The sequence below is a fragment of the Hakea prostrata genome, chromosome 3 (genome assembly GCF_041222555.1).
Source record: "Hakea prostrata isolate BN-2017 chromosome 3, UWA_Hpros_2, whole genome shotgun sequence".
NCBI classification, from domain to species: domain Eukaryota; kingdom Viridiplantae; phylum Streptophyta; class Magnoliopsida; order Proteales; family Proteaceae; genus Hakea; species Hakea prostrata.
The window spans coordinates 54,784,864-54,856,952 of record NC_142602.1 but is presented as its reverse complement, the minus strand read 5'-3'; the positions used below and the strand labels follow the sequence as shown (position 1 = coordinate 54,856,952).

At 39.8% G+C, this 72,089-nt stretch overlaps 2 protein-coding genes and 1 pseudogene across 7 annotated transcripts; 1 reads left to right on the top strand and 2 right to left on the bottom strand.

Annotated features, from left to right (window-relative positions):
* The first annotated feature begins 15,879 nt into the window (after positions 1–15,879).
* On the top strand, positions 15,880–17,483 carry RIC7 (ROP-interactive CRIB motif-containing protein 7). The gene has a single exon (XM_089147297.1). The coding sequence runs from the start codon at positions 15,893–15,895 to the stop codon at positions 17,273–17,275; it is 1,383 nt and encodes a 460-aa protein (XP_089003423.1). The 5' UTR covers positions 15,880–15,892; the 3' UTR covers positions 17,276–17,483.
* A 51-nt stretch (positions 17,484–17,534) lies between these two features.
* On the bottom strand, positions 17,535–20,009 carry LOC149022521 (uncharacterized; annotated as a pseudogene). Its single transcript, XR_016172063.1, has 5 exons — positions 19,997–20,009; positions 19,692–19,816; positions 19,494–19,597; positions 19,243–19,363; positions 17,535–17,978 (listed from the first exon to the last, which is right to left on the bottom strand). The product of XR_016172063.1 is annotated as an uncharacterized LOC149022521 (transcript).
* A 27,332-nt stretch (positions 20,010–47,341) lies between these two features.
* LOC149022520 (glycolipid transfer protein 1-like) lies at positions 47,342–65,476 on the bottom strand. 5 transcript variants are annotated; one of them, XM_089150589.1, is made up of 8 exons: positions 65,167–65,476; positions 64,983–65,063; positions 63,965–64,093; positions 61,386–61,441; positions 49,324–49,454; positions 49,038–49,173; positions 48,073–48,204; positions 47,342–47,554 (listed from the first exon to the last, which is right to left on the bottom strand). In XM_089150589.1, exons 3-8 carry the CDS (start codon positions 64,080–64,082, stop codon positions 47,519–47,521), a joined length of 609 nt encoding a protein of 202 aa, XP_089006715.1. In that variant the 5' UTR covers positions 64,083–64,093; positions 64,983–65,063; positions 65,167–65,476; the 3' UTR covers positions 47,342–47,518. The 5 variants fall into 5 exon arrangements, with proteins under 5 accessions (XP_089006715.1, XP_089006713.1, XP_089006714.1 ...); XM_089150587.1 differs by having other exon boundaries at positions 64,988–65,063; XM_089150588.1 differs by having other exon boundaries at positions 64,988–65,063; positions 65,172–65,476.
* Between the last annotated feature and the right edge of the window lie 6,613 nt (positions 65,477–72,089).

The window sequence follows — 72,089 nt, the reverse complement described above, 5'->3', positions numbered from 1 at the left end:
AAGAAAGAATCAATGTTCAAAAGTAAAATCAAGTTCAGTGGAAGCAATCAAAATAAACTAAATAATCTTCTTTCTAGTATCTTTCTCTAAAGCTAAATAGTGATTTTCATGAATAGCTAGAAAGGGAGTTCTCCAGTTCTTCTCCATACGATCCTCAAAATGTCTGGTAATCTGCCTCCTTCGGCCATCAATGGGTGCTATAAGCGCACTCCAAGCATTCGTAGGAGGTTTCATGCAAGCTATCTGCATCTCTCATTGACGATGCCACATCTTCTTCATACAAGAGGGTTCGATCATACAAATTCTCTCCAATTTTCGAGGACGTGAAACCACCTATGCAGTTTAATATAACATACAAAGAAAGGAATGAGCTATGACAAACTCAGTAAGGATAACACATTTCTCATCCATATGTCAACACAATCAGTAATGCATATATGATATGAATGATATGCAAAAGTATGAATGCTATTAAGATCTAACTCTGCAAGTCTTTAGACAGTTGACATGCTTTAAGATATATCACCAGCCCTCCTCTAGGTAAGTCTAGTCACTCTAATCCCTCATGGACTAGTTACTTCTATTGGGATCCCGGGCAAAGGGGTCAAGTCCTCATCAGGCATCCATGGCTGGGGTTTAAGTCAACACTCGCTTACTACGACCATTGGCATGACTATTGGCGCATGTCGGGGTTTCTAATCCAATGTAAGGTCATACTGGTAACACACTATATGGAGTCTAGTACTTTCCCTATGGCACCAACCAACTCGGTTCTGTATCCCTCACAACCTAGGAATGAGAATCCTCACGGATTGGCTACCGCTATTGGACTCCACTCCCTAACCCTATGGTCATCCACATATTATTGGGGAAGAAAGCTCTCATAACTCCTCACGACACCCGAGCAGTTCCTTGGACATCCATGAACCCAACCCTAACATATGCAAACTACCATTGCATGAACAACAATGGACCACTGAATCTCTGTACGGACTAGTTACCGCTGTAGGATGAAATAGAGTCACGTCACCATTGTCACAGGTCATTCGGCTTCAATTACTAAAAGGGTAATAGTATATAGGGTACCTAGCCATGCAATTCTAGACTCCCTAAGTATGTCATCCAGCAGTCATGATAGTACTAGAGGCATCAGTGAGCATGTGTCCCATACCACAACTCTCTGATATCTCAAGCAAAGATACCCAATTGGATACCCTTTCCTTCACAACTACACTACATCAATTAAGATCATATCATGACCATTCATTCAATATCATGAAGTGATTCAGTATATAACTATAACAGAAACAACAAGTATATAACAATATTAAAGTGAATTAAACAACTACAACAAGGTACATGATTAATGAATAATATAGGAAACAACTGATTAATCATATACATGTCATTGCATATAAACAAGATAGTGTGTCCTTACCTGTAATTAAGTAAAAGCTTACTGGAATGAAATCAAACCACAATTATAAGACTTCCAGTATACTAAGAGAACACCTAAACATAGGGTTACAAGAATGTATAAGAGTCATGAGTCAAACCAAAGCAAAAACCAAACTCACATAGCTACTGTGAACCAGTTGGTCGCTTGGGCCAGCCACTTGGGTCAAGCAACCACCTTGAGCAACCGCCCCAGTTACAGACAGTTTCCAACTTTGAAATTCCGACTTTTGATGATTCGATTTCAATCATGTTTTGGGATGATCTTAATCCGAATTCCAAACTTAACAAGTCTATGACAAAGGTGCAAATCAGTAACCTAAAATTGACAGAGATCTATCACCCAAATCATCACCTTTGATTAGATCCATCATTTATTCGAATGCAGGGATTCGTTTACAAACAAGATCTTCTCAAATACATTGATTAGGGAACATAATTAATCACAATTAGGTTACCCCAACATAAAGGAGATGGATCTACACCATTCCAAAGCTGAAGGAAGAGAACGGAGTGAAGGGGATTCACCTACCTCAACTAGATTTGCAAACAAATGAGGGAGAAAGATCCAGATCGCAATCCACGCTTTCCTCACCTTCCAGCACATGTCTTCTACCTCCTAACCATCCATAGCAACAATCCTGAATATAATAATGAGTTAAAAACACGGGATTTGCTATTTATAGAGAACAAGGGGCAAATTAGGGAAAAATCTCGCAAGCATAACATGGCGGTCACTTGGGGCGGTTGATTGGCCCAATTAACCGCCTTAAGCAACTGCCCCCTAGTACTTTGCAGTACAAGGGTGCTTTGCTCAAGGGGTTGACTCCCACGATTGGAGGTAAGATGATCTCACACTCTTCCTTACTACTTCTCCTCATTATTAGTGTGTTATCTTTCTTCCATGATTCTATAGATGGTGATTTGTGATGGTTAACATTGTTCCATCAATGATCTTGATTAGACCATACTCAAAGACGGATTCTCATATCTGGATCAAGGATTGATTTAATTGAAGGAGATGATGTGATTACTAAACCATTTGTCTTCGTGGGTTTTGAGTTGAGATTGACTCTTTAGCATGTTATGAATGAAATTCGGACTTGGATCATCCTAAAATCGGATCGAGATGGGTGATCAAAAGTCGGAATTTCGGACTTGAGAGTCAACCTAAAAGAGGGGCAGTCGCTCAGGGCGGTTGATTGACTGAACCAAGTGCCATAAGTGACCGCTGGGTCATAAAAGCCTTGTTAGCTTGGATTTTGCTATGTTTTGACTGTTGTTCTAAATGTATCTTTTTAACCCTAATCTAGGTGATCACTGAGGTTCTCAGGACTTGTTTGTTGTGAGGTTTGATTGCACTTTTGATATCTTTTACGCTTCGACAGGTAAGGTTACATTTATAAATATATGCATTAACTTGTATTGTGATGAATTGTGTATAACTCCAAGCGAGGTGATCACTGAGGTTCTCAGGACTTGTTTGTCATGAGGTTTGATTGCACTTTCGATATCTTTTACACTTCGACAAGTAAGGTTACATTTATAAATATATGCATTAACTTGTATTGTGATGAATTGTGTATAACTCCAAGTGTGTAAGTGATTGTATAACTTGTTGTTACAATTGCTTATATGATTCATTGATTATATTATGTTGTGAATGATGATTTATTTTACACAATTTATTATGTGATGTTGATGACTTGTTATGTGATAATGAATGATAGGATGTTGTGACTATGATTGAGGGTATCCTTATTGGGTATCCATAGCTTGGGATATCAGGGATTGTGGTATGGGACATTATTCTTTGATGTCCCCAACACCATCATGGTTGCTAGATTACATACCTAGGAGGTTTAGATTGCATGGTTAGAAACCCTTACATGCTACTACCTGTTTGGTGGGGGTATTGAAGCCAAATGACCGGTGATAATGGTGATGTGACTCTGTTTCATCCTACAACGGTAACTAGTCCGTGCGAAGACTCAGTGGTTCACTGTTGATCATGCATGGTAGCGTTGCATATGTTAGGGTTGGGCTCATGAGCATCCAATAAGCGGCTGGGCGTCGTGAGGGGACATGAGAGCATCTGCTCCAACAATATGTGGATGACCATAGGGTAAGGGAATGGAGTCCAACAGAGGTAGCTAGTTCATGACGATTCCCATTCCTAGGTAGAGAAGGATATTGAATCGAGTTGGCTGGTGCCAAAGGAAGGTGGTTGTGGTGGCTAGAATCCGGGAGCGTGAAGGATGTGAGGAGAGTTGAGTATATCGGCTTGAGATGCTACTTCTTCTACTCGTAAGTTTTCACTATGCTACTTTCTAATATTTGGAGGACATTTTAGTTACACTTGTTATCATAAGAATTTCTTTTTGGTTTGGAAGGTTGTCAAATTTGTGGAGGTTGGCTGGGGAGGAAATAACACACCTAGAGAAACAAGATAGGGGAACCAACAATGTTTTTAAATTGCACACTTTCAAGATTTGAAAATCAATTAAAACAAACAATAATATAAGTCAAAATACTTCGCAAAGTACTTTGATTCATGCATGGCTTTGGAGAAAGAAAAAAAAAAAAAAAGAAACAAAACGTTGTACGAATGAATTATATTGACTAGCCATACATCCATCTTCAATCAGAACTAAATTGCTTTAGTTTATGGTATGAGCAAAACCGAGTCGTCAGTAGAATCTATTTGTGAATAAGACTGACCGTAGACCACATATACATGGAAGTATTTATACTTTTTTAACTCGATAGGACTAGAAACTAGAAACTGGAATCCAGAGTACACCACTCAAGGTTAAGATGATGATGAAGTATCCCTTAAAGGATTCCTTTAGTTAAACATGTTTATAGCATTTTTAGGAATTTTATGTGGAACAATCTAAAACGAGTAGAGACAGAGCTAGGCAAAGAGCTAGGCAAACTTATGCATAATCGAAAACAACATGGGGGTGAAAAGTTTCGTTGCATTGTGATGGAAACTTTTTTTTGGTAAGTTTCACCCATCCTTTAATTTATATTGTACCGTTCAATTAACAACATATAACATAAAAACACAGTAAAAATAATATATTTGGTGCATAAGAAGTAAACGAAGACTACATGGCTAAAAATATGTATGAAATTAAGTATATACACCATGCTTGGAACACATCCAAATCATAAACCATAATTCTTGTTAATCCACATGTGGAATCATTAATTGAAATAAGAATGGAAACTAATTCAAAAACTTCTTCATTTGCCATATAATAGTTTATTAAAGTGTTTTATCTGTCTGCTAAGTCTGGGGATATAGAAGGCAATTGTGTAAGGTACTGATAGTTATCAATATAACATATTACTTTTTCAATCACCCTTTTTCTTGTTTGAAAAAACCTTCTCCACTTGGAAATTAGCTTGGATATGTATGGATTTGATCATTCGATTATATGATTTATGAGTATGAGTTATTCTTAACAAAGAAGATTCACATGGAAGAAAACAAATAATGTGCAACACCTTTTTTCTTCTTGAAGGGGAAAGAAAAGTATTTTTCTTTTGAGATGGAGCTAATGTATTGTGTTACAATTTTAAGGAATTCTGAACATGAAGTTGGTTACATCAGATTTGATCTTAGACAATCTCGTCCCTCCATAGCTAACAACCTGAGATCCTTCATAAACGCGGGGAGTTTATTTGTTCGATTGAATCTACATGGTGGAACAGGTGGAGCGGCAATGTGCTGGCATGTAACACTATATTAGTGGTATCTTAATTCTCTAATATGGATCCTGAAATCTAATAACCATTGCTACCTAGCATCAATGGAGTATTTTGATAAGAATTTCTCGTAAACATTCCATTCTATGCTAATAATGTGCCTTCATCCCTTCTAGTTGTGGTTAATCGTATTTATTGTGTTTGTGTTTACCAACGTGCCCTAACAGTTTAATTCTCATACAAAAGTTTAAATAAAACTACAAGTGAAGACAAATAATTCATTTGGTATATTCTTAATTATGTTGTCTGACAAAAAAAAGAAGAAAAGATTATGTTGTTATCAACATAAAAGCGCTAGAGTCACTCTCGTGCAAATGCAGAAGGTACAATAACAATAACCTTACTATAAAATTCTGAAAATAAAATGATATGTGTTTTCTAAACCATTAACTTGGAGAAGAAATAATATACTTATGCCCAACCAACACTCTTTCCTCTTTTAACAAAACCATCATTGATGGATTTAAAATTATAATCTAGGCCCAAAGTATTTTGCAATCAATGCAATAGGAAAGAAGAAAATCGTAATCTATCGAAAGTTACTTAACGCAGTCAATATTCAACATTTGTTGTACTTGTTTATATCGTTAGCAGAAAATAATGATACTGTGTACAATCAACATTGGGGGGCATCTGATCTTGAACTTTTGATTGTTCCAAAAGGACTTTATAAAGCAATGAAGCAAAAAGATCATAGAAAGTTAATTCAAGTATATTCAACAAGATACTAAAGGAAGAGCTAGTAGACATAAAACTTATTTCATATCTAAAGGAACACCTAAACATTAGAATGATACAAATGAAATAACAACTTTATTGTTATTTAGGTTAAGCAATACCTTTAAGAAAGAATGATGAATATTATAGACATCAACTAATGACCTTCTGAAATTCATAAAATATTTTTTAGTATAATTGTTTTCTCATTTTTTTTTTCAAATTTATACTTCAATATTTTTTCCCTTTCGTATGTTACTGTTCTCTTCTTTTTTGTTTTCATGGTTGATATATAATTTGAAACATAGGATGTAACACATGCACCCCAAGATTCTGGTCTAATGTGAACCATTTGATTTTCTAGGTAATGAATCGGTTCAACTTGAGGAATCATAGATCCGAGGATTGAATTAGTAAGTGAACCCTGAGACACCTTGAATGGGGAAGTCATCCTAGTGAGGTATGATATACTTATTTAAGATATGACGTCACATTTCTCAATAAGAACACTAAGTAATGATTTTGAGCTTGATATTGATAGAGACACCCTAACCTCGATCACAAGGGCACTAACATACCAAAAGTGTCGAGGGAGTTTGGGGTAACTGAAAAATGATACAAATAGAAATGAATTTTAAATCCTTAAATGGGTTGAAACCCAATTTCGTCCTTGGGCCTCACATACTTTGGAATTATACTAAATTGATCAGCATAATTTTCACTCGAAAGTACCAATAACTAATCTTCGAATAGACTCTATGTAAGGAATTGAGGTGGACCCACAAGCCCATAAGTAAATGCCCGTGATTAAGAATCCATTAACAAGATATGATATGTATAATAAGGGGAAAATTTATCAGGTCAATTTCTAACAAAGAAATGAACCATCCATTTTCTTGTAGATGTGTGCCATATGTCCCAACATCACATCAAATGGTTGAAATTCATTTATCAGCCACATCAATCAATTCTTTGATGTGACTGATAAATGGATTTTAACCATATGATGTGATGTTGGGACACATGGCACACATCTACAAGGAAATGGATGGTCCATTTCCTTACGGAACAATATCAGGTCCATTTCTCATAAGGAAATGGACCATCCATTTCCTTGTAGATGTATGCCATGTGTCCCAACATCACATCATAAGGTTGAAATCCATTTATCAGTCACATCAAGTATTACATATACATATAACACAAATAGGACATTTTTTTTTGGGGTATAAATAGGACATATAATTTACAATGTAAATATAATATAGATTTTATAAGTCAAAATGTAGGTTTAGGGTGGAGGTGGGACACCTCACCACTGCCCCCACCACCCCCACTCACTCTCGTTCTCCACGTAGAGAAGGAGGTGGAGGGTACAAGATTTGAAATATCTTATGTTGTGTTAATAAAGATATATGTTATGAAAATTTAGGAGAGAGGACAGAATTTTCATGACAATGGTGAAGGGGGAGGGAGAAGGGGAGGGAGGGGGGGGGGGAGAGAGAGAGAGAGAGAGAGAGAGAGAGAGAGAGAGGAAGAAGAGTGAAAAGAAAGAGGAATTGTCCGTTAGCTTAAGGTACTGATCAAGTTGTGAATAACCCTCAAGAAGAAAAAGAATCGTGCCAGACTTATAAATAAGTAAATTCTTACCTCTAATGGTACATATAATTGGGTACCACTGAACCTAATATGATGCATGATTTTATGTTGTGATAATTTATTTAGTGTTAAACACGTGTGATACGTGAGAGTGAAATGACTGTCAATTCATGTTTATGATACGAGGATGACATGACATAGTTTTTTTTTGGTAAAAGATAAGTTTATTGAGGAGAACTCATGGAATCATGATTACAAAGGTCACTCAACCACGGACTAGATTTGGGCAAAATTGTCATACTCCCATACGACAATGCCCTTCGGCTAGGTTATCGGCTACTGAGTTAGCCTCCCTAGGGATAAATCTAAAACTCCATCCACAACTTGGTTGACAAAATCTCTATATCATATAAAATGGGTTGAAGGAGAACTAGGCCCATGAAAGATCCATACTGAAGATGACCCATAAGATCAAGGCAGTTAGACTCCAAAGCTACCTTAGTTAAACCAAAGTTTACCGCTTCAGTCATACCTCTACGGATAGTCAACGCCTCACCTTCAATGCTGCTTCTAAAAGTTGCCGCTTCAACAATGGCAAAAAGGGGGTCTCCTGATTGATCCCTACACACTACTCCCAATCCACCAATTGAATTTCCTTTTTTCCATAAGGCATCACAATTGACCTTTAGCCATTCGACACTGGGGGTCTCCATCTCATTAGCTGCTATTGACGTTGAGAAGGATTAGAAGATCGAGAATATATGTTGGCTTTCTTAAACTCCTCCGCCCTTATTGCTGTTGAATCTACTACTTCCATAGGGGATTTGCTGGAGCCGTCAAAGATGAAGTCATTTCTTGCAGTCCAAAGCGCCCATGCAAGACAAGTCGAGAAATGCTTCAAATCCTCCTCAGTTTCCTTCCCCAAAACACTCCAATGACCCCATGATTGAATCCAATCTTGCAGTTTGAACGCTTCATGTCGAGGGATTTTATAGGACAACATGCTGCTGTACCAAGCCGCTTTAGCATAGGGGCATCTAAGAAGTATATGTTCTAGTGTTTCCTTCTCCTCATTACATCTTAGGCATTTAATCTCCTAAGTCAAATTTCGAATGCCTAAACCTTCTCTAGACGCTATTCCACCTCCCTTCGCCCTCCATAAAATGATTTTACCTTTGGCATCACTTTAATGTTCCATATAGCCTTCCACACTTGTGTAGGTGTAGTTTTTCACCTATTGTTCGATGATGATGAAGCTTGGGATTCCTCTTTCTATTCTTTCTCATGTTTCAACATCAGATATGTGGATTTTACAGAGTATTCCCCATTCATAGCTGCCCTCCAAAGCAAACGGTCCTCCCTGCTATGAGTAGGTAAATACATGTTGAGAATCGTTGTTGCATTACCTTTTGAGAACAATTGTTGAATTAGCCCTCTATTCCACTACCCCAAGATTGGGTCTATGAGATGTGCAACTTTGAAGATAGCAGGGTTATCATCATCAACCAAATGGACCATTCCACCTTCAACTCTCGGCACCCACCTCTCTATAGCTATGGTTATCTTCTCCCCATCTCCAACTTTCCAAATTAAACCTTGTTTAATCACTTGTAAACTTCCCAAATACTCCTCCACCCCCAAGATGGTGAGGAACCCAGCCTTGCATTCAAAATATCTGTATGGGGATAGTAAATTGCCTTAAGCATTTTAGCCTATTCACAATCTAGGTTGGTATATAATCTCCAAGCTGCCTTAGACAATAAAGCTAAATTCTGCAACTCAGGTTCTCTGAGCCCTATTCCTCCTTCAACTTTATGATAAGTAAGCTTATTCCAAGAATACCAATGTATAGAATGTGATTACCCAGATCCTCCCCAGAAAAAATTTGCAAGCTATTTTCTCATCTTGTTGTTAATGGACATAGGCAACTTGAAATGCCGAGCACTATAATTAGCCACAAGTTTTATCAAGACTTCCCTCCCAGCATGTGTTAAATAATTTTGCGCCCAACCACTGAGTTTCAGCTGCTTGTCTCTCTACTAGAACCTGGAAGAGTTGATCTTTGTTGATGCCTAACTCTGATGGTAGCCTCAAGTACTTAGAGAGTCCTTCCCCATATTTGATTCCTAAAATCCTGCCAAACCATCTTTTAATCTTCCCTAAAGTATTTTTATTGAAAGTTAAGCAAGATTTCTGTTTGTTTATTTGTTGCCTTGATGCATAACAGAACCTCTCCAGTATCTCTTTTAAATTGAAAACTTGCTGTAGCCCAACTTCTGAAAATAGAATATTGTCATCGACAAATAGTAGATGCGAAAGGTTTGTAGTTCGATTTCAAATCTTCAGCCCTTAAAATTTGCTGAATATCCTCCTCTCTCCGTATGAGATAACTCATAGCTTGTGCACAAATAATGATTAAGGCCAGTGACAGTGGATCCCCTTGTCTTATGCCTCTTGTAGGAACTACTGAACACCTTTCGCTTTCATTAACTAGGATATTATATGTGACTGTAGTGACCAGCTCCATAATCAAATCAATTACCTTGCTACTGCATCCCATTTTGCCCAACAAACGTCTTAAAAAAGAGCATTCAACATTGTCATAAGCACGCTTTAAATCAAGCTTCACAACAACAAAAGCCTTCTTACCTTTCTTCTTCATCTTTAGATAATGATACGCCTCATGAGTTGTAAAAACATTATCAGAGATTGATTTGCTAGGAACAAAAGCTGACTACGCAGGATAAATAAAATTTGGGAGTAAGTTCTTCAATCTGGATGCCATGATCTTAGATATAACCTTTACAAAGACATTGATGAGGCTAATTGGGCAAAAATGCTCAATGGATTCTGGCTATGCAGTCTTAGGAATGAGACATATTTGAGTAATGTTACAACCTCCTTCTAGCTTACCTGTAGAAAAAAATGTTAGTATAAAAGCACATAGGTCTTCCCCAATTAATTCCCAAAACTTTTGAAAGAAAATTGGGGGATAACCATCAGTTCCTGGACTTTTGAGGGGACTCATTTCAAAAAGAGCTGTTTTTATTTCCTCCTTTGTAGGGGTGTTGCCTAGAAGTTGATTATCTTCAACTAAAAACACCCCAGGGACAGCTTTTAGCACATACTCCATGTTTGCTATATCCACTCCTTTAGTCTTAAAAATAGCATAATAATATTTAAAAACTTCCTTATAGACTTCATATTTTGATTGAGTCCAATTCCCATTCTCCATCTTCAATTTTGAAATTCTGTTGTGCTGTCTTCTTAGCAATGTGCTCGCATGAAAATACTTCATAGTTTGATCCCCTCCTTTAAGCCATTCACATCTTGATTTTTGCCTCCATAAGTCTTCTTCATAGTATAAATATTGTTCAATTAACATCATCAGCTCTGTCTCTCTTACCTGATCCATGTCATCTCCACTCTTAACCTGAAGATCAGCCAACTCTCTTTGAAATTTCAACAATTTCTCCTCAACAAGACCAAATACTTCCTTGTTCCAGTGTTGTAAATCATCAGCACATCCAGCCAATTTTGTAAACAAAAGTGATTGAGCTTGTTGCAACCTGGGTTTTGACCATGGCTCCACAATACATCTCTTACAATCTTCATGTTGTAGCCACATTGAATGGAATTTAAAGGTGCGCACACCTTTACTGTAATTTTGATATTTGTCGAGGATTAGAAAAGCATGATCTGAAGAGACTGAAGGAACCACCTTTACCTCTGCCTATGGGAAATTGATACGCCATGGAATATTTGAAAAAGCACGGTCAAGTTTCTCCCTAATATGGCTTCCACCTTGACGCCTGTTACTCTGGTAAAGTTGAGCCCTTTAGCAGCAAATTCAACTAGTCCACATCGATCAACCATGTTTCGAAAATCCTATGCATTTCTAGAGCTAATGCTCTTCCCGCCTTCCTTTTCAGCCCACTATAGTACAGGATTAAAATCTCCCCAACACATCCATCCATCCCGCCTATGAAGAAGATGTGTATTTATGGAATGGATATGAAATAGCTATACTTATGAAATCAAATTATAGCGATTATGCTAATAGAAGGGTAATGCAGTGATATGTATAAGGACTAGAAGTGATATCAATGACAAAAAGCTTGTGAGTAAGTTGTGGAGAAAATTGATAAGTACCTTATGTGATACACTAATAGAACTAAAGAGTAAAGAATGAGATTAGATGAGTGTAGCATCACTTCGAACTAAAACCACCTGTGAGATGAAAGGGGTAAACCAACCCTGAAGAGGATAAATGAACCTCAACTTTCTTTTGTATGATGGTGATACGTTCCGATACATTGAGAGAACAAACTTTTGCAACAAGATATGTCCCGGCTTGAGTTGAGGTATGGAAACCAGTAAGGGCAACGAGGTGAGTGAGTGTTGTGGAACAGTGGAAGGTCTTGACCCTTCTTAGCACAACGGTGGGATCCATTCCGGCATAAACGTAGATAAATGAATGTATGCATGATAGAAGGATAAGGAGAAAACAATAATTTACCTAGACTAAAAGAATATCATGTAAGAGTGTAGGTACTTCTTTATACAATCTATTGAGATACTACATTAAACAAAAGGTCCACAATGAGAACTAGAGAACAAGTAAAAGTTTTATGATAAAATTAAAGCGCTCTCTCTCACACACACACCTGCATTAGAAATACTCCTGTTTATATTGCTTTGCATGGATTCTTCTCAGGAAGTTGGATTTCCATTTTCATTGATGCCTTAAATATGGTTCTTGCTACTATATGAATGATTAGGGGTGTTTCTACTTACTGAGCTGGAAGCTCATAGAAGTTCGTTAGTTGTTTCGGACTCAAGTGCTAAAGATAAAGGTAAAGAGGTCATCGTGGCGGCTAAGACTGAGTGATCTCTGGTTCACTTCACTTGGGAATAAGTAGGTGTTGTCAAGTTCTACAACTTTAGTAGCTGTAAAGTAATCCAATGTGTGTAAGGTAGTGTTATATGCCAACGGGGCCACTAGAATGCAGCTTTTGGGGTTTTGATGTATTTGTTAGTAATTGTGGCGTGTCTGTTTCTGCCTTGTGGCGTGTCGTCCAAAGTGGCGTTTGTGTTGGTGAATACGATTTTCATATCACTACTTGTGCGTAATTGTGGTTGTTACCACTTTTAATCTAAGAATTTTTTAGGTTTGACCCATTCCTTAGCCTGGATGACCTTGTCTATTGCATGTACGACATTTAGTCAATTTTCACTCTATGGTTCGGATCGAACCTTGCGCTTTCATGCATCTATCTTTTGTATTTTTTTTTATGTGTCTGTATTTTCCTTTGGAGTTCATGAATGAAAAATTCTAACTTCTTACCCAAAAAAAAAAATGTATTTGTTAGTAAACTAAATGTACTCTTCTTTTACCACTGTTCTAGATATATAATAATAGTATATGACTTTAATAATGTTTTATGAAACCCCCTCATTATCGGCTTTTGATGCCCTCTTGTGTATATGAACAATTGAATGCCAAGAACCTGCACTTGTCTAGTTAGACTATAGTGTTATGAACCCCACTAGGTCTAGGAAATTGGGGTGTAACATAGGAGATGTAAATGTAGAAGAATAAATTCAAGGGGTACTGCCGTGTCTGGATCTAACTTGATCACCAACAAATTAGTAGTGATACACAAACAAGAGGCGATGAATGTAAGTTGACCTTGGTTGGTTGGGAGGCTGCTTCCAACGGTTAAGTCAGTATTCATACATGAAGAATGAAGAAGACTTTGGTAAGCTACAAAGCCTTGAAGTATGAGTTGGAATTACGTTGAGTGATCAAAGATAGGGTTTTTATATATACAATCGTTGGATCGTGGTGGTCTACTTATCCCTAGTACGTCGGATTGAGTTGTCTCTTGGTCGAATTCTAGCTTCGTGTCCTAGTCCTACCCATATACGGTAGGTTTTGTATTTCTCGACTTACCAGAGTATGTGAGTGTTCTTCGTATGTCCAGTCTTGACCAAACTTCCCATCCAAACACGGTTGTGGTGGCCTCATGAAACCAAACCCATAAGTTGGTTCAGTTCATTCTAGCCTACCTGGTCGGTAAAACCGAGCACAAATACAATAGCTGCAAAACCTAAGGGGTTTATATGTAATTTGCTCAAAATATTGTACAATATCACCTTACAAGCTTACAGCCCTGACGCCATGACCCTCTAAGAATAAACAACCCAAGAGTGCAGGGATAAGCCCATTAAAAATCTTGAGAACCTGAACTGGTTGGCAACAAAGGCCTTTGTTCAGATTGAAAGCTTTGAACAATCCCATCTGCTTCTAGTCCCCATCACATTAAATCATGATCTTCGCTATCCAATCCTACGTCCATACGATATGACCCTTCCTTTGTTCCTTCACCACCATACCCAACACTACCCTACCCTACCCCCCTACACCGCCTTTTTCTGGGAAAGGAAAATTGGAGGCTCCATGGTCCCTACCAAGTACCAAGTACCAAGTACCAACCACCCATTTACGATCCGAGACGATTTATACCGATACGGAGCGTATGAACCTTTCCATCCGCTACTGGCACCGCATGAAACGCATAAGTCATAACCATAAATCATGATATCTTCACTGTCTAATCCCACGTCTATACGATATGACCCATCCTTAGTTCTTTTCATCACCATACGCTGCCGGCTGCCCTACCTACCCTACCCTGCCCCTCATATCTGGGGAAGGAAAGCGGAAAAGTGGGAAAAGATAAAAACCCTAATCTATCCTAGGTCCTTAGTCCTGACTCTCGGGGTATTTTTAATTAATAGGCGGTTTATTAGAAATCAGCAAATTAATTTCTCACTCAAAAGAGAATACAAGTTCGTCATCATTACAAGTACAAAACAGAGTCTAAGGTATTCTATATTGTGTGACAGTGGACGAATAGATCTGCTACAGAAACAAACATAATCAAGTATTGATGGAGATCCAACGGCCAATAATCTCTCGTCAGGGTATCAGTAAACACGCATCACAACATCTCAAACTTCGCACTGTAGAGATTCCAACAGACAAGAACAAACAAAGACAGGTGCCACAGAAGACTTCCACAGGAGAGAACAAACACAGATAAAGCGCACAACTACCCCAGTAGCATTACAGGAAGTACTGCGAGACAGTGTGGGGCCCACATATGGGACCCACATTTCGTCTAGTGTGAGTGGTTGGTTGGTTTTACTCGGTATAGAGATGGTGATGGTGATTTGGGGCCCACTTGTCCCGCGCCTATTAGAACCTCTCTGATCCTAACCGCCTGACAGTACTTCTTGTTAGACTTACTTATCAACTGTCAGTACTGTACGGCGCTAGGCGGCTGCTTTGCAGCACCTACCGCGGGTCTGGCTCCGCCGGCACCAGTTGCTCTAAGCCTCTATACCTAATTGGCCCATTTCCTTCGCCTCCCCTCCTTTTTTGCCGGTTTATCCGGTTACCCGGTTTGTACAAACGAATAATTCTACCACCGTCACCGCCTCACTCCAAATATGGCAATGGGCTAAACCAGTCTTAAGTCGTTCCGAACCCCACATGACAGTATGACACACGCCACCGCTTTCATCCGTAAACATTGAATGCAAGTGAAATCCAGCCGTCCATTTTCTTCGTGATTCTCGAGATGCTCCACCTTTTAAGGGAAAAGAATGAAAAAGTAAATTTGAATCGAAATAGTAGCTTTATCGTGACACGTTTCAGATGCGCCCCGGAAGGCTCACGGCCGCCTTACGATGAAGAATTGGACCCACCACGAGACATTCTAGTTCTTCTTCCGTATGTTGCTGCATTAGGGCCCACCATCAACTCTCAAGAACTTCCAAGTTCCAAAACTGTTGATATTTGGTCCCATCACCGACTCTCAGTGTCAGCCCATTACGAGTTGAAGTAGTCGAGCTTTAGAAGCTCCCTAACCTTTCGCAGAGGAGAGTACAGTCTTTTGTCGTCTTTATCCGCGGTTACTTTCTCTGCCTTCTTGTTTTCTTAAGGTTAAACCCGTAAATGTCTTTTAAATGGCTATTGTTAGATAATTAATCAATGATTTCTCTCCAACCACCAAAAACAAAATCAGAAATATCAAAAATGACTCCAACAATTAATGCAGTACTTTCCCTGTTTGGCTCTTCGAATTCCCCATTATTCTCATCCACCAAAAGAAAATTAACAATAAATCGTCCCTTCTCAAATAGTCAAATTACAAAAATACCTACGAAAACGACACGTGTCATGATAGGTCTTGGGCTTCAAGCTTTAAAAGCACGAACTCCGACACGTTATTTTGCATTTGCTTCTTTCTCTCTCTTCACTTCTCTTGTTCCAATGGCTTCTCCTTCTTCTTCTGCTACGCACTGTTCTATCGGCCTTCGCTGTCTTCTTGTCTTCTGTTTCATCTTAGTCGTCTCTTCCATTTCTCACCAGAACGATGAGCAGGAATCCCTTTATCAAGTGTTGGAAGCGATCAACTCCGACATCGATTGGCGTTCTCTCTTCCCTGACGATGTCTGTGACTCAGCTCCTCATGGCATCGTCTGTGAGTATTTCACCGACGAGAACGATAACGTTACTGCTCACATAACAGAGCTCAACTTCGGTTACGTCTCAGATTACTCTCCAAACCCACCTTGCAACTTTAATTCCTCTCTTTCCCCTTTGCTCTTTTCCTTCAGTTACCTCCGCAAGCTCTTCTTCTACGAATGTTTCACAGAAACCATGGTTTCTTTCCCTGGGTTTCTCTCAAATTTGGGGTCTACCTTAGAAGAGCTTGTGTTTATCGACAACCCATCTCTGGTTGGGAGTTTGAATGGGAATATCGGCAACTTAACCCGTCTCAGGAGGTTTATTCTTAGCGGGACAAGCGTTTCTGGAGGAGTCCCAGATGAGATTGGGGGTTTACTCGAGCTCCAGCAGGTTACAATCAGTAGAAATCTCTTACACGGTGTAGTTCCTCAGAGCTTAGGGAACTTGAAGAAGCTGAAAGTTCTTGACCTCAGCTTTAATGGGTTTGAAGGGAATCTCCCAGAATCATTGGGGAAGATGACAGAGCTGGTGAAGCTAGATTTGAGCTCGAATCACTTTGAAGGGGAAATCCCAGATAGCTTAGTTGGTTTGCAGGAACTTGAGTTCTTGGACTTGAGCTACAACCGTTTTGGTAACTTTGGAATTCCATCTTTTTTAGCAGAGATGCCAAGCCTGAAAGAAATGTACTTGAGTGGGAACCCACTTGGAGGCAAGATACCTGAAATTTGGGAGAAGCTTGGGGGTATTTTGGGATTAGGGTTATCTGGGTTGGGGTTGATTGGTGAAATTCCGGCTTCGATGGGTATATTCCTGAGAAACATGTCTTTCTTGAGGCTTGATCATAACAAGCTTGAAGGAACAGTACCTGAGGAGTTTAGGTTCCTGGAATCTGTTCATGAGATGAACCTGGAAAACAACAACTTGAGTGGAAGGCTTCCATTCTCTGCTAAATTTTCAGCTAGAACCGGTGGGAAGTTAAAGTTATCTGGAAATCCTAATCTCTGCATTGATTGGGAACTTAGTTCATCTCAAAGTAAAACCAGTTTTGGGTACTTGAAATTCTGCAACAAACCCAAGAAACCAGCTGCTGTTCTGTACCAATTGTCTGAGAGTTCTTCTTTACCAACACATTATTCTCTGTTGCTTACAATCCTTTTAGGGTTGTTTTTAACTTTATGTTTATAGATAGATTATGAACTTTATTTCAGACAGCGATAGGGAGGAAGAAGATATACTGAAATTTATACTTTTCAACACCTTTCCAGTTTTGTGGGTAGGTTTTGGCAGTGACCTATGTTTATAGTTTGAATCAAGCTTTTGCTACTTAATTTTCAAGCTTTCCTGTGCAATGTTTTGTGTTTCAAGCTTGTCTGAGTCAATGTATTAACCTCAAATGAATCTGAAAAATTACAGAAAGGCAAGACTCCTTGAAAGTAATGCAAGAAAATTTACAGTAAATTTTTTCTGCTTCGCAAATTAAAATAATTTGGAAATCAATAATCTCTCTCAAGAATTCCATGATTACCGTCGTCACCCTCCTCAGTTCCACTGGATACAGTTCCAGATCCTAAATCAGAAAAGGGAGAGGCAGCTTTGGTTTTAGACTGTTTACTTAATCCACCACTTGTTTCCTTGGGCTTCTTTCGACGAGATTTTTTGATGTCACCTGTCAGTTCTTGCGAGGTTAAGTCCAAACTGTTAGAGTTCTGAGATCGCCCTGGTCGAGATGATCCCTTTTTCCCATCTTGGGAGGGAGAACTGATTGAAGTTCTGCTTGTGGATTGGTGATGCCTGGTTTGCTTAGAGACCGATTGGTCTCTGCTTGGAGAATCCAATAATGAAGGGGTATCTGCTAATCCATCACTTCCACCACCAGTTCCGTGTAAATCTACAAGCAAGAACAACACAAGTTTGAGCAAATCATCGATGATGTTACAGATTTAGTGTTGTTAATTGAATGACATTGGAAGGAATAGGTCATATTCGCATCTTATTATATTTAGACGGATTCAATTGAATTCGAATGATAATCAAATAGTTATTTTTTAAGTAGATTCTTCTAAATGAGCATGAATTTAGATTGAATACAAAATTTTGACTTCCTGATTACAACTTTTCCATTTTTTTGGTGAGGGGTAGATTTGAAATTTAAGAATTTAACAACTTTGGTAACTATTTTAAGAGAAATCTAGAAAAATAGTCACATATCATAGATAAAAAAATTTATAAAAATAAATCTAAATAAGTAACTTAATCGGATAATTTTATGGGACGGATAATAAACGGTAAAAAAGCGGTATACCATATCCATATCTTATTAGTAATTGGACAGATTTAGATATCTCTAAATGGATGTGAATGAGAATTTGGAAGCGAATTTCGATTATCTATTTACACCCTTAGGAATAGGGCAACGATTTTGAGTTTAGATGCTCTGCCCCCATCCTGCTAGTGCCCCCATGCACCAACACTCCTGTGAGGTTAGACACATGATTTGCCTATTTCAGACTGGGCAGTATGGAATCCACACTCATGTGAGCGTGGGGCATGGGGGCACAGGCAGGTTGGGGGTAGAGGATCTGTTTCCATGATTTTCATGGTGACATAATGAAATACTAGGTGTCGGGACTAAGGTGGACCGGGATAACCGGCCTTTCGTGGACCCATGCCTAAATCAAGCATGGTACAAAGCTTGATTAGGGAAGAATCCTAATCTTGGAAGGGGCCGATCCGTATGGAGAAAACTTCCTTATTTGTGTCCGGCTCTACCACTAACCCTTGTGGGATGCCCTACATTTGACAACCAACAAGCCACGACCCAACACTCATATGACTGTCTATGGTAAATGCACTAAACTTATATAAACCCAACAATGGGCTGAGCAAAAGTACGCATACATAATCACTTGTAGAATTCTATCTTTGGGATCCCAATGCTTAGAGCATTCTTTCGGACTGCTTGGCATTCATTGACTTGATCGTTGAAGATGTCTCCCCAACCACTATTTGTCGGACACATTGTTTTGCAGGTTTTGATCATAACGGTAGCGCAATCCCCCTTTTTTGTGCAACACATGGATTTTGAACTTTGAATTTAAAAAATTTGTATTTAAAGATACAAAAATACATTCATGGCAAGCAGAGTGACTAACCTTGGAAAGAAGAGTCATTGTTGTTGCTCTTCTTGACAACTCTATTGGAGCTTTTGTTATCATCTCCAGTTGAACTTACATGTCCCGCTGAAAAATCTGGTTGGGGCTTAAACCCATCTATCTGTAACAGTCAGGAAGAATTCATTGATAGCGAAATTCAAAAAACAGAGGAAGCCATTCAACTCAAATGCATTCTGCGTTTGAGTTTGGTTTTCTAAAATGCATTATATATCTAGAATTCTATTGCATACCCAAGTTGGTGAATGGACTTGTGGACCTTCCCATCCTATGTGAGCTACATGCTTTACATCTGTGGGATGACCAATCTGCATTTCCTGCTCTTTTTCATTATTTTCTGCAACAACATATTCATAAATTCCATCAAAAACAGTGAATTAAGATGTTTCACTCGAAATAAATAAGCAGTTAACTTGAGATAATTAAAATACCAAAAATATGTGAAATATATCTTAGGCCTTTTAGAAGGCCCTTCATCTTTGTAGACATATCAAGTGGTTGGAAAACCTCGTTTTGCTTTTTGTCTTAGTAGGTTTTGACTGTTCCGCACTTGATTCTGTTCTCCAAAAGCCCAAGCAAAAAAATCAACAGAGATACTTCGATATATCAAAAAAAAAAAAAAAAGTTAGAGAAAACTTCTCATTCATCAGAAATATTTCTCAATTCATTGACCAATGAATAAAACCTAATGAATTTTGAAACGAGAGAGAAAGGAAAAATCCTTAAATAATCATACCTTGAGAACTCATCCTGTTCTCCAATTAGTTCTGCATAATTTGATTTCGCAAGCATAGTGTCATTTCTATGAATTATTTTCTCAAAGAAGGGGCGATAGCAATAGAAGAAAGAATAGGGATAACAACAGTAAGAAGTGCCTTAGCCCTTGAAAACCCAGATTTTGTTTTGTAAAGGAAATTGTAAAAGACAAAAATTCCAAATTCAACGAAGAAGATGATGAAGGGAAAAGAGGAATTAAAACTCAAAACTAGTTTGAAGAGATTCTGAAACGCGTTGTTTGTTGCCATTATCAATAATGAGAGCCAGCACCTGGCCTAATTTGGCTCTTCGAAAATCTAAATTCGTGTCGACCCTAAAAAACAAGAAAGGAAAAAGAAATCTGAATTGGTGGACAAGACAAAGGGATGGATGGGCTATTCTTGGGGTGGACTTCCAATGGGTGTTCGTGGAAAGCGCAGGTGGTCTAAATTCTAAAAACGGTTAAGAAGTTCGAAGGTTAATTTTTAATTTCAATAGGGCTAAGGTGGGTAATTCACACCCCTACTAATTTTTTATTCTTTCTGTAAGGAGTAAATGAGACAGAAGAAAGAAGGAGAAGAAGGAAAGACCAAGAGACAGAGGAGGGAAAAACCAAAGAGAGACAAACGACGAGGAAAAACAAAAAAAAGGAGGGGAAACGGGAAAAAAAAAGAGGAGGAGAAAAGGGGGGGAGAAAGCCAAGCGAGGAGAAAAGCAAAAAGGAACACCCAAGAGAAGAGAAAGCAAGCAGAAGGGAAAAAGGAGGGAAGGAAGGCGCAAGGGAAAAGAACGGGGAAAAGGGGGCAAGGGAGAGAGGCGGAGGAGGGAGAAGGAAGAAGAGGGGAAAGGAGCGAACAAAAAACACCAAAGAGAGAGAAAAAACCAAAAGGGCGAGAAGAAAAGACCAACGAAGGGAAGAGGGAGGAGAAGGGAACAGGGGAAAGACGACAAGACGGGGGAGGAGAAGAACACAAAGGCCAGACCCCGGGAGAGGGGAAGAAAGAGAGACAAACGAAGAAGGAAACGGAAAAGGGAAAGAGGAACAAGCAAGGGAAGAGAGGGGAAGAGGGCAAAACAGGGAACAAAAGGAAGACACAAGGAGACGGGGGGGGAAGGAGGCAGCCGGAAAAAAAGAGAGACGGCAAAACAAGGAGGAGGACCAAAGGAAGGGGAAGAAGAACAAGAAAAGGGGAAAGCAGGAGGAAAGAGGAGCAAAGGGCAAAGAAGGGGAAAAAAAAGAAGAAGAAGGGAAGGGAGGAGACGACCAGGAGAAAAAGGAGGGAAAAGGAGGAGGAAGAAAAAGGGAAACAAGACAAAGAACACCAGACAGGACGAACACCACAGGCACCAAGTCCGACAAACGAGAAGAGCAAGAAAGAACAGGAGGAGCGCACAGGCGAAAACCCAAGAAGAGAAGAGCGAACCAGGAAGGGACAAGAAAAGAAGAGCCGGAAAGGAGAGAGAGAAGGGAAACAAAAAAGAGAAAAGGAAACGAGGCAAAGGACCAGGGAAAGGGAGAAAGAAAGAGAACACCGCGGAGACAAGGGGGGGAAGACACACGGAGGACAAGAACGGAAGGGAGAAGAGGAAAAAAAGGAAGACCAGAAAAGAAAAGAGCCAGAGCGAAAGAAGAGAGAAGAAAAAAGAAAAAAGGAAGAGAGGGGAAGGGGGGACAAAAAAGAGGGGACACAGGGAACAGCCAAAGAAGGGAAAAAGAAAGGAGGCGGAGGGAGAAGGGAGAGACCGGGCAAAGAAAGGAGAAGCGAACAAAGGCAAACAGAAAGGAAAAGGAACAGAGCGGGAGAGAGGGGGAACACGAAAAGGCCGAGGATGGGACCAGGCAACAGAAAGGGAAGAAGAGGGCAAGAAAAAGGGGGGGGGGGGCGGGAGGGAAAAGCAAGGAAGGCGGGAGGAGAGGGAGGGGGAAAAGGAAACGGGCGAGAGGGCAAGAGGGGGGGAAAAGAGGAAGGCACAAGGGGGGGGGCCAGGGGGCCGGGGGGGCGGGGCAGCGCGGAGAAGGCCGAAGGCGGGGGGGGCCGACGGGGGGGAGAAAGGGAGGGAGGGGAGTGGGGGGGGCCCTGTGGGCGGCTTGTGTGTTGTGTTGTAAGGAGTAAATGAGAAAAATATTTCATTTTCATGGGAAATTGCATGGGTATTTGAGACTCTTGTGTATTTGTATGTAAAGTTAATAAGGTCATTTAGGTGGTTTGTATATATAGTTTTTTGGACCTTAGGGTTTCATATCTTTGATCATTCTTGTTCTTTGTTTTCGTTTCGTGAGTTAGAGCTTATTTAGCTTTGGTGATGGTGCTCTGCTGCTGCTTGCTTCTTGAGGTATTCTAGCATGGAGGTTGGGAAGTCTATTGGCTTCTAGTGCGTGGAAGACACAGCTGCTGGTGTTCTTGGTTTGAGCATGAAGAGAGGAACTATTACTTGCTGTTGTTGTCTCTCTTGGTCTATGTCTTGTAAGCATATGTTGGGTAGCAATAGGGCTGTAATCTTCTTTGATATCTGATTAGTGCAACGCTTGCTGAGTCTCTATACTCATCTTTGGATGTAGGTCTTTAAGACCAAACCAAGTAAAACCCGTGTCTTACATTTTGATTGTATCTTCTTGTTTATTCAGTCGCTATAAGGTAAGATTTCTTAACAGACAAGTAGAGCCATGGAACAATCTTTTGCCGAAATTCATTGAATTCTGGCCGTTTCAATAAAAGGCAAACCGAAATGGTCAGCAAAATTCAAAATTGCATTATATTGTCGAATTTTCAGTGATTTCTCGCGATATATCACTGAAAACAGCGATATTTTCGACGATATAATAAATGAAATCGCCGAATTTCGTGCGAATTGTCACTTGGATTTTTGGATTTTCTCTCTATTCTCAAAACCTCCCCCAGACCTTCTCTCTCCTACGTCTTGGCATTATTGCCAAATTGTCATTCGATCTTCGACATAAAACTGTAAGTCTCGCTTTATTCTTGAAGGGTACAACATTATTTGCAACGATCAAGTGAGATTTCATATAGATTTGAGTGTTTTACGAAGTTTTTCATCAGAGGTAACTATTGTTCTCTTAACTAATTTTTTTTATTTTTTAAAATGAATGCCATAATATTGTTGGATGGGTATGAAATTAATATATATTGTACATAGTAGCCAATCTACAAACTCATTGAGTAGGAATTTTTTTTCGCCAAGTAATTTATTTATTTATTTTCGGGCGTCAAAAATTTTATTTTTCTACATTGTAAATGCTTACTTTTTGTATGATATATGTGTTGTATCGTGATTGAAAAAATATATGTGGATCTCTGTGGGCCGTCGGAATATTTTTTTGATCTCATAAATAATTTTTATTTTTTTAAATTATTAATATAAAATATAAATAATTATGAAAAAAGAGAGAAAAAAAATTAGGATTATGTAAGGAAATGATTTTGAAATGATAGAAAATTATGGAATTGCTATATAAGTATTTTCAAATGCTACTCGCCTGGTTTTATTGTCTGTTTTGATATGACAACCTTTTCTTTTGTCGAAAAATTTTATAAATATTCATTTTGTAGAAAATATTATTTTGGTATTGCTTAATTGCTTATAAAATCATTTTCAATGATACAATTATCATGTCTGGCAGTGGGAGAGTAGCAGGTCCACAGGGAGGAAGCAAAGCCGGGGACAGGGACAACCATTTGGAGCTGCAACAAGCAAGAGGGTTGATCCTGCATGGCAATATTGTGTTGCTACTGATGGCAACAAAAGTAGGACAAAATGCAACTTCTATGGTAAGGAGTTGAACTTAAGTGTCATTAGTAGATTTAAGGCTCACATCACTAGCAATTCAAAGGATGTGGCCACGTGCACTGTGGTGCATGCTGATATAGTGAGGGCAATTAGAGAGCTAGAGAAAGAAAAGGGGATGAAGAAACAGGAGAAGAGGAGGGTGAATATTGCATTGGACAAGGTAGTGCTGGCACCATCATTTTATAAAGTTGATTCAAATTCTGATCAAGATGTTGATCTCATTAATATTAGAGAGCAGGAGGAGAGGGATATCAAACGGGCGATGGCTAAGAGCAGGGAGATGCAGTACCAGGAGCAGGAGAGGGCCAGACCTAGATTTACAGGAGCTGGTCCCTCTAGGGCTGCAGGGGATGGAGCATTTGGATCTAGGGACAGGGATGGTATACATGGTATGTTCAGCCGATTACAGAGTTAGAGGACCACTTCTATAGAAGATCTACGGGGACCATGTGACTATCCATAAAGGAGGGATCCTATCCTAGAGCACAATCATGATATTTTTAGAAGGAAGGGGGCCAAGTAGCCCAAGATTACATGTGCATGGAAAGGGATGGCTAAAGGTGAAGAAGGCAGTGGCAAAGTGGATGTACTACAGTTCGGTTCTAGCAAACACAACACATGGTCCTTATTACAAGAATATGATTGACATTATTGCAGAGGCAGGTCCTGGATATACTAGTCCCACCCCTAAAGAGGTGATGACCACCTTACTGATTGAGGAGAAGGAGGAGCTACAGGAGTACATCGGTGGTTTGAGATTGATGTGGGGGTCATATGAATGCACGCACTATTATGTGTGATGGATGGACCGGTCCAACAAGAAAGTCTATCATCAACTTTATGGTGTATTGTAATAGGAGAACATTTTTTTGAAATCCGTGGATGTTACTAGGCAAACAAAAGACTATAGGTTCATATTTGGACTCCTAGGATGTTATTGATGGAGTTGGGAAGAATAATGTGGTGCAGATTGTCACTGAAAATGGCTCCAACTTCAAGAAGGTAGGTGAGGTATTGATGAATACACCTGGATATAATCTATGAAATCCAGCCCTAAACCTAGCCTAGACACCCTATTTGTTTTGGGATAAAAAAGTGACTTGTGGATATTAGACCTATAAGTGGGACCCAAAGTTCAGTGTGGATAGCCATAGAAGACCCTAGAAAGTCAATTCAGACCTTTCTCTAAGTTGGCTTTAGGCCTAAGCGATTGAATTTAGCTTTGGAGATCCAAAATCAACTATTTGAATGTGGAAGACCCTTTGGTCGATCCTCCTTGGTCGATCCCATCGACCAAGGTAGCTCCGGATGCTGAATTTGTTATTTTGGAAGTTTTGATCTTAGGATCCTCTATATAATGCAACCTTGTGTTAAACCCTATTGTTTGGCCTCTCAATTGCTAGTGAACATGGGAAGAACCCCTAGAGCCTCCTCCTCAAGCCAAGGAAAATCCCCAAGCATTTCTCCCTGTTTCTAATTTGATTCATCTTCATCAAGGTTAGTATTCTATCTCTATCTTCTCCAATTTCTCTCTTCTATTGTTCTAGCTTAATGTTTTGATTGTGGAGAAGGTATTACACTGCTGTAATTACCTATTCTCTGGTCTCCTTGTGTCTTAGAGTGAACCCCCAATCATTCCATGTATTCCTTGAAGCCATATGGTGAATCTCCTCAATTCTTCATGTTTTTTATTGAGTTTTGATAGCATGATCATCCTATTGTAGTTTTCCTTTCTAATCAATGTTTGACATGTTTATTCTTAGTTTCTACTACTGATCTAATGTATTCTATCTCTTTGAATGAATCTTGATTCATTCTAGCCATTCTAGCTTTCTATGTTGATCATTGATTCAAGCATTCTAGCAAGTTTCTATTTTACTTCCTCTCAATCAAAATTAGTATTCTCTTAATGTATTATTACTCTTGCTTTGATTATGAAGATGGTATTGCATCCTTGCAAACACCTCTTATACGATCTTCAAGGTTGTGAATCCATTCATTATAATGATACTATGATCCCCCTATTTGATTTTCTAAAAGAGATCATGGATATCTTCATGAATGCACGTTTGATCTTATTTCCCTAGCATGATTTAATCCATCCTTACGATAATTCTTATCTTAGAATTGTTACTGATATTCCATTAGAGTGAAGCTTTGTTCTCTCTAATTCCTCCCTTGAATCCATGGTGTGTTTGCTATGAAAACCATGTTGTTTCCAAATTAGAAATTTATGATTTTTGACCATTGGATGATGTCTAAACCATGCTAGATAGTCTTAGTATGTTTGTGTGAGGTTCCTCTTCAAATTTCGGATCAATCGGACTTCAAACGATGAAGTTATGACCAAAGCAATGTATTTTGTCCGTACTAAATCAGCTTGGTTGATCCCATCAACCAAGGCCATCAACCAGCTACTGATAGCAACTATTCTCAGTTTTGCTCCATTTCAACTCCAATCTTTTGAGAATTTTTTCTTATGACCTATACATGTTTTGTTAAGCTTGTTCAGGCAGTTTTGGGTCTTGATCTCTGATCTCTTATTTGAAGAGTATAAGTTTGAATTTCGAGGTGAGTATTCCAACTCACAATATGCCTTTATGTACTATGACATGAATACATGATCTAGCTGTTGCTACATTGTTTTCTTTGCATCATGATATTTCTGTAGTAATAGTAGCTTGTCCATATTGTGAATTACATTTTAGAATTGATTATTGAATATGAGAATGTGATGTGGACTATGATATGGATATGAGTGTGAATGTGATTTGTATGGAATTATGATGCAATGTGAATGCCTAGGTTGTAGTTGTGGAATGGGGAATGCCCTATTGGCTTTTTTGTCTTTGGACATCAGTGGAGGTGGTATGGGACACTCTCCTATGGTGCCCTTGACTCTTTCCCTAACTACTGGTTGACATACCTAGGAATGGTCTAGCAATGTTTGGTTAGGAATCCCCTGTTATATTAGATCCGATTCGGAAGGGTATTGAGACCGAGTGACCCATGGCAGCAATGGGGATTTGTGGGCGCTCAAGATTGGTAGCCAACCCGTGAGAGGACATGAATCACATTGTGGGGGCCATTTATTGGTAGGGTTGCAAATAGTAGACTTGGGCTCATGGGCGCTCAAGACCGGTAGCCAACCCGTGAGAGGACATGAGAGCTTCCCGTCTATTATTTGTGGATGACCAATAGGGTTAATGAGTCCATAGTCCAGGACTACGCTGACTCTAGTGAGAAGGATACTAGAAAGGATCGCCTTGGGCAAGGAATGGAGGTATCTGGATCTAAGTTGATATAACTAAGTAAAAGACTTGCATTTGGCTAGGCTTTACCTTGACATGCGTCAATACTTAGACCAATGGTGATGTGAGAGAGCGGTGACCTAAACTCCAGCCATGGAATGTCCCGAGGGATGCAGGACCCAACTACCACCGGCAGAGCCCAAGATACCTAGATGGTTGAGGGAGAGTGACTTGACCTACCCAAAGAAGTACGGTGCTATGACTAAAAGCATATCCGCCAATAAAGACCAGCATACATACATAGAGTTAGAAGCATATTTGCATATATTGTTTCATATCATTGCACAAATGTTTGCCTTTGATTACATGTGAAGATGCTTGTTGTGTTTGGATTACTTGCTAAGTTCTTTTGAGCTTACCCTTAGGGGGACTTGTTTTTAGATGACATTGCAGGACCGGAAGAGAACTCGTGCCACAGCACGGAGGACCCTTCCATACATGGTACAGCTTTGGAAGTCCTTGGACAAGGTGTTGACCAGCGAGGCAACCACTCAAATTTGGACCACATTGATGGCTCCTATTGATGGCAGCCGGCATCTTCTAGATCGCCGATGGGATCGTGCGCTGGATGCTAATCTGAAGCTTCAAGAGCATAACCCAAAGGTGAAGAAGAAGAAGAGCCGACTGAAGATGTGGATTAGATCCTCTTGTTTCTTCTAGACTTTTGTTTTATATGTATTAGCTTAGAGCTTTGCTTTAGATTTCGATCTACCTTCCGCATATGTTTGTGGGGTATATTTCCGCCATACTCTACAGTTGTCTTTTGATTTGGTATCTTGTTATTCCACACTCTGGTATTCTTTTGTGATCCTTCTGAGATCATTTATTGACTTTTATTAATGAATTACTTGAATGCAATGATTTGTTCTTGCTTTTGATTATGTTATTGTGCTAAATGGATATGATCGTTCTTAAACTTGATCTTCCGGGCTATGGATCACACACTTGGGTATTCCATATAGGGTACCAGCTGGGTGGATGTGACATAATCTCTATTGGACACCCTACGCAGCTCACTGTATCGACCTCATGTTAAAGGACATCGGTAAGATTAGTATTATCCAGAGCATAGTGAAGACAGCCAGGTAGGCAACTAATTTCATCTATAATCATAGCGTTACTCTAGATATGATGAGGCGAGCATGCGAAGGTGAGTTAGTACGATCCAATCCAACGAGATTCACTACAAATTTTGCCTCTCTCAACAGTATTCATAAGCATAAGGTGGGCCTGAGATCTTTGTTTGCATAAGAGGAGTGGTTCTCATGAGTTGGATCCAAGTAAGTATTTTTTTCTCTCTTTACTATTTGATTTAATAAGTTCTTATACATTTATATTATGAATATCAAGTTCTAGTATGTAGTATTTATTACTAACTAAATGTGTTTGTGATATGGAGGAAATATGATCGAACCTGGTTCATACTTGGTTTGATCCTCGACCCCGGTCGAGACGGAGGGAATCGACCCGCTTCCGAACGAGCCGAGTCCAGGAGATAGCTTGCTGAGGAAGAAAACTAAATCAGCCACAGGCACGCCCTAATCCGACTAATGGATTAGGTTAATTATCCTAATGATGGCATACTCGACTTGACGGCTGTCACTTATCGCTATTGAGGGGATAATCATCGGATAACCGTGAGGTTATCTCAGGAGTCCTCTACTAGTTCAAACTAGTAGAAGTCTATTGCTCAATGGATCTAACTGTTAGAATCCAACGACTACCCAAAGAAGGCTCAAATGCATCCAACGAAGAAGATTCGAAGGTACACTCTATATAAACCTTACTTACCTGAAAGGTGAGAGAGAGGACACCAAATCCATACACACTCCTTTGGACGTAAACACTCATATGCTTATGATCTAGATCATATTCCAGTTATTCATTCCTTAGCTCTGTGTATCTAGCAGAGCCGTTTGTGATTAAGTTCATCAACTGACTTAGCCTTCGGAGGTGGACTCCCGACCCGACCCCAGCGGTCGGGCCACATCTGACGCTTTTGTTTTGCAGGTCATTCCAAGGAGATCTAAGGGCTGAGCATATTTTGGACGCATCATTTGGCGCCGTCTATGGGAAAGATTTTAGAAAGCTATGGTGACTAGATCAGTAGCAGCTGCACGCTGCACAATGCGATATTGGTGTCCAAATTCCTGGAGAAAATAATCCATATATTCCCCAGGGAAGTTTACCACCTCTTGAAGTAGATGGTGGTCAAGGAGGACATGATCCTCCGGAGACATTCCAAGATCAATTAAATCAAGTAAAGATCCAACTTTTGGAGGTGAGTCAAGCACTCCGCGTGCTAACCAGACGAGTGGTATTACCACAAGAACCTGATCATCGCGATGCAGGGAGGCGTGTATTACCACGGGATCAAAGATTGATTGAAGATCGAAATATCGGTCAGAACTTTCACGAAGGTGACCGAGGGCCTAGGAGAGTCGATGATATGCCTAGGCGGGACGATCGGTTTGACAGACCACAGGAAAGTACAACCGATTCGAATACGAGGTTGGATACTGGAGTGAAGACTCACTCACCAACTATTAGACATGAGCCGTTCGTGATGATCGAGAAGTTCGCGATGAGCGGAATGTTCGAGACGAGTGGGCCGTTCGTGATGATCGAGTAGCTCGTGAAGATCGTGTTTTCAAGGTCTTGATCGCGTTGCAGAAGATCATTCAACTCATATTGGTTAGGAATTGACCAATATTAATCAGAAACTAGGACAATTGGCTAGAGGAAGGATAACTGATGATATTTACTCAGTTATTCGGAAGATCCCTTTTGCCGAGCCAATTGCGGGATATTAATTTCCTCACAATTTCCGCTTGCCAACTTTTTCTACATTCGATGGCCCCGGAGATCCTACGGCCCACATCGGCTATTATTAGCAGACTATGGCAGTTGCAGGTAATTCGACGAAATTCTCTGCAGGGTTTTTGGTTCATCTTTAACCGGAGCAACGCAAAAGTGGTTTTCGAACCTCCCCTCCGGAAGGATCGTGAATTTTGATGAGTTGGCGCGCAAATTCATAGGGCGATTCCAGAGTGGAATTCAGGTCAAGAAGACAGAGGAAACCTTGTTTACCATCAGACAAGGAAAGAGCAAATCGATCAGAGAATATCTGAAGAGATTCAATAGAGCTACAATGGAAATAGAGAATCTGGATGAGCAAGTAGCTAAAACTACTCTATTCATTGGACTCACTAACCGAAGACTCCTGGAGTTATTACTACAGGATATGCCTACAACTTATGTTGAGTTGGTACAGAGATGCCAAAAGCAGGCTGAAGTCATGGAGATCTTAGATGCGTGCCAGGGGGACAATAAAGCCTCCACCAAGGAACAAAAGACTCCTGAGACCAAGCAGAAGCCAAGGCAGAATTATCGAGATCAAGTTGGAAAGCCTCAGGCATGGCGGTAGAGATCTCCCGGTAAAAGTGAGTATACTCCATTAAATACTCCTCGGGCTGATATTTTGAATATCATTAAGAAGCGAAATATTTTGAAGTGGCCACCAAAAATTCCTTTAAAGCCTCGGGAGTAGCAAGATTGAGAAAAATATTGTCGTTTTCACAAGGATTACGGTCATTATACTAATGACTGTCGTCATTTAAAGGCAGATATTGAGAGATTGATATCTCAGGGACATTTGTCCAATTTTGTTAATAAGAGAAGAGAAGAGCCACATGAAACTGGCCCCAAAAGGGATCATTCGGTTAGTTTAGAATGACCGAGGGAGGCTCCGAAGTCCAAAAAGGGTAAGGAGGTGATTGATGCTACTCGGTCACCAATCCTTACAATATTCGGAGGCCCCGAACACGAATCACTCCGGAGGTTGAAAGCAAAATCTAAATTTGTTGGGACTAGAGAGACGCAGAAGCGTAAGAGGCCAAATGGTGAAGATTCTATTACCTTTGGCGAAGAAGATGAAAGAGGCGTTTGTCTACCTCATGATGATGCCATAGTCATCAAGGTAGAGATCGCACGCCGGGAAGTACATAGAGTTTTAGTTGATACAGGGTCTGCAGCTGACCTAATATCTTATGAAGTGTATCAAAAGCTTAAGGTGGATGACGACCTGATGGAGCCGTCATCCACACATTTATATGGCTTTGCAGGATCGTCTGCAATAGCAAAGGGATCTGTCCAGTTGGACTTATCTATTGGGAGTTTTCCCAAGGAGACTACCGTCCGAATCAATTTTTTGGTGGTTTAGGAACTTCCAGCTTACAATATCCTCGGGCGGCCATCTTTGTCCAAGTTAGGTGCTATTGTTTCAACGAAGCACCTGAAGATAAAATTCCGATTGAGATAGGAATTGGTCAAGTTTCATCTGACCAGAGGATCTCTCGGCAATGTTATGTTGCCGATTTGAAGGACAAGTAGGGCCCAAGGAAAGTGACTGCCCTACCAATAGAAGTTCGGGATGATCGGGAAGAAGCAAAAATGCAAAGGCCCGAACCGGTAGAAAAGCTGGAGAAAATCCAGTTGTTCACGGATAATACAGAAAGGATTACCTATATCGGATCTGAACAGCTGGAGGAGTTCAAGGAAGAGTTGAAGTTTTTTCTTCAACAAAATAGTGACGTATTTCGTATGGTCTACCGAAGACATGCCAGGAATCGATCGGACTGTCGAAGAGCATAAACTCTGGATAGATCCAAAGGTGAAACCAGTTATCCAGAAAAGGAGAAATTTCTCCATTGAAAAGTATGAAGCCGTTCGGGGCGAAGTCGAAAAACTAAAGAGTTCTGGTTTCATAGAACCAATTGAATGCCCAATCTAGTTGGCCAATGTAGTAATGGTCAAAAAGTCTAATGGGAAGTGGAGGATGTGTACAGACTACACTGACCTCAACAAGGCTTGCCCTAAGGATTGCTATCCATTGCCACGGATTGACCTTTTGATAGATGCGACTGCAGGATATGAAACTTTGAGTTTCATGGATGCCTACTCAGGGTATAATCAAATCCTCATGAATAAGGAGGATGAAAAGCATACGGCTTTCATGACTGATCGTGAAAGCTTCTATTATAAAGTCATGCCGTTTGGCCTGAAGAATGCAGGAGCTACATATCAGAGGGCCGTCAACAAGATATTCAGGGACCTAATCGGGAAGAATGTCGAGGCTTATGTTGACGACATGTTAATAAAGAGAAAATCATATAGCAGATTTAACAGAAGTATTCTCAGTACTACGAAAGTATCAAATGAAGCTGAATCCAGAAAAGTGTGCTTTTGGAGTGTCTTCAGGAAAATTCTTAGGCTTCATGGTATCATAGAGGGGTATTGAGGCTAATCCAGCCAAAATACAGGCTCTAATAGACATGGAGACTCCAAAAACTATTCGGGATGTACAGTGCTTAACGGGGAGAATTGCCGCTCTGAATCGTTTTATCTCAAAATTTGGAGAAAAGTGTCTACCATTTTTCAAAGCACTCAAAGATCTGAGGGGCAACAAGGAAGCGAATTGAACTGAAGAGTGCCAGAAGGCTTTCGAGGAACTAAAGGAAACGCTGGGAAAGCAACCGCTTTTGTCCCGACCAGAGAAGGGAGAAATCTTACAGCTATATTTAGCAACATCCCTTTCAGCGGTCAGTGCGGTACTTGATCGGGAGAAGGATAAGAAGCAATGGCCGATTTATTATGTTAGCCACGTGTTACTTGATGCGGAGACACGATATTCGCAGATTGAGAAGTAGGCTTTAGCTCTCATGACAACGGCCAGGAAGCTACGTCCCTACTTTCAGGCTCACTGAATAGAGGTATTTACAACTTTCCCTCTTAGTAAAGTTCTTCAAAAACCTGATTTATCTGGAAGAATGGTAGCATGGTCGGTTGAACTCAGTGAGTTCCAAGTAAGCTTTAAGCCCAGAACGACAATCAAAGCTCAGGCATTAGCCGATTTTGTAGTAGAAACTACTGCACCAATGGAGAATGTTGTTGAAGATTCCATTATACCAACCATTTGGGAAGTATATATGGACGGTTCGAGCAATAAGGACGGAGCAAGAGCTGGAATTCTTTTGAAAAGTCCAGCGGGATTTGTCATTCGATATGCACTGAGATTTGGGTTCGAAGCAAGCAATAATGAGGCAGAAAATGAAGCCCTAATAGCTGGACTTAGGTTGTCAAAAGCATTGGCAATAGCATATGTAATTATTTATAGTGACTCAACTTATTGTCAACCAAGTTCAGGGGGAATATGGTATAAAAGAATCTCGCTTGCAGAAGTACCAAGAGATTGTGCAGGCATTTCAAAAAAAATTCAAAAATTTGAAGGTATGCCAGATTCCAAGGATAGAAAACATAGTGGCAGATGAGCTATCTCGATTAGCCAATGCCAAGGAAAAAAATTTAGACTCGTCGGTCTACATTGAAGAGATAGCATTTTCAAGTTATCGTGAGAAAGAAATTTCTTATATTGAAGCAGAGTGTTGCTGGATGGATCCAATAGTCGAATATCTGAGAGATGATAAACTACCCGAGGATCCAAGAGAGGCTAGATTGGTCAAGGTACGATCAACAAGATTCATTATGCAAAATGAAAGGTTGTACAGAAGATCTTATTCTGGACCCCTTCTGAGATGTTTGGGTCCCGAAGGAGTGGAGTCGGCTCTGGCCGAAGTACATGAAGGAATTTGTGGAGCTCACATGGGCGGACGAGCCCTAGCACACAAGATTCTAAGGCTTGGGTTATATTGGCCTAAGGTTCAACCGGATGCTATGGACTACGTTCGTCGGTGTAGTAATTGTCAGATCCATGCTACAGTATCAAAATGCCCAGTGGAAGCCATGACTTCAATTTTAGACCCCATTCCTTTTGCGATGTGGGGAATCGATATTATGGGCAAATTCACCAAGGCGTCAGGCGGACGGGAATATCTGATAGTAGCAATTGATTACTTTACAAAATGGGTTGAGGCCAGTGCCCTGGCAACAATCACTGAGAAAAAAGTGGAGAAGTTTGTGCTTGAATCGATCATATATAGCTTTGGGATTCCAAAGATAAGCATCACTGATCATGACACTCAATTTGATTGTCCACAATTTAAGCAATTTTGTGGGACATACATGATCGAGCATCGTATGTCATCAGTGGCATACCCCCAGAGCAATGGACAAGTAGAGGTTACTAACCGAACGTTGCTAGAGGGAATAAAGAGAAGACTTGAGGCTGACAAAGCCTTATGGGTCGAAAAACTACATAATGTGCTGTGGGCCTACCGAACTATGGTTCGAACACCCACAGGAGAAACTCCATTCAGGTTAGCATATGAGTTTGAAGCATTGGCACCTGTGGAGGTAATGGCGGGAACATTGCGGGACAGAGAGTTCGAAGAAAAAGCAAACGAGCAAGGACTGCTTGATAGTCTTGATTTGTTGGACGAAGTTCGGGCAAAGGCAATAGCACAAACTCAACATTATCAAAGAATGATAGCGTCACACTACAATACCCGAGTAAAGAATTGTCGGTACTTGGAAGGAGATTTGGTGTTGAGAAATACCTTAGCTTCAGATCCACGCCATCAAAGAAAACTGGACCCTTCCTGGGAAGGACCTTATATGATTGTAAAACCAGTCGGTTCAGGAGCTTACAAGCTGAAGAACATCACCACCTAGAAAGAGTTGGATCGTTCGTGGAATGCCAGGCATCTCAAGAAATTTTATCCTTGGATGATTTCAATTTTGTTCGTGATGTAACCAATTTCAACTCAATCAATGCAATTATTGGTTTTCAACAATTATCTTTTGATTGGGGGGCATCATACACCACACTCAAGAGCAGATCCAGCTACAAGGCATCGGATGAAAATCCATGTAGGTCCTTCAACACTTATTGAATTTTTTCTGAATTTCTTAAGTCAAGGCATCGGTTTAAAACCCGAGTGAGTTCCTTCTTAGACTTATTGAATTTCTCCGGATCAATCCTTAAGTAAAGCCATCGGTTTAAAACCCGAGTAGTTCCTTCTCAGACTTATTGTATTTCTCCGAAAATCCTTAAGTAAAGGCATCGGTTTAAAACCCGAGTGAGTTCCTTCTCAAGGCATCGGTTTAAAACCCGAGTGAGTTCCCTTCTCAGACTTATTGTATTTCTCCGGAAATCCTTAAGGCATCGGTTTAAAACCCGGGTGAGTTCCTTCTCAGACTTATTGTATTTCTTCGGAAATCCTTAAGTAAAGGCATCGGCTTAAAACCCGAGTGAGTTCCTTCTCAGACTTATTGTATTTCTCAGGAAATCTTTAAGTAAAGGCATCGGCTTAAAACCCGAGTGAGTTCCTTCTCAGACTTATTGTATTTCTACGAAAATCTTTAAGTAAAGGCATTGTTCTAAACAACTAAGACCTAGTGCAACAGCAACTCAAGTGACTGGCAAAGTTCAAGATGAAGTTAATTTCTTATTTCTTCAAAAGACTGGAAGGGCCCAACCTTTACATCAAACATACACATGAGATTACAAGATTTGGGATACAATCTTCATTCGGTCCAAAAAGAAAGTCATCATCGGTGATCATTAAGAAATCAAACAAGATCAGAACAGCTTTGCCAGAACAAACACAAGAGTCAAGCAGCAAACGGATTCAAGAAAAAGAAGAGGAGAAATGGGGATTACAAAAGCATTTCAGTATGTACAAAATCCTCTGCAATTTCATACTCTTTGTCCAGCTTGACCAGAAGAAGTATGGTCCTTGGTCAAACTTGCATTCAGGGCGAGCTCTTCATAATTGAATCCTTCCAGGAGAGAATAAACATGAGAATCCTCGAGATAATGCATAATATCTGGATCTGAAGGAGGAGGGTCGATCTTATCCTTGGCCCAGTCAGGGAAAGGAAGACCCAGCTTGGCAAACACTTCAGGATGACAATTAGCGCTGTAGGGAGTCGTATCAAAATGAGGATCTTTCCTTAGTATTGATTCCCATACTTCGTTCTCACCATCCCGGTACGCTTGCAAGTTATAAGCATTCAGCATGTCAACAAAGGGCTTACTGTGTAAATACTTGAAGATGCAGGCTCTGCGAATGACAACTTGCCTTTGAGGTAATGCTTCAGATCCTTTGGCCCCTGACTTTCCTGCTTCTCACTCAAGTCGCCGGATCTTCTCCCTGGCATCATCCAAGTCTGAACGGAGATGCTCAATCACAAAGTTCTTCTCTCTTGCAACCTCCCAAGCTAATTTCCTAAGGCGAGCAATCTTAGCGTCTTTGGCTTCAGAGATTTCCCAAAGCCTAGAAACTTCATTACTCAATTTATTGAGTCTAGAGGCTGCTTCCACTTGGTTGTGGAAGTTCCCAATGAGACTCCTGCAAACGACTTTCGAGTTAGTCAGAAGCAAAAGTATAGTCTTCAAGCATCAAAAGGAAAATGAAGAAGAACTTACATCACCAGTGACTTCATAAAGTCATCGTCTGGAAGTTTGGAAAGAACTCTGCTATGGCTAGACATTTGAGCAGTAGTACACCACTCCAACGCTTTGTCAAACTCGTTTGACACTAATTCAGACCTCCTCGAAGGAAGAGAAGGATGAGCTACATCAAGAGAAGGGTGAGTTGCATCCTCCACCAACCAACGAAGCTTCCTAGTGGCAAAATCCTCCGGCTCTAAAGAAGGAGTGAAAGAGGATGCCAAACAAGCTCTAGAGTTGGAAATAGAAGCAGCACCTGCTGGAGCCACGCCTTCATCAGATGCCAAAATAGTTGCCTCTAATGTCCAAAGAGTCTCCTTTGGAGAAGCTCGAACGATCTCTTCCGCAAGGGCATCAACATCATCATCAGCAACGGAGAGATCAAGATCTTCCTGGGAAGACCGAGTGATCTCTTCAAGTAGAGGAAGCGGAGGAGAGGCATCAGTAGAAGCTATGGGAGTCTGACTGGAAGATTCACCAACAACAGTCTCCTTGTGCTTGGAAGATCCACTAGATGAAATCACCTCATTGGCCACAACCTCCGTCGATGCTGGAACAGTTTTCTTGCAAGACTTCACCTTAATGAAGTTCGGATCGATTTTGGGAGGCACTGCAAGCACAGAAAAAGTCGTATCAGTACAAAAACCCAACAACATAAGGAAACAGGGAAAACCCTAGTTCTCTGTCAGATATGAACTATCTCAGAATACCCATTAAGTAAACCCCAAGTATTACTACTGTGGAGTCCACTCAGGGGGAAGGAGAGGAGATTGGTGATAAAGCAAAAAGCTCACTTGTTCAGATGCTGATAGAAAATATTGTTGGAGTACGAGGAATACCGATGCAGAGCAAGAAGACGGAATGTCATTTTGCAAATCTAACTTGTAAACAGCAAGATAGATGGAGAGTACCTTTGAAGGACTTAAATAGCCTCAAGTAGTGAGGCGACGGTTGGGAGCCAAGGGCAACCAAAGGCCCAGATGGAAGAAACGCTTCGAATTCCTCAACAAGAAAGATCAATGGTCATAAGGAAGCCGCGTGGAAATACGCACCTGATATGAGAATACCTCCAACCGTCGCGCCATTATTTAAATAATGGTTGTATTATCAATTCATTGAAAGAAGTGAATGGTATACAAATGAAGGGAAACGTGTGGACTTTGCAATAAATGAAGGAGCAGTGGGGAATAGGAGCTAAGGCATCTTTCCCGAACATCTCTTCATGATATCTTAAAGATTATCCCCCGTTAAGGTATACGAAGTTAAGTGATATGTTTTATCATTTATATTTGATTTACAAGACAAGCTTTCGGATGGGAGATGAGGAAATATTGAGGCAAGCATTGAAAAAGTCTCTTTTCATTAATAAGGAGGATCGGTCTTTACAAAAAAAGAAAGAATAACTCCCTACACTTCTTCCTCATTATCGCCCGAAGAGTCCTTCACGGGGGAGCCTTCCTCAGGATCATCTTCGTCAGTCTTCTTTTCAGTAGCAGGCTATGAAGGTTCTTCTGGAAGGGGCAGTTCATCAGCAAGATATTCTTTGATATTCGGGTCAGCAGGAAAGGGATCCTCTTCTCCCAAAGCCCAGTTAGGGAGGTCCATCTTAAGCTTCCCGAAGACCACTTTGTGACACACCTCACTAAAAGGAGTTGTATCGAAGGAAGGGATAGATCCGAGGATCTTCTCCCAAACATCATTTTGCCCCAAGCGGTAAGCTTGGATGTTGAAGGCGCCCAGCAGGTTAGAGAAAGGAACGATGTTCAGGTACTTCCGAATACAATCCCTTCGAAGCTCCGGCTTGATATGCTTGGGTTTGCTAGGAACTGACATCTTCAGTATACTGTCGTTCTCTATGGACTTAAGCTCAAGTTTGTCACCGAACAACGTGGCAGCTGCTTTCTGCTTCTTAGCCTCGCGCTCTGCAGCAATAGCGCGGGCTTGGGAAGAGTCTAGGGCCTTCTTCAAGGAGCTCATCTCCTCATCATGCTTTGCCTGCAGCTCTTTGGCTGCTGCCGACAGTCGGTCTATCTCAGAATTGGCCTTCGCCAAATTCTCTTCACAAGTCTGCAACAAGGAGCCATTACGACCAACCCGGCTCAATGCTTCCATGTGTTGATAAAAGCTCAACACAACATTCCTGGGACGAGGAGATTATCAGAAGAAATCATAAAAGATTATGAAAAACAATCAATGAAAAATCAGGAAGACCGGTACCTTGTGGACTGACTAACAAGTGCATCATTGTTCAGGGCTTCAAAGTCTTGACGATCAACGGGCAGAAGACTGAGGGAACTCCACTCTGCAGCTTTCTCAGGGTCTTGTGTCACCCTATCAATCCGCTTCAGTGTCCACTGAGGCATGAAGACCTCCTCACAATCTTCAGTATTTTTGCATTTTTTATGGGAGGAAGCATCAACTGTATCGTGCTTCCTTTTGGTTCGAGTGGAGGAGGAGATAGTTGGCCTCTCCACCATTGGCTTTTTCCCTTTTCCCGAAGCGTCAACCACGGGCTTTAAGTTCCTAATACCCTTGTAAGAAGGGTCGGGAGAGGGAACAGAGAAGGCTCGGGGCGACTGTTGCTCAGCTGTCACAACGGCCCTAGCAGCCTTTGCCCAAAGATGCTCAAGGTTCATTTTTGGTGGCACTACAAAGAAGAACAAGAGTCAGAATTGCAAAAAGACATATCACTCTTAGAAAATTGAAGGATGATGGTTAAGGAGCTCACAATGAGCCAATCCCCAATACTGAAGGATGGAGTTGTACTCCACCTCAAGTCCATGTATCTCCTGATACCATGGAATTGATTTGATCTTTCTGACGGCCGTCTCGTCTTCTTTGGATAGGGGAAGGACCCGGTTACTTTCAGAGTATGAGGTATGCTGTTTCCAGATGGTCGGGAAGTTGAGATCCGACTGAGGCGCTCGACAGAAAAAGTATCGTTCGCGCCATCCTTTATGGTTGGAAGGGCAAGTTTCTCTGGCAAGAATGCTGCCCCTCCAGTCAAGCTCAGTCTTATTACGCTTGGAGAGCACAACCCAACCGGGAGGATGGGAAATAAAAAGAAGATGAAAGTGCACAAAAAGAGCAAGAGAAGGCGTAAGGCCAAGTTCAAAGCATAAACCCAAGAAGCCGACGATAAGATGCCAGCTATTGGAAAGGAGCATTCCAGGGCAAATGTCCCAATGATTCAGGATGGCTGCAAACAAAAGGTTGAAAAAAGGAAAGCGAACCCCGCTCTCCAATGCATCTATGTATAGGGAAAATTTGCCTGGAAGGGTCGAATCAACCCTCTCATCAGGGTTGGGAACCCTAAGATGATAAGAAGAAGGAAAATCAAAACCCTAGATAGCCGAAAGAAGGGTTTTCTCCTTATATGAGGAGGGAACAGAACCAAGTCCACCATTAGACCTGGAAGTTTGTTTTGACTGCCTAGAAGACTCGGCGGTCACCCTAGGAGTCTTGGATGGTCCAGACTCAGGAAAGGCAGAAGAAGTCTCAGCTTTTCTTTCTAATCTTTTATGGGTAACTTCTACAAATTCACTGCCAGAGAATAGTTAGGGTTTTATTATCACTATCCGACTGCTCAGAAGGAAGGGAGGCAAAGGCCTCGTTACCACTACTATTACTGACGCTGGGCACTAGGGAAGAAGAAACCCTATTGTCCTCCATTGCTAAAGCTTCAGTACGGCACCAAAAAAAAAAAAACCCTGGAGACAGGGAGTTTAACTTTGCAAAGGGATCAGTAAACTTACTGATTCAGTGAGGCAAAAGCTTGAGAACAAGAAGGCGCGAAGCAAACGGCGAAGTTACAAAATTCCAAACAAGAATAATGAAACCTACGAAGACAACGAACTGCTTTTAAGCACCCGCATGAGTGTTCGAGGACGTGAACGATCGAGATTGATTCAACACCAACGATCGAGATTCAAAGTCGGTTTGAAAGTTTGAACTCACGAATCCAAAACAGGCGTTCGGAAACCGTCGCTTGGGTTACATGAGCCACGATCATTTGACTACAATAAGATGCGTGGCATTACCCTCACAACACTCGAGGAAAAGTGACCACCGCATTAAATGTGATAGGACATTTAATGGGATACGCGGAGACTATTGCTTGACGAAGAACCCAGTTAAAAACCAAGCCCTTGGGATCGACCGAACACTTGGTCCGGGGGGGCTCGTGATATGGAGGAAATATGATCGAACCTGGTTCATACTTGGTTTGATCCTCAACCCCGATCGAGACGGAGGGAATCAACTCCCTTCCAAACGAGCCGGGTCCAGGAGATAGCTTGCTGAGGAAGAAAACTAAATCAGCCACAAGCACGCCCTAATCCGACTAATGGATTAGGTTAATTACCCTAATGATGGCAGACTCAACTTGATGGCTGTCACTTATCGCTATTGAGGGGATAATCATCGGATAACCGTGAGGTTATCTCAGGAGTCCTCTACTAGTTCAAACTAGTAGAAGTCTATTGCTCAACGGATCTAACTGTTAGAATCCAACGACTACCCGAAGAAGGCTCAAATGCATCCAATGAAGAAGATTCGAAAGTACACTCTATATAAACCTTACTTACCTACAAGGTGAGAGAGAGGACACCAGATCCATACACACTCCTTTGGACGTAAACACTCATATGTTTATGATCTAGATCATATTCCAGTTATTCATTCCTTAGCTCTATGTATCTAGCAGAGCCGTTTGTGATTAAGTTCATCAACTGACTTAGCCTTCGGAGGTGGACTCCGACCCCAGTGGTCGGGCCACATCTGACGCTTTCGTTTTGCAAGTCATTCCAAGGAGATCCAAGGGCTGAGCAGATTTTGGATGCATTAGTTTGTAATAATCCAAGTACAAGTAGTGGCGCACCACACAAACAATGATCTCATTTGATGAGTTTTGGAGGAATGTGACAATTGTGCTAGAGACCTTGGATCCCATAATTAAGGTCTTGTGTATGGTTGATTCCTCCCTAAGAGGGCCCACTATGCCCCATATTTATGCAACCCTTGAGTGAATGGAAGATAGCCATACAAAGAGCTAACCCCAGATGTTGCACTGCTTACCTAAATATTGTGCATGCTAGATGGATCGTTCATTTAATGCATCCGATGCATAGGGCGGATAAGTAATTAGTGTGGGTTATTAATTTGTAAATTGTAGTAGATATTAATAATTCATTCAATGACAGGTTTGAGTCTCTAATTGTGAGTTTGTGAATGGTGCACCTATCTCAATCCCAAATATTAGTATAGCAAAAATTTGGAGTTGAGGTCAGACATGCTCAATACTGTTATGCAGGTTATCTCATAGTTGGAGCCAAACCCAGTGGTCCAGTCAAATTGCCACATAGAGATTAGAACTTAGAAGTTATAACTTAATACTTGCTTTTTATTTGTGAAAGAATTTAGCTAACCATCAATACAAATGATTGTAGATAAAGATGTTTAAACCACCGGGGTGGTGGTCTAGTGGTCCCAAGCTCACTCCCAAGTGGTTTGGTAAACCTCATGTCCCAGGTTCGAATCCACTCTTTTGTTTACCAAAAAAAATAAATAAAAACTTGCTCTGCCTCTAGTGCGAGAGGAATTGAGTACATTTGGCATGATTCACTCCAAGAGGAGGAATAGGTTACTCTGCCTCTGGGTGCGAGAGGAATTGGAGTACATTTGGCATGATTCACTCCAAGAGGAGGAATATGTTAGGAAGTCGGCACTTGAATGACCTCGTGTATTGCTACTACTACAACATGAGGCTGAAGTTAGAGCATGCCAGGGTACATCCAGCTCGACGATATCTTCGAGGTCACTGCGAGCAACATCCCCTCACTGATTGGTTGTTGGACAGGGGTGAGCCGGTGTTAGTGTAACACCCCCCATATTTCTAACCCAAGACCGATCCAGGTCCGAGAACCCGAAGGCTAGTCGGGTGAACTTGTGGAGTATCTAGATTGAAGCCCATGATCCATACCCGGACCCATGGACGGATCCTATCCAAGAGCCCGCCAGCGGAATTTGGAATTTTGGAAGTCGGTGTTGTTCGAGATGTCCGGAATGAAGGTAAGATCTCCCCCACCCTTTAGGGCTAGGTTGGCCTTGGGTAGCAACCCCCAGTAAAAGCACCCTTGTATGGCAAATTAAGTAGCTCAACCTAGCGAGGGCGCTCTGGGATTTTGCCTATTTTGCCCCGACTTCTATAAAGGCAACCTCCGCTAATTAATGAATACTTATCGTGGTTGCTTTTGGGAGGTTAGACGGCGGGGGAAGACCCGAAAGAGTCTCCGGAGACCGATGACTGGAAGATCGGTCTTTCCTTCTCGACTCTCTAGCATGAGGTATTGAATTAATCCTTCGTTCTTTACTCTCTTTGTCCGTTAATTTAGTATTAACCCTTTTCCCTCGCTTTGTGATTACCCCTTGGATATTTTAACTCTCTTTTAATCTACTTGAGATGGAATAACCGTAAACGAAACCTTGTTTCCGTGAGATGGTTAATCCGCCAAGGGGAGGGTTATGGGTAATCTATTGATGGTAATGGTTAGTTTTCCCTCACCCTTTTGGCTTAGGGAGTGTTTGATCGAGACTTAGGTCAAGATTACCGAAACCGGATTGAAAGAGTAACGAAGCCCGATTTGTCCCGTTTTGGGGCGGACAGTGGCGGTCGTCAACCTAGCGACCGGCCCAAGCGACGTCGATAGACGAGACCAAATGGGTGGGATTCAAATTGATTCATGTGACTTATATATTCTAATAACCCCGTGTTTAGGTGTTTATGTTGAAAGAAAAGTCTTCTAATAGTTACGGATTCCATTTTACGGACATTCCAATTATATGCAAGTAAGGACAATCTATCTTATCTATGTACATATACTTGAACATGTTAATCTGATAGTTGTTTGCCTTGATTTCATAATTACCGGTGAATTGTGAATGTTATATGATGATGGTAATTGGTATATGGCGATAGTTGAGGTGTTCCTTTTGGGATATCTGTGGTGATATCGAAGGTGTGGAATGGGATACATGCTGCTGATGCCGTCAGCACTATCATGACTAATTGATGACATTATTAGGATGAGTCTAGATTGCATGGCTAGGTACCCCACATGCTACTACCCTTTCGGTAGGGGGATTGAAACGAGTGACCCGTGATGGTGATGTGACTTGGTGGTCCACCGTTAGTCATATAAATGGTAGGGTTGCATATGTTAGGGTTGGGCTCATGGATGTCCAAGGACCGGACCGTGTGTCGTGAGGAATCATGAGAGCATCCGCCCCAATAATATGTGGATGACCATAGGGTTAAGGAGTGGAGTCCAACAGAGGTAGCCATCCGTGAGGATTCTTACTCCTAGGTTGCGAAGGATCCGAACCGATTTGGTTGGTGCCATAGGGGATGTATCTGGACTTCATGTAGACATGTAACCATTATGACCTTGCATTGGATTAGAAACCCGACATGGGGGCACCATTACCAATGGTCATGGTGAGAGAGTGTTGACTTAACCCCTAACCATGGTTTGTGAGCCGGTGTGGACTTTCCCTTTTCCCCGGATCCCTATAGAGGTAACCGGCCTTGCCGGATCGAGTGATGAGACTTACTCGGAGGAGGGCTGGTGTTTATCTTAAAGCATGTCAACGTTAGAGACTTGCATAGTTAGAAATCATAGTATCATTCATATTTTGCATTCATTCATATTACTTTTGTATCATGGCATTATTGGATGATGGATGAGATTTATGATTGTTTCTATCGAGTTCTTTAGAACTCATTCCTTTATTCTTTGTATGTTTATAGCCCCCTGGAAGAAGGAATTATATCCGAAGATGGGCTAGTTTCCTATGAAGGAACCATCCCGTATGAAGAGGATGTGGCACCGCCATGGGAGATGGAAATACCAGTGCGGGAGTTCGCGGTGCATGGAGTGCGCTTATCGCACCGGTGATGGTCGGAGGCGAAAGGTGGTCAACACAGAAGAATAACCCTCACCTTATTAAACAGTCTAAGTTCATTACTTAGAAAACAAACAAAGAAACATAAAACACTTTAATATTCCCCCTCATTTGTTTATCTTTATACTTTATTTCTTCCTTGATATTGAGTATTTGGACTCTATAATTCATTTAATTCAGTTATTGAATATTCTTTTCTTAATTATCTTTATTTATCTTAAATATTGTTGATAGACTAAAACCTTGGATCTTGTGAAGAATCGCACCCACGGGTTGTCGGGCGGGTAACCGAGACCGACGGGTGGGGTGTGACAGTTAGACCAGCCTGGAGGTAGGCCAAACCCTGTCATTTCTCAAACCGCGAGAGTTGATTTAGATCAGTACATGGTATCTCGAGAGGGGCAGGCACATGTATAGGTGGTTGCCACCACTGCGGATGAGGATTGGGTGGTGGAGTTTGGTACACATGAGGATGATCCAAATGACACCCTTGTTCCCAGTCCCAGTTAGACTCAAAGGGATGGTGATGATGATGATAATGACGATGATCTTGATGGTGGTGGAGGAATACATGAGTGATTACATATTCCATTACCAGAGACACAACATCCCCCGGAAAGATACACTAAAGAGACTCAGTACATGCATGCCACCCAAGATGATGATCATGGTGGTGAACTTTATCGTGGTCATCCTACGAGCTACACTCTACCAGGGAGGGGAAGGGTCATGGGAGGGAGCAGCAGCACATGTATGGGTATGAGCAATATCACTATGGTTATAATGATACTCGATCGCATGGCTCATACGGACGAACAACTTTTCAGGAGCAATGGGGTCCATGAGCTTGGAGGAGTCCGTAGGCTCCACATATGCTTATGACTATGGGGCTTATGGTTATGGTGTCCCTTCCGCTTATGGACATGATGGTACATACCCATCTTTTAGGAGTTCGCACTACTATGGGTATAATGATGGATCATCCATGAGCTTGGGTTCGCAAGACGACAACACACCTAATTATGGGGGGGGGGGGGATGGTTGGGGTCATCATCATCAGAGTGTCTAGATTATGGCTTCATTTGGCTTGGAGACAACTACCATGTTGGAGACAGAGATACCGATATCGTTTGGATCATATAACCCTATCATCATATGAACCAACACCAGCACCACAACACCCACCAGGGTTTCTTGACTCTAATCCATGTCTCCGTTCACATTACCTCCCTGATGGGAGTAGTTTTGCATCCGCAGATGATGCCAGTTACAAAGCTCTGGTTTCACTGTATGTCAACAACCATCAACATGAGATGGCATGGAGTGACCTCAAAAGAATAATGGAGGAGAAGCTCATGATTGTAGCCTTTGGGCCTTGTACCATGGCATCAAATGACACACATCTGATTGATCCACCGAAGCATAGTACTTGGTATTGAGTATTGACATGATACATGTGGTGTCAGCACAGGTTTACTTAGTTGTATTTGTATATTAATATTTTATAATGATGTTTATCACTTTATTGTCCTTATGCATATTTATGTTGGTTTAATTGTTTAAAATAATATTATAGAATTTTAGTTTTATCCATACACAGTTGAGTATGTGCCGCTCGAGAACCCCAATTTGGGTGAGGTTTTAGGCAAAACTAGTCATTCTAGTATGTTTATTGGCATCAAATTAGGTAGACATCAAGTTTGAGCCCAAAATAACAAAAAATACCCCCCAAAATGGGGGTGGGGGTCAAAATCTGTCAAAATTTGGGCAAAATCTCGCTGAAATTTTGTGAGATTTCACTAGTTTGCCAAGTAACAAACCAGCGAACTCTAGCGAACTTTTGTTTCTTGGGTAGAGCTTATACTCTCTTCATATCTCTCCACCACAAAATTGTAGTAAAAGTCTTAAGGAGGTGATTAGCACAATGTTCCTCTGACACTTTTTTAAATGAAAAAAATGTTAAAAATGACAACCATTAGTAGGTCCCACATGAATCCCTCACAAAATGTATAGTAAAAAAAAATGTTAGGAGAGCATACAGAGGTGATCCAGACTTTCTCATTGGGACTTATTGAGAGTCCCACTAAAAATTCTATGTTTGATTTATTTTGTCAGAACTCAAAGGTAAATACCCTTTTAATATATGAAAACGAGACATTCACATGCATGAATTACAATACAAAAGGAAAGTGTGAACCTCTGTACAACAAAAGTGGATCTGACATGATAAATTCCATTTGAATGCCTCGGCCTAGGCATTCACAATTTCACATGCATCTAGACTTCCATGGAACTAGGCTATCGAGATCATCAAAATCCTAACAAACTCCTAAAGGGAAGTATGGACCTCTGTGCTACAAAAGTGGATCTGACATGATAAATTCCATTTAAATGCCTTGGCCTAGGCATTCTCAATTTCACATGCATGTAGACTTACATGGAACTAGGCTATCGAGATCATCAAAATCCTAACAATCTCCTAAAATTATTAGTCTTGTCCACGTGTGAGGTTAAAACGACTAAATTACCCCTTTCAAAAGTATGAATTTGAAATAGGTAAAATAAAAAAACAAAACAAAATAAAATTGCTCAATTGAAAATGGCTAACATCTCTTAGTAAAGAAGTTGTAATATATGTGAAACTGAAAGAATGAGGTTAGAACAGTCACAAGGATACCACATTTTCTGAAATTGATCAACGGTCCCTTTATTACTAGTTCCAAACTAGAATCCCCACCAAAACTAGTTTCCCTATGAAGATCTTATGATCTTTTTCCATCCTTCCAGCTAAAAAATCAAATTGAAAAAGGAAATAGGAAGTAGATTCTGCAAATATTGATGAAAATACTGATAGAGCCCAACAGGGTGTTTGAGTAGAATTCGATCCGACAGTATTAGAATTACTTATCATGGTACTACTGTTACAAGTGTGTTCTTCAGATGGCAGTAAATACACATGAAGAGAAAAGGCAACATCTAGATCTAGTTAGATGAAGACTTCTCTAGGTGTTTAGGAAGCTTTCAGTTCGTCCAGACCAACACTTGCCTGCAGCCAAAGAGAAGAATGAATCATTTTGGGAAGTACAAAATTTTAGCAACTACTTGGTATCTTAATGAATATTTACTTAACATAAGTTCTATCCGTCTAACTCAATAATTACTATTCTAACTACTGCACACCTCGTCAGATTCAGTGTTTTCCCCTTCAATCCAGCAAATTGAGCTATTGTCTCATTTTTTTTGATGCAGCAAAATTTGAGATTGATTTCTAATTGTATGAATTTTTTTGTCTACTTTTGAAGAAATTAATTGCCAGGAAGAAAACTGAATTGGAAAGAAAATATTTCTCAGAATTATCCGATAATTGTCTGCTGACACGTGGGTCCCCCAATCCTGTACTCTTTTATCTCATCTGCTAATCTTTTTTTGAGACATTCAACTCAAGGGAAATACCAGAGAAAACCAGGGCAGTCTTTGATTAAAGAAGCACAATCTAATATGCAGGACGCAGCCAATATATTAACAAGAAGAAATAAGGCAAGCCCATAAAATGGATTATCTTACCAAGAACTTGTGATTCTCTTCAAGAAGTGGAGCAAAAGTCGAACAGAATTTCTCAATGTCAGCATTGACATCACCTCCATTCCCAATCACATCCATGAACTTCTTTCTCTCTGGAGCCAGTTTCATAGCAACCTGTGATTCAAGAACCAAAGGATGAAACATAGTTTCATAAATATAAGTATCATCACCCTTTTTTTCTTAGAATCCATGAGAAGTATATTCCATAGACCAGTCATTACACGATAGTCCCCCTTCAAAAAAAAAAAAAAAATCAAACTGTTCCTTCTTTTGTGCCCCTCCATTTGTTCAATACATTTAAACAAAAAATAAGAGGAAAAAATAACGACATTTTTCTGCCAACCAGAGGGTTCCACACATCTTTTGTGATGGGAAGAATCCCTTCGGGCCCCCACATGCCATTTCAGCTCCCAGGAAGGTGATTGCCCCCAAGGTGTACCAAGGGGATTCCTTGGCTTGCCATATTACTCAACTCTAGCCTAAACTGCAGTCTGAAAACTTCAGCACAAATATTTTGGGCAGGCTCGCCCTTTAGGGCCGAGCTGAACCCTTAATGCCCAACGCAGTACAGAAAACACATGAAGGCTGAGGCATCCGGGGAACAATATTTTTGGGCAGGTGGCCAAGCTTGAACCCTTAGTGCCCAGCGCAGTACAGAATGAAGGCTGAAGGCGTCCAGGAAATCCTTCCACATGATGACTGATGTACAGTGACCAACATGCAAGTCATAGTACTACTCAAAAATTTTAGAGCCAGGAACAAGAAGCTAGCATGTTTTTGAAGGCTCATAAAGATCTCAGTACCCTTTTCTTTTCCCCTTTTTTTTGGGTCTGGGGGGGGTTGGAGATAATAGATCTTTGGTACTCTCTAAAGCAGGAAGAAATTACAAATACATTCTGTACTCATAATAGATAAAATGGAATTAGTCTCATATGCTTGAGAGGTACCGTGAAACTTGCACTGGCAATCCAGCCATGCCATTTTTTCAGGGTCTTGTTGTAAGACTCAGTGCAGGCTTGAGACATGGTCCAATCTGGATGCTCCAATAAGCCGCGGAACAGTTCAACCAAGAAATCCATTGCCCTAAATAGTCATCAACCAAAAGCATTAAATTTATACACACGATGGCTGCTCAATACAAGGCTCATGCCTGTGCAATTGCATGCAAGACTCTGTGTGCATAGAAAGATAATTTGACAAGCCCACGAAGTGTTACAAGATAATGCTCCGTACCTTGTCAACCATAGAAGGCCATTGGTACAACTGGATGAACCTTTTGTCGTTTTAGCTTCTACCTCAACTTGTACCATACTGTACAGATGATTGAAATCTATAGGATTCGATAAGTAATTAGCCTCCAACCTCTGGAAGACAAATAAACAGGGAAATATCTTTTTTAGTAAGCATAGGGACTTATATAATCAAGGATTTAGAATAGTTCAATAATGAAACAAAAAAATCCCAACCACCATTTTAAGGACCAGAACCAGGAAAGGTCAGTCCAACTTTTGGATTGGTTGATCCACCAAAAGGATCTGATCCATCCCGAATTGGATTGGGGGTAGCTCAGTACCAATCTTGGCCAAGGCCAGATTTTTTGTCACTTAATTCACTTGCATCACAAAAAAAAGATACAAAGAAGCTGGTGACATTAAATATCTTTGAATTAAAAGATGAAAATCTGCACACAACAGATAAGAAAGGTTAAACAAGCATGACCCCTCAAGGGGGTGGGGATGAAAGTCACCTAATCCAACTTGGTAATTGAAGCCCAAAAACAAGTTGGTTAAACATATATGAAGCAAAAGATCAAGTTGTTTAGAGGAAGCAGATTAGAAATGTGGTGTCTAATCTGTTAGGCACCTGAAGAGTGAGACATTGATATTATTGTCATGTACGAAGCAAAAGATCAAGTTGCCACAGGTTGGGAGGTTAGGTCTGAAATAGATCAGGGTCCGGTTTAGGGGTAGCAAAGGGGTGCCACAAGGAAGAGCAAAGATGATGGGTCAAATTCAAAAACAGAAGAAGAAGATGATAAGTTGAAAGTCAAAAAAGATAAGGGGAAGAAAATATGGGATAGAGTGGAGCGTAGGAGAAAGAAGTCACAAAGATATGAGAGGGGGTGAGGATGCTCAATTTAATATTTGGGCCAGCAAGGCTTCAGTATCATTTCTTCAACTTAACCTCAAGGTTAAATGTTGGATTAAAGATAGGTACTTAAAAAGAAATTAATTTTTGTGTAAATAAATGCCAAACCCAAAGAAATTAATTTTTGTATAAATAAATGCCAAACCCCAAGAAATTTAGTTCTTACACACATCAATTGGAGTCCCTAGACTAATAACTCACCTAGAAACTAATACCCAATAAAGTATCAAAGACTAAATCCTGAAATCCTAGTCAAGGAATTTAACAAGTCACATCAAGCATCAATACACCCAAGTATATAGAAAGAAGCCTCAAATCAGACCCTAAAAATCACTTCCGCTTTTTCTTTTTCCTTCAAAATCACCACTCCACAAAGGGTATGGATGTCATAGTTATTCATAACCAAGCAGTTCTTCCCATTTTGTCTCTCTATATTTTTTTATTGTTTTTTTAGACAAGCACCTGAAAAAAAAAAAAGAGGACAGGAAGCCCAAGTAGTGATCTTACGTACAAACGAAATGTTAGATTTCTTCATACAAGCTGTCATACTGAAAAATTGAATACTACCAAAGCTTTGGCAGCATTAGGATTAGAGGCAGAACCAATTATCATGCTTATTAGAATTGTAGGGGCAACAAACCTACTCACACAGTCACCCCATTCTGTCCACTTCCCGTGTATCGCACAACTTCTAATTATACTCAAGTGTTTCTTTTTGGATGAACAAATACTCACTTAAGTGTTCTCCCAAACCCAAGTCTCAGTTGGCATAGACGAACCCCTTGCAAAGAAGAGGACATGAGTTCAACTCTCCTTGGGGTCCAACTATCTTCCAACTTGTTCATCATTGTTGAAGTGGCAACAAAACCTGCTGAACCAGTTACCGCATTCTGTCCTCTTCCCATGTCTATTAAACTTTCATGATTACACTCAACTAAATACTGTCCCAACCCAATGGGGCTGGCTCAGTAAGAAAAGACCAACACCTCACGGAAAAGAGGTCATGATTTCGACTCTCCTTGTGGTCCAACTACCAAGAAAAATCATCAAAGTTCACACAACTGTTTAGAACATGGAGAACGGTCAAACAGCACAACCTCAGAACCATGAAAGGAGAAAATTCTCATTCCAGACACCTCCCCTCCTCCAGGCTGCACGCTCATGCATACATGTGAAACTGAAAGCTCTAATCCTACCATCAGCTTGCCTTAATACTTATGACAGTAGAGAAGCCTTAAAGTCCCAAAAGCAAGCATCATGAGTTTTTTTTTTAACCATGCTACATGGTTCCTTTCTCTGGTTCAAGGCATGTGGTTAGTAACAGCAGGAATAACACCCACAACCCCCTAAAACACCTTGTCGGAAGGTCCATCATACAAAAGCAACATAACCTTATCCAACAAAATAGCCTAGCTCTCCAATTGGCAGTATTCAGATTCGTGCATGAAATGAGGCCTCAACTAAGCAAGTCTTTCAAACACATCTCTTTAGGTTAATTTAGGCCAGACTCTAGTGCAGATCCAGCACCTATTTGGGCTTATTTTCCTTAAAATAAACCTAGGGTTGGGTTACCTAGGTCATGGGCCCTTAATGCCTTGGGTTCAGGCTGTAAAGAATCTCGCCTAGGGATCCAATATGAGGATTCAAGGCCAAAATATGAAAATAAGTTAGTTCATTTTAAGTTGATGGTTAGTAGGTCCTTTACTTCACTTCCTAATAGTTAGGGCTTTTTCAAAGGTCAACTAGGTGGCTTGTTATTAGGAACGTTTTCCAGTAAGGAGAAGAGTTGTTAACTTTCCTAACTTAACATTGAGTATGTAAGCCATTAAACAGCCTCTTTACCCATTCATTGTCATTGTAGGGTACTCCAGTAGATTGGAAACGTGGTCCATAGCTTGTTAGCCACCAGAAGAATGAGGCATTTATTGGCATAGGATGGAAGGCTATGATCTGATATAGATCAAGTTCTAGTTTAGAGGTAGCAAAGCCAGCCAAAGAAATGAGCAAAGAAGATGGGTGAATTTTAAAAAGAGAAGACGATGAAGACAGGTTGAAAATTCAAGAAGACAAGGGGAAGATTAATTTTATTTTCTTTTCTTTTCTTTTTTTTTTTTTTTTTTTTTTGGGGGGGGGGGGGGGGGGGGGGCAGGAGAATGAATTCCCCAAAACATGAGAGAGTGAGGAGATGCACAATGATTTATTTGGGCCTAAAAGATTTCAGTTTCATTTCTTTGAATCAATAATAAGGCTGCTCACAGGCATTTGAATACAACAGGTATTTAGAAGAAAAAAATGCAACTGACTAAATAAAAGAGTGAAATCCATCAAAACATGATTCGATTGGGTCAACTGAGTGTATTCTCACCTCAAGAAGTCTGATTCCCTCTAGACTGCCTCTCTCCCTCCTGACACTTCTTGAGTTCGGAGAAAGCTCCTCCAACCACTCACCTTCCTCTCTATCCCCACTTGTGTTGCAGATTACAACTGCAGCTCCTTTTGGCTTGACCCTTGGCATTCTTTAGGCATCTTATACACTCTTTGGTCCCTGCCTTGTATACACCTCCCTCATCCCCAAGTTCACTCTTTGCACTTCATCTACAATGGTGTTTTGTTCCCTCCCTCCCCCTCTACCCCGGTTCTCACTCACATTTGGTCCTCCATCTCCCCATTCACCCAATCCCTCACAACCACACCAAATGGTTGCCCTCTTTGGCGCCTTCTCTTCCTCCTCCACTTGGAACCTTTTTGTGGGAATAATTGAATCCATAGGTAATCAATGTGACCCCTAAGTTTCCTATTTATAATAATGTGAAATATACAAAGTTACATAATTACCTTCACCAACCAACTGAATAATAATAACTTGAACCACAACTTATAATTAAACCAACCCACAAATAAACCAAACCAACCAACACTCCCCCTTAAGTTGAGGCATAGATGTTAATCATGCCCAACTTGCTCAAAATAGGGTAGAAATCTCCTTCCTTCAGTCCTTTAGTAAAGATGTCAACTACTTGATGTCCAGATCTCACAAAAGGCATGCATATCAGCCCTTGTTCCAACTTTTCTTTGACAAAAAATCTATATATCTCAATATGTTTTGTACGATCATGTTGCACTGGATTATTGGCTATAATGATGGCAGCCTTAGTTGTCACAATATAACATCATGGGACTTGTAACGGGAAACCCAATATCTTCTAATAGACCCTTTAACCATAAAAGTTCACATTCTCCTCGAACCATGGATTTATACTCAGCCTCTGTACTAGACAATTACACCATATTTTGCTTCTTACTTCTCCAGGTTACCGAATTGCCCCAAAAAAAATGTATGGTATCCTAATATTGATTTTCTGTCAGGTGAACTAGCCCAATCAGCATCTGTATGAGCTTCCACTTTCAAATTATCTGAGGGTGACAAAAGTATTCCCTTTCTTGGTGTGGATTTCAAATACTGAAGTATTCTAATAACAACATTTATATGAGTCAAGTATGGGTCATGCATATATTGGCTCACTAGACTTACTGAGAAAGCAATGTCAGGTCTGGTGTGAGACAAATAAATCAGTTTTCCAACCAACCTCTGATATCTCCCTTTATTTACTAGTACCCCCTCTTTCTCTTTAAGCTTAATGCTTGCTTCAATTGGGGTATCCATGGCTTTACATCCCTAACATTCCCACTTCCGAAAGTAAGTCTAGGATATACTTGCGTTGGGACAAATAGATGTCTTTTTCTGATCTAGCGACCTCAATTCCTAGGAAATACTTGAGTTTCCCTAGATCTTTAACCTCAAATTCCTTGCCGAGGAAGCTCTTCAGCTTTTGTATTTCTGCCCCATTATTCCCAATGATGACAATGTCATCTATATAGACTATAAGAAGCGTGATGTGAGTTCTTGACCTTTTCACAAAAAGAGTATGATCAGCATTACTTTGCTTGTAACCTATCAACGTCACAGCTTTTTGGAGGCATCCAAACCAACACCGGAGAGATTGCTTCAACCCATAAATTGACCGCTTCAACCGACAAACCTTCCCTTTTATTTTGCTGTCAGAGAATCCATGTGGGATTTCTATGTAGACCTCTTCTTTCAATTCTCCATGCAAAAATGCATTTTTACATCTAATTGATGTAAATCCCAATCTTAATTCACAGCTACTGATAACAAGACCCTAACTGTATTCAATTTTGCAATAGGAGCAAAGGTCTCTTGATAATCAATTCCATAAGTCTGAGTGAACCCTTTTGCAACCAATCTAGCCTTCAATCGGTTGATTAAACCATCCATGTTCTGTTCTACCACAAACACCCACTTATAACCTACCGGTTGTTTTCTTAGAGGAAGAGAAACCAACTCCCAAGTACCATTCTTCTTCAAAGCTTGCATTTCCTCTACCATTGATGCCTTCCAATTTTTATTAGCATAACCATCCTGCAAAGTCTTTGGAATAGATGCAGTAGATAAAGAAGATATGAAAGCTTGATAAGAGTCAGACAAAGAATCATAGGAAACGTATTTAGCTATAGGATGTTGAGTACACGATTTGATTCCTTTTCTAACAACAATAGGGAGGTCAGAAGAAGATACCTCAGGGATACTAACATGACCTAAATCTGGATTAGGAGATTGAAGTGGTAACATGTCAACCTTCTCTACCTTCTGTTGCCGACTGGTTTTCTTCCTCTGATAGGTTTGCACATCCTTGTTTTGGTCAATTTGCCTTATAAGAGTGGTCTCCCCCTAAGATAGGATCCTCACAAGGTTCAGATGGGGAAAGAGAAGACTGGGTGTCGACATATATGCTGACTAAATGCTCCCCGTGTTCAAGAATCTCTTCTTGAACCTCTGACTGAGGCTGAATTAGGGTTGGTAGGTCTTTATATGTGATAGGAACATCCAAAGTAGGAAAAAACACCTTTGCTCTTGGAGTCTCCCCCTGGATAGGTGTATAATAAGGAGTAAGCTCATTAAAGATGACATCCATGGACACAATTGTCTTCCTTGAAGGAGGATGGTAACATTTGTAACCCTTTTGAGTAGCAGAATACCCTAAACAGCGGAGGCCACGAGGTTCCAACTTACTCTTTGAAGTTGTGGCATAACCTAGGACATTTGAAGTCAAGGATTCTACTAGGCATCCTATTCATGAGGTATAATGCATTGAGAACTGCGTCACTCCAATATTGGTCGGGGACTTTCGTGGCAATTAGAAGAGAACGAGCAATCTCTAAAAGATGTCTATTTTTCTGTTTGGCCACTCCATTTTGAGCCGCAGTAGCAACACAACTAGTTTGATGTATTATGCCAAAATCACAGAGGTATCTTTGAAATTCTTGTTCATTATACTCAGTTCCATTGTCACTGCGAATGACCTTCACAGTGGCATTAAATTGAGTTTTAACCATATTATGAAAATTTTGAAAACATCAGAAAACTTCATTTTTTTGTTTTAAAAGATAAATCCATGTGGTGCGAGAATGACAATCAATAAAAGTAAAAAAAAAATGATGGTCCAGTAAAAGATATACGGCGACAAGGCCCCCCCACATCACTATGAATTAACATAAAAGGAATAAAATCTTATTATTATGAGAAGGCAAATAACTTGAATGAATTTTTTTAGCAAAAACACAAGCTTCACAAAACAAATTCCCTATAACAAGATGAGACTAAATTAGGGAAAAGTTTTCTTAAAGTTCCTATAGGGGGATGGCCAAGCCTATGATGCCATTGGTGGAGAACTGACAAATTGACCAGGATTAGGAGTAGCAAGCATAGCAGAAGAAGAGGCTCCATTTGATTCCAACAAGTAGAGGCCGTTGTCTAGTTTACCACGTCCAATCTCCTTCCCCGTTACCATCAATCCTAAAAGACATAGTAGGAGGGGAAAAATGTTTCCGTACAATTCAAGTCATTGGTAAGACTACTAATGGAAAGAAGGTTAGTAGAAAAATATGGAACATGTAAAATTGAAGACAAAGAAAGGGATGGGGAATGTTGTATGGTTCCCTTTCCAGCAATGGAAGAGTAAGAACCATCATCTATACGGACCTTATCTTTCCCTGAGGTAGGTAAATAATTCAAGAAGAGAAGAAGAACCTGTCATATGATCTGTTACTCCAGTATGAATAATCCATGGAATAGAAATTGAAGAAGCATGGAAGCCGTTAAATATGGTACCTGAAGTAGCAAGGTAGGAATTCAAATGTGTAGTTGATGAGGTATTGGAAGAGGCAGTGGCAGCGGCAGCGGTAGACGACTGTAAAATGCGCCTTAGATCAAGCAACTCTTCTTGGGAAAAACCGATATCTTAAGTAGGTGCAGTAGAAACAATTTCTAAATAATGAGCCTTGGGTTTATCCTTCTTTTGAGCCCTTTTTTGTTCAAAATCTGCAGGTTTCCCATGAAATTTCCAACATGTGGCTTTGGTATGATAAGGCTTGTGGCAATGCTCACACTTAACCATATCTTTAACTGATTCTATTCGGGACACCATACTCACACTCTGAAGAACAGATTTTTCCACTATTGGGTGATGTAACATAGTCAAACGATGACTCTCCTCATATTGAACAAGTGCATAGGATTGTTCCAATGTAGGAAAAGGAGAGTGACTCAAAACCTATACTCAAATCGGATCATACTCCACATTTAAACCAGCCAAAAAATCATACACCCGAATTTTGTCAACATATTTCTTGTAGGCAACCACATCATCAGGATTAGTTGGTTGGTAATCACCATAATAGTCTAACTCTTGCTCAGAGAGAGCGTAATTCAGCAAAGTATTGGGCAACTGTCAGCTCTTTCTGTGTGGTCTTATGAAGTTTCTTTCGTAGCTCATAGATCTGCACATCATTCCTTAGTTGGCCATAAGTCTCTTTAGTAGCCTTCCAAATCTGGGCTGTTGTATCCAACAACAAATATCCCCTAGCTAGATTCGGATGCATGGAATTCAAGAGAAATGACATGATAAGAGAGTTGTGTGAAATCCACTTATCCTAAAGAATACCAGCCGTCAAAGGTTTGGTTGTAGTGCCCATAATATGACCGACTAGACCTCTTCCAGTAATTGTCAAATAGGCGGAATGAAACTAAATCAAGTAATTAGTTCCATCGAACCTAATAGAGAGTGATGGATGGTTGGGATAATTTTCATGACTTGTCGGAATTGCAGAAACATTTAGTGTAATCATATCTTCAGTCCACTCACCAAGAACACCAAAAACAAGTTCTATCAAACCCACTGAAAATTCTGATCAAACCCTTTTGAAAAATGCTGATCAAACCTTCTGAAAAAGGCCAGAAAAATCTGCAGAAAATATCATGACTTGCCTACCAAATCTGCGGAGAAACAAAGGAGAAAAACGCTGTTCTGGAGGCGCAAACTAGTCTGAAATATCCCAGGAAGGTGTAAGAGGTCAAAAAATATATTCCGAGCAGTGGATTTTCCAGATTCAATGTGCAGGAATTTGCTGATCAATACGGATAAAGCCGCTGGTAGAAGAAACGGAAACATCACAGGAGGTGTAAAAACTCCAAAAAAAATTTATGCATTGCAGTAGAGAAGAGAATAGCATAAACAAAGGAGAAAAGAGGGGAGGAAGAAGCTGTTTAATGGCAGAAACACAGCCAGAAAGAGAGCAGAGGCGGAAGCAGAAAGAAGAAAAAAAAATCAATACAGGGATAGGTGGAAGAAAAAAAGAAAAAAGAAGAAAGAGAGAAGCAGAAAAAAAAATTGAATTTGTTCTTGGTGTTGTAGAACACAAGAGGAAGAAGAAGAAACAAAGTAGTGTCTCCTGGCTAAGCCGGAAACAGAAGAAGAGAGAAAAAAAATATAAAAAGAGATAGGCGGAAGAAAAAGAAAAAATAAAAAGAAGAAAGAGAGAAGCAGAAAACAAATAGAATGTGTTCTTGGTGTTGTGCCAGAGGATAAGGAGTAGCAAAGTGAAGAAGTGAGAGAAGGCTTTGGGAAAGCTAAACAAGAAAGAAAATAAAAAAAAATAGTCAGAATATCAATAGTAAAAAAAATCGTGGGAAGAAAGTGGCGGAAGAAAGAAGGAAAAAGAGTAAAAAAATTACTTTGGTTTTTTCAATTCTAATTTAACTTGGCTCTGATGCCATATGGAAATAATTGAATCCTTAGATAATCAATTTGACCCCTAAGCTTCCTATTTATAATAGTGTAAAATATACAAAGTTACATAATTACCCTCACTAACCAACTGAATAATAATAATTTGAACCACAACTTATAATTAAACCAACCCAGAAATAAAACTGAACCAACCAACACTTTCCTATGCCCCTGGTCAAACCTTCTCTTAGACCCCCTTAGTTTGGTTCAAACACAACATACCCCACCATGCTTTCCATTTTCCACCACTTGGAAGACCTTCAACCTTTGCCTCCCAACCCGGTCCCTCCATATCCATCACTTATGGTTCCCTCAGACTTTCTCCAGGCCTACCATTTGTGATATGGCAGGCAAGCTGGTGTGTTGTGCAGGTATCTATCATATTTGGTGGGAACGGAACCCCAAGAGATGGACCTCCAACTCCAGATCTTTAGATTTGATTTAGGGAACCATCTACTTTGATGTCTCCTCTTGACTTCAACAGCTCATCCATCCCCCAATCCTGGACCCCAAGGAACATGCATATTGTTGTTACTTGGGACCTAGATTCCTCTTTGCAGCCCTCTAGTAGATTGTAGACTGCTTCCCCCACCCTCCTCTTTGTATATTGTTCACTCTCCTTTGGGTTTTATTACAATCAGTCTATTCACCCAAAAAAGAGCATAGAAACCAACTCCAAGAAAATTAATTCTTAGTACACAACTATCAGACTCCCTAAGATAACAACTCACCTAGAAACTAATTACCTAATTAAGGACTAAGACCTTTAACTCTTAAACTTCTAGTCTAGGAATTAAAAAATATTAATGCATCTAGGAATATGAAAAGACAAGAACCAGAAGAAAGAAAAGACGAACCAGAGAGACTAAAATTCTGGAATCTTCAAGGATTGAACCACATGAGTTCTACAATAAACGGAATCCAGGGTTTAACCCCTAGCCAGTATACACTATGGCTGGCTAGGTTCTTGCCAGTAAGGCCTTGGTCTAGCTCTGATCTGGGCCAAACAGCAAGGGATCTTTCTTCTGGCTTAGTACTGTATCAGCCAGAGCGGTATAGAGACAGGTCAACACAGGAAAAGCAACAATAGAATTGTGAAAAAAGCTGTTGGCCTAAAGGTTATATTTTACCCCCCCCCCCCCCAAAAAAAAAAAAAAAGATCTCTTCCTCCCTCAAAATCGCCCTTCACAAAAGTACAGGTGTCATGATTTGTTAAAATCAAGCACTTCTCCCATTTTATCATTTTCTTGGGAGAGAAGTACATAAAGAAATGGTTCAGTTACAGAGCCAAGTAGTTATGTTACAGAACACTGTTACCAAATGCCATTCATACATGCTGCATAAGGTAAAACTGAATACTAAGTGACTTTGGCAGCATTAGGCAAAGACATAGAACGAAACAGTAATCATGCTTTATAGAATTGCATGGCAACAAACCTACTCACCCCATTCTGTCCTCTTGCCATGTTTGGCACAACTTCATAATTAATTAATTAAACACTCCATTAAGTGTGCTCCAAAATTGTTCATCAAGATCATCATCACAGTTTTAATGTTTGATCCCGACTGTTTAAACCAAGGTGGATGAGACCTCTGGAAGACAACAAGGCACAACTTCAGACCCTCGAGAGGAGAAAATGCTCAGTTCAGACCCGTCCCTTCCCCCAGGCTGTAAATGCATGCACATGTGCGAAAACTGAAAGCTCCAATGGCAAAACTTCAGACCCCTAAGAGGAGAAAATGCTCACTCCAGACCCATCCCTTCCCCCAGGCTGTAAATGCGTGCACATGTGCAAAAACTGAAAGCTCCAATCCTGCCACAGAGCTTGCCTTAATACTTGCAAACGAAGAGAAGCCTTAAAGTTCCAAAAGCAATCATGATAAGTTTTTTATCACTTACGATACATGGGGTTCTTTCTTAGATATTGAGGCTCAATCATAACTCATCAGTAATGAAGGTGACTTAGAGGATGATGTTTCCCAAATATGATAAGCTTAGAGAGAGTCATTTGAGGTACAATGGCTATGTCCAACTGAGACCTTGAGATGCCCTGGCATACATGGGCGATTTGATTTGGATTGAAGTAACTAAAAGAGTCAAAAGCCAAGCCTACATTAACCACAGGAGGTGAGGAAAGACGTGCTTTGTTTAGGCCTTCATGTATGAGTTCAAATACAGCCAACTGGAGAGCAAAGATCCATGTGGTCGGCCCTTTTTAGTCAGTATACCGCTATGTAGCATATATACAATCTTTTCTCTTTTTTTTTTTGGGGAGGGCGGGGGGGGTGTTAGGACCATAAAAAACCCATCTAAGTCCTATTCATATCCACCCTTTGATTCTAAGGTTGATGTTCACCTCTCCAACTTGACATTACTCCTTGCTTTTGTCTCACCCACCAAAACAATATCATCCCTGAAAAACGTACACCAAGGAACCTCTTGTTCTTCCTCCCAATTAAAAAAAAAAAAAAAAAAAAAAAAAAAAAAAAAAGGGAACCTCCTGTTGTATATCTTTTGTTAAGACATTCATGATAAGAGCAAATAAACAAGGGCTTATGGCTGATAATTGGTGTAACACAATTGTCACAAATAGTTCGCTAACTTGAACACCCCCCCCCCCAAAAAAAATAGTCTTGACCCTAGTCACATTGCCATGCATAACTTTAATTATGTCCACATATTTACATAACACACTTTTCTCCTCTAGTTTAGCCCATACTAACTGTTTAAGACTCTGTCATAAAAGTTCAAGGCCAATAAAGACCATTGGAGACAATTACGCAAAATAGGAAAAAACACCAAATAACCAACAAATATTACTCTGCAAACCATCGTAACCTATTTGTAATTTACAGCCGATAATGACTGCATCACTATCCTAGTACAAGCTTAAACACCATTCTGGAATAGCAATTTAAATAAACCACCAGCAAATGGGGGACACCGAAACAAATTAGATACAACGCCACTCAAGGAGATCAATGAGAAAAGGTTCTTACCGAAATATTACCACCAATATCACTCTTTACGAGCACCATAGCAGCTCCAAATTTATCTGGCATTTTTAGATAATTAATCAGACTTCAGCTTAAAAAACATTGTTTAATACTAACGTACCAATATCTCCATAATATGCCATTTAAATTCCAGGCAATATTCACCCCCCCCCCCCCAAGAAAAGAATGCATTAAACTGACATTCCACAATGAAACTGTGGAACTCCTTCCCTCAAAATCAATCTCCCCCCCACCCCCCCCCCCAAAAAAAAAAAAAAAACCCACCTCACAGAAAATAAAAGATAAAAATAATGATTATAAACACCTAAAACAATGTTTGTCTCTACAATAATCAAGAATGTATAGGTTGTGGATTACATCAATGGAACAGAAAATCCTTTGACACTTTTTCAATCTGCAATCTATCACAGAAAAAATTTGCACCTTAGGAATATAAAAATTACACTATTTTCATGCAACATTTCAAAAGACTTGCAATTTATTTTGATACATTTACTTATTTATCAAGTGCACATATCATTATAGATACCATTTAAATGTGGAGCAGTAAGGTTGGTTAGACTTATCAGCTCAAGGCAAAAGTAAGTTGATAAAACCAACCAAAACTGGATAATCTACCAATAGGGAATACAAGCTGCAATGTATTTTTTGTCTATTATTTTTTTCTTTTTTCTTGGGGGGAGGGATAGGGAACATTTTGGTGCCATGACCTATTTGGTGCGTTACTCTATTGTCATATGGCATGTAGTAAGTATTTTGTTGGTTTAATTTGATTTATTCACTATACTTTAGATAGCAGTCAATAGGTGCTTTAATGCCACAGTCAATGGGTGCTTTAATGCCACATTCTATAGAAACTGGGCGATCATATTTGGTCAAAAAACAGTGACATACTCCTAACCACAGTTGTTGGCAACATTATAGGGAAACTTATTATGAGTAGTCCTGGATCATGGTTGTAATATCAAGCAGATATTAGTGTAATGGTAGTTTACACACTACAACATAACTCAGCATACCAGCTAAAAGGGGTCAATACTTGGATCCTAGCCCTCCAATCACCTCAATCGAGTTCATATATGAACAGGGCCCAACCTATGCATGTTTTTCCTCACCACCTCCCTAGCGGCCATTTAAGGTTTGACTTGGAGTATTTTAGATCTTTCAATCTGAATCAACATGTTCATGCCACCTTAAACAACTTTCATGCAACACATCATGTATTAGAGTTAACACCCAAATCAGCTCTAAAATGATCATTTTTTACACTACCAAATTTTGCCACTCATCCATCTCAACATCCCCATCTTGGCTATAGTATACAATGGTTCTTAATTGCAACATCGGCCACATACATTATAACCAATAGTAAGATTTCATATAAAGGTTTAAAGGGTCGTAAGTAATTTCATACTTTTTCATCTATTTATTCTCTAGTGCTTTGATTCCATGTCTAGCGACATCAGCCAAAATTGGGAATGAAATAAGAGAGGATAAACCTCCTTAGTTGCACTATAGAATAGATTTGGAATGTCGTTACTTTCAAGATCAAAGATAGCCTTCTCCCATTAGTTATATGAGCCTAGATAATAAAAGAAATAAGCATGTGGCCAGACATTGGGACCTTCCTTGCTTTTCTCCCCCCAACCCTGACTCTTGAAGTATCATCCTTATCAGTGTAGTTTCCCTTAGATTTTTAGGTATCACCCTTTGGTATGTTGTCTTTCCCCTGGCTTTTGATAGTTGTTTTGGTTTTTGATTATGTTTTGCTAGGCTTGCCTTTTTGGCATCGGCACTGGAGGCTGCTCTTTTTCTTATTTATTTACCATATCACCCCTGTACCCAAAAAAAAAATCAAGGGTTTTCCAACTTTTGGTTCATCAAGACATTGCACAATCTAACTCAACCAATCATTATAATGCCTCCAAACCCCAACCAATTGGAGATGAACAATCAAAACATCACCAGTAAAACAACCATATTAATCTGGAAGCACCATCAAGATTGACAGAGAATTCAAATCATAACTAACAAATAACAAGGAAACCCAAGTACAGCACTTGACCTCAAATTTCACTATACCAAAATCCTGCTTATTCAATCAATATGTTTCCATCCAGACTTCAAAAGTTCAATATTTCTTAAAGAATTCAGTTCAATTTTTCCCATCCAATCTCCATTTAAAAGATTCATTTGCATTTAGTATATTTTCTTTCACATAGAAGTATGCTTTTCTATGTCTATGTGTTTCTTTACAACACATGAAACTGCATTATCAGAACATGCAAGTCAAGTTTAGTAAAATATTAGCTTAAGGATAGAAAACAATATTCTTATATTAAGAAGTATCAAATGAAACTATACAATATAAGTTTAGTATTCTATGCCAAGCATGAGAGAGAAAAATATGTAGCTTAATTTAAAAAATAATAAATAAATATGCCATGCTTAGAAAAGATACAGTTTTCTGAAGTTTTAGACATCAGATAATTTAATGTACCTAAAAGCACATTGAAGTTGCAGCAAACAATCAACTCTCAACAAATATCAGAAAATTGTACCTATAACTGGCAATATGAGCTTGCACACATCCAAAAAAGGCTTGGTCAGCATTTCCCCGTCTTCAGATTTCACATGTTTCATTCCTTCCAAACAGGGGGCGAACACAGTCCCCTCCATTCCTATAATTTCTGCACTTAATGAAGACTGCATATTAAATTTATTACCCTATAAAAAGATTCCAATCACACAAAACATTGAGCAAACACAAAGGAAACAAATATGTGACCACATAGCTATTTTTCAGTCCCTATTCTTTTTATGGTGTTGGTAAAAGCAGGTTGAGCAGTTAGGGGTTGGAGATAAAGCAGCTGAACATGGTCGTCGAGCCCACACTGCAGTATGAATAGGGACCAAGCTCATGAACTTCCTCATCAAGTATGTTTAGTGATTGCACTGCGAGTGAGGAAATTTAAGGCTACAAACAACAAACAACAACAAACAACAATAAGCCCTGTCCCAACTAAATGGGGTCCGCTACATGGATTCTTGCCTTTCCAACTGTGTAAGGCTAGAAACAACCCTTTCCTTTATTAGCTTAGAGTTGAACAACCAAATCAGCTTAAAATCTTATTTTCTGGGTAGAACCTGCATTAGGCCTAAAACAGAAATTATAGGTTCAAATGTGCTAGAAGATTCGTAGTGAGAAGACACCATTAAAGGGTTTTCTTTAAAAAAAAAAAAAAAAGCATAAAATCGATAGGGATGATCAGCTAGTAACTGAAGAGCAGAAAAGAGAGGCACGCATGCAGAAAACTTCCATTCCACCAAAGGTGCAATTGAGGGTTTAAGCAAGTAAAAGACGCGAAAAGCTGCAGTTGTACACCACTTTCATGAGATCTAGATATTATGAGCCATCAGAGATAAACTCTAATTAAAAATCAACTAAAAAACATCAATTCGATCAGATCTAGCACATAGAGATTGAACTAATTGATACATTTAAGGAGATCAAAAGGTCATCTCACGATTACCGAAAAACAAACTCAATATTCAGTAAGTGGGACTCCTATGAACTACCTTACCAGTCGAATAAAACAGATACTCCTTTTCTCAAAAGACACAGTTATTAAACGAGCAACCAAATCCACCACTGCGATCCTAAACAGTTGGAAGTGGGTAAAATCAAATACCACTCGGAATCAAGAAATTAAGAAAAAGAAAATGGCTCTTCTGAAAGTTCTATTGAGTTTGAAAATTAAACCTTACGCAGAGATGATGACTTAATGGTGGCAGAAAAGGGATCTCTACTCAAAATCTTCGAATAAAATCAGTACTAAACAAGAAGAGATTACTGGGAGCAACGAAGTGGAGAATCTGATTCAAATTTGTGGAAAAAAATACTAAATGGTGGCACAGAAGGGATCCGACAGCTCTCTATTCAGAACCTTCGAATAATTAGTACTAATCAACACTGAGAGATTAATGGGGTCTCTTCTTTCGATGATTTCTCCTAAACGAAAACTCACTAGAAAAGCCGGATCCGTGTGTGAATTTCTTGACATACTTTTTTTTTTTTTTTTTGGTAAACTGAATTTCTTGACATACGCGGCAAGAAAAACAAATTACGTTTAGCGTACGGATCAACATCACGGTTCCAAATATCCTACGATATGATAGTAGCTGATACGTATCAATACTAGATACAGTCGATGCATTGCCAATAAAGCGAAAATATAATAAATAAATTAAAATACAGTAGTAGTACATAGAAATTACATTTGGTAAAACCATTTCCCCTGGGCTTCTTCCCGAAGAAGTAACGTAGGTATACAAGCGATGTCTAACTGAACCTCCTATGAAACTTGAATCAAACCAGACAGTAGATCAACATCGGTTCGTTAATAGATCAACATCAGTTCGTTTAACGAACGCAGTGTATCCATCAACAAGCACAAAATGGCATCACCAAGAGAACTATATCTTCCACAAAAGCCATGGGCATGGCCAGCTCTGCTCAAGGATTTGTATAGCATTCATCGAGTATGTAAGGGTTAATCTGTCATTCGGTTGGTTCAGGTGAACCATTTTTTTGAACCGGTTTTGGTTCATGCTATGTATATATGTTTGGGTTGGTTGGTTTGATCAAATTGGGGAGAAAGTTTTTCTAAAAGTATCACCTATGAAAGGTGTGATGAGATTCAATGTGAAAGGAAAGCTTAGCCCTCGTTTCATCGGACCTCATGAAATTCTTGATAAGATTAGACCCGTTGCATACCATTGCGCCTTACCCCCATCTCTTGTTGGAGTTCATAATGTGTTTCATGTTTCGATGCTTTAGAAGTACATAAAAATCCGAAACACATACTACAACAAGTATCTGAAGGACTTAGTGTTGATCTTTCTTATAATGAAGAGTCAGCCGAAATTCTAGATAAGAATGACAAATAGTTGCGGAATCGTATCATCCCTTTGGTAATGATTCAGTGGAAGAATCACACCCCTGAAGAAGTTTCTTGGGAAAAGGAAGAAGACATGAAAGAGAAGTTTCATCATCTTTTTGGAAGCCTATGTATGCTTTCAATTTCGAGGACGAAATTTCTTTTAAGGGAGAGAGGGAGAATGTGAAATCCAACCCTAACCTTACCCAAAAATACTGTTGTTTGTAGGTCCGAAAACCCAAAATGAAGGAAGAAGACAACTATGGGCCATCTCAGTAAAAGACATGGTATTTGACTCGGAACCCATGGAGATTGATGATGGTGCTCCATACTTGGAAACTTTGGCAATGTTTGAAAAGAAACTGCACCTTGATGAAGGAGAGCTTAGTTGATGGACCTAAAACCTAGTTGGACATGGTTTGAAGGCATTCCTCTATGCTAAGTAAGTCATTTGTTGAGTTGGGAGAATCCCACTTGAATTTGAGGAGGTTTAGGCCTTGAATTCCTTGTTTGGCCTTGTTGTCAATGCTTGATCGATTGCATGGTCGACGGTCGACCAGCCAATCTACCAGCTGGTGACAGAATCAGTGTAAGATCTTCTGATTAGGGTTTTAATGCTCTATTTAATATGACTTCGTGTTTCTTAGCCTCTTTTGTTTCTAAAACCTCTAGAGAACATGAGAAGCCTCTCTCAAAGTCTCTCCTTGATATTGTTGAAGGACTCTTGCAAAATCTCAAGTTCTTCATCTCTTGTTCATCTTCAAGGTTAGTAATCTCTTAACTTCTCATTGATTTACTCTTGTATTGATCTAATCCTATTGCTGTGATTATGAAGATGGTATTGCAACCTTGCAAACACCTCTTCTACAATCTATAAGGTTGAGAATGAATCTCCATTCATTCCAATGATGCTATGATCTCCATGCTTGATTTTTAGAAGAGATCATAGTATTCTCCATGAAAGCATGATTTTATCTTATTGTTTCGAATTCTTTAGCATGTTAGATTCATTCTTGTGTTAGTATTCATCTCTGATCTACTATTGATATTCATCTAGAGTGAATCCTTGTTTTCTCTAGTTTCTCTTTTGAATCCATGGTTATTTTCATTGAAAACCATGTTTTTTATCAAATTAGAAAGTTATGATTTTGATCATCGTTTGGTGTCTAATATATGCTAGTTAGTCTTAGATTACTATTCCTAATGTTCCTTTGAAATTTCAGAGTGTTTTGAATCCCGGAAGATGAGTTTCGGATCAAAATTCCCAATGTTGCTACGAACATTGTTCACCTGGTCGACTGCCTGGTTGACTGGACCAAGCTGCCAGGCAGAATAGCTTTGGTTTTCTTCATCCGATTTGATTTGTTTGACCTCCAATCTTCTAGGGCTTTTTCCTAATGATGTATCTATGCTTATTTAGGGTTAATTTGCTAATTTTGGACTTGATCTCTTGTTCCTCCAGATTTTCTTCGAATATAATTAAGGTAATGACAGTTGTTTTCATATTAACATAGATTGCATGAATCTTAGTTTCTAATTTGGGAATTTCATAAATTCTATGTTGTTCTTCTATTTTCTTAATATGATATTACTGCTATAAGTACTTCAAATATAGTAAGACCTTGTTCATGTATTCTTCTTATTACCTTGATCATGTATGGACATTATTATTGTAATTTACATATTCAATTGATCGTGTTTACATGTTTATCTTTCTATATTTTGGAATATCAATTGTGTATGTTATAACTGAATTGGGAATGTGATTGATTAGGTATGATTTGAGATTGGGGAATGTCCTTTTGACGTTTCTATCCTTGGACATCAGTGGAAGTGGTATTGGACATTTCTAATGGTGCCCTTTGACTTCTTCCCGGATTATTGGTTGTAATACTTAGGGCTTGTCTAGTAGTGTTTGGCTAGGATGTCTTTGTTATATCAGACCCAATTCGGAAGGGTATTGAGACCGAGTAACACGTGGTAGCAACGTGAGTTTGTGGGCACTCAAGATTGGTAACCAACCTGTGAGAGGACATGGATCACATTATGGGGGCCATTCATTGGTAGGGTCTCAAGTAGTAGACTTGGGCTCATGGGCTCTCAAGACCGGTGTACGAAATCCGTGAGAGGACATGAGAGCTTCCGGTTTATTATTTGTGGATGACTAATGGGGTTGATGAGTCCGTAGTTTGAGTTAGTTGTAGCCGTAGGATACGCTGACTCTAGTGAGAAGGATACCAGAAAGGATCTTGAGAGGGGAGGGATGGAAGTATCTGACTCTGACTTGATATAACCAAGTAGATGACTTGCATTTGGCTAGGTTTTACCTTGACATGCGCCAATACTTAGACCAATGGTGATGTGAGAGAGCGGTGACCAAAACCCCAGCCAAAGAATGTCCGAGAGGAATGCAGAACCCAATTACCATTGAAGAACCCAAAATACCGAGATGGTTGAGGGAGAGTGATTTGAGACCTACCCAAAGAAGTATGGTACTATGACTTAAAGAATGTCTGCCAATAGAGACTAGCATGCATAGAGTTAGATTCATACATGCATTGTCTGTTTCATATCATATTGCATTTGCTATGTTCTGCTATTATGTTATTTGTGTTGCTATGGAATAATTTGCCTTGCTGAGTTCTTTTGAACTTGTTCCTTTTTGCAAATATTTTTGTTAGACTATCCTGCAGGTACTGACGAATATGAAGGCCAGCACTATGAAACACAAACCGATAACACATACTACTCCCAAGCTGGTGGCTACGGTGACTACGAAAGTGAAGAACTCATGGGTGAAGACGTATTGCATCGGGATTAGTCGCACTCATGTGCTAGTTACTCGTTATTTGGATTCTGAGACTTATACTTTTAGAAGTTATATTTATAAGTTAGAAGAGACCTTAGTTTAGTTTGATTACTTCTTTTCTTTCCTTTCAATTGGGAATCGGTTGTAATCTTTTCTTTTAGTTTTGAGCTACATTCCGCTATGTTATGTGGAGTGATTTTTTCCGCACACTCTACATTTATTATTATATTGGTATCATTCTTTTTGCATTATGATTATATTGTTATATTCTTCATCTTATCTTGATCTCTTTGTTTATGTAATTTAACATTTGATTTAGTCTTGTTCATGATTATGTTATTGTATATGTGAGAGGATGATTTCCTCGCATACTGGATCTTTGGGGCTGTGGATCACACACTCGGGTATGCCAGGTAGGGTACCAGCTGGGTGGATGTGACAATTTTTCCATGCACCCCTTCCAAAAATCATACTATACATGCATTTCCTCGATCCAAATAACAAACTAGTCCTAAAAATTAAATTATAGCTGTTTAAATGTAATTTTGTTTTTCAAACTTGTTATATTATCCTAGTTATAGGGATTATATGACATTTTATCCCCACTTTTTGTGTATGACTTAGAACAGCTGGCGGCAAGTGAAACATCACACCTATGCCTATCTTTGTCCTTCTCCAATTTTTTCCCTAAATCAATTTTGTATTTTTAAACTCACCACAACTACCACCCCTACTCAATTTTGAAGAACTTTTAGCTTCTATTTTTGCTTTTTATTTTTTATTTTTTTAATGATAAAAAATTCATTAACCAAAAGAAGCGCTAGGGAGGGACAAAGAAAACAACAAGAAAGCAAAGGGCAAAGATGTATAGAAGCCAGCAAAACTTTAAGCAAAAGAAAAGTAAAGAAAATGAACTAGGCACGAAAGCCATGATCAAATAGCCAAGACAAACTCAAGGATAAGAAGCTACTTTCCTATGATGGCTTCTTATCAAAGTTTTATGTGATGGCTTTGCTTAATCTATCTCCATTCTTCTTTTGTTCTTTCTTCACCCTATTTCATTGAGATAGATAAAGACTACCCTATTTCATTGAGATAGATAAAGACTAGCTTCAAATAATAATAATAATAATAATAATTACTATTATTAGTCATAATATGACCATTGGAGATCTTTGGAGATTATGTTGGAGATCTTTGGAGAACTATGACCGTTGCAAACTATATATGCTAGGATTGAAACTCAACACTTCATCCCATGCATGTTTTACCTTTATGTATTATCCCATATAATCTCATATAATTTCTTTCCTTATGTACAACATTCCACATTTATTTTATTCTTTACTTGATGTATTATATATACATATGAAGAGGTAATACAAAATCACCTCTACACAAAATCTTCTTAACATGGTATCAGTTTAGGACGATCCAAACCTTTTCAAGTGAAGCTATTTTCTATTTTTAAGAGCTGTAACTGATCCCCACATTGTTGTTTTCTTTCCGCTACCTTTACAATGACGGATCCATCTCTCAGTGCTCTTTCTACGGCTGCTGTTGCTTCCAATAATGCTATTCCCATCCACTTTGATGATTCTTCTTCATATTTTTCGCATCATTCGAATAATTTTGGTGTTGTACTCGTCATGCAACTCTTACATAGCGACAATTATCCCACTTGGAATCATGCGATGCGAATGGCTCTTGAGGCCAAACTATAAGCTTACCTTTATTGATGGCGATTTGCCTAAACCCACTGCTGATTCTTTGGAGCTTCAAGCATGGATACGATGCAACAACATGGTCCTCTCTTGGTTGCTAAATGCTTTCTCACTTGATATTACTAATAGCATTCTCTACATCTAACAATAAATAAAGAGGATCAATATATAACCAATATCAATGGTACATCATCTTTGCACCTCTCCAATCCCTCAACCAATTTCCCTTTTCTTTAGATGACTCAAAATCCATGACCCCAGCGGTAAGGGTTTTCAGATGCAAAATGTTCTCAAATTTGGAAAAAAATTTCCCAAACCCAATTATCTTTATATTGATTTTTTGCTTTAGACTTTTCTGATCTAAAGAGCATCAAAGAGGAGCACAAATTTGGGGTATCCAACTAATTATTTCTTAATTTCATAATCATCCATAATTGTTCCCTCCTTTCCATAAGAAGTATTTTGAGCCTTCAAACTTAATAAAGGTTGATATATAAGTTGGTGATAGCTAGGGAAAGGATTAGTTGTTGTAATCATGAGTATCGTGGGAGGAAAGAAGTCCTACGTGGCAAAAGACTAGATTATTGGATCATGATTGACTCTAATACCATGAAATTAAGAACTAATGTTATAAGGAATGGTGCAAACATTTATTTGTTTATTAATATTGCAACTGTACTTAATGAAAACTACTATAGCATTCACTTTACTGACTTCTAGCTAGCTCATGTTATGTGTGATACGGTATTTTCGTAAGTAATGTTAGAGGGAATTATCACAAAAAGAATGTATAATTTTGATACTTAATAGGGTCATCCATGTTTTGCCAAAAGGAAAGACTAGTTTGGAGTATTCAAATCAATAGGAGAAGATTATATTGTGGGAGATAGAGAGTATGGAAGACAATATCCATTTCATTCACAAAAAAAAATAGCGGACGATATAGAGCAATGTCGATATAAAACCTTGGTACACTGTGTCGGCGATATATTGCCGTGTCGCTGGGGGGCGACACGACTCCCCCCAGGGACACGATATTTACAATATATCGGCGATATATCGCCCTGTGTCGGTGATATATCGCCGAAATGTCTATATATCACCGAAAAATCGGTGATATATCGCTACATTTGCATATATAACAATATTTTATTCGTTTTTCGCCGATTTTTAGTTCGATTTTTGCCAAAGTACATAGGATCTCTACAGGCTC

Bases quoted from the DNA above. Each gene is read 5' to 3' on its own strand.
- LOC149022520 (XM_089150589.1), bottom strand. From the start codon at position 64,082: ATGGAGGGGACTGTGTTCGCCCCCTGTTTGGAAGGAATGAAACATGTG. The intron at 49,174-49,323 runs GTACGGAGCATT...ATGACTATTTAG, and splicing joins GGCCTTCTATGGTTGACAAG to GGCAATGGATTTCTTGGTTG. The intron at 48,205-49,037 runs GTACCTCTCAAG...CTTGAATCACAG, and splicing joins TTGCCAGTGCAAGTTTCACG to GTTGCTATGAAACTGGCTCC.
- RIC7 (XM_089147297.1), top strand. From the start codon at position 15,893: ATGGCTTCTCCTTCTTCTTCTGCTACGCACTGTTCTATCGGCCTTCGC.